The 72,089-nt window shown below is 42.9% G+C and overlaps 1 protein-coding gene across 1 annotated transcript; it reads right to left on the bottom strand.

Moving 5' to 3' along the window:
* Positions 1 to 8,591: 8,591 nt before the first annotated feature.
* LOC118362518 (placenta growth factor-like) lies at positions 8,592 to 31,476 on the bottom strand. The gene is made up of 8 exons (XM_035742911.2): positions 31,356 to 31,476; positions 30,855 to 31,152; positions 13,037 to 13,073; positions 11,381 to 11,577; positions 11,159 to 11,238; positions 10,990 to 11,019; positions 10,736 to 10,798; positions 8,592 to 10,607 (listed from the first exon to the last, which is right to left on the bottom strand). Exons 2-8 carry the CDS (start codon positions 30,921 to 30,923, stop codon positions 10,586 to 10,588), a joined length of 498 nt encoding a protein of 165 aa, XP_035598804.1. The 5' UTR covers positions 30,924 to 31,152; positions 31,356 to 31,476; the 3' UTR covers positions 8,592 to 10,585.
* Positions 31,477 to 72,089: the final 40,613 nt, after the last annotated feature.

The raw sequence follows: 72,089 nt of genomic DNA on the forward strand, positions 1-72,089 counted from the left end.
CTAAACTCCTACAGTCCTCTCCCTGCCCATCTTTAGAGTCCCTGCCCAGTAAGTCCCCAGCACACCTCCCCCTTGAAAATCCATAACATTTTCCTTCTCCAGAAGTTCCAGCTAGCCAGGCTAATGTTAGTTAGCTAATTCATTTGCTAGCTATCATACAGTAGGCGTATATTAATAATTATATATTTAATATAAGTAGACATGCTCTCATAATTGACTAGTTCATATGAAGCAACCACAAGCTACCGATGGCTGAAAACACAATCATCGCGGGACAAATTTCCGCCCAAGGGTGGTCCATTTAAAAATAGTCCTTCACCCCTCGCCCTGCAAGTGTATACAAGTCAGACGTCATGATACGTCATCAGAAGTGTCCACTTAATTAGAGGGCTGAGGGGATACATGTGTCTTTTAAGTGTTTGGACCTTAGCGAACAAGTTCTCACACGTAGAAATAAGTTCTCAACCAGTGTGAAATGGCTAGCGAGTTGGCTGTGCTCTCTAATAGTGTTTCAATCGGTGACATCACTTGCTCTGAGACGTTGCAGTAGGTGTTTCTCTTTCTCTTCAAGGGCCGTGGCCTTTGGAGCGGTGGGTAATGATGCTTCGAGGGTGACTTGTCTTTGTGTGCAGAGGTTCCCTGGTTCACAACCAGGTTGGGGTGAGGAGTGGGACAGAAGCAATACTGTTACAAAGTCGGATCCCATGTCATACACCTCTCTACCTTTTGCATGCCTCTCCTGGGGAAACTGTTAAAGGCCTCAGGACTACTTATGTCTCCTTAATGCTCATTGTCTGTGCAACATGAGACAGCGGAAAGATTATAATCATTTACAATGTATCTTTTACATTTAGTGGTGCTATTACTACATGATGCCATGTGCTATTTCATAGTTTTGATGTCTTCACTATTATTCTACAATGTAGAAAATAGTAAATTAATAAAGAGGAACGTACCATCTAGTAGGTGTGTCCAAACCTTTGACTGGTACTGTATATATATATAAAAGTGCCCCTTCAAATGATTGGATTCGGCTAGTTCAGCCACTTCCATTGCTGTCAGGTGTATAAAAGTGAGCACACAGCCATGCAATCGCAATAGATAAACATTGGCAGTAGAACGGTCTTACTGAAGAGCTCAGTGACATTCAACGTGGCACCATCATAGGACGCCACCTTTCCAGCAAGTCAGTTTGTCAAATTTCTGCCCCGGTCAGTGCTGTTATTGTGAAGTGGAAACGTTTAGGAGCAACAACGGCTCAGCCACAAAGTGGTAGCCCACACAAGCTCACAGAATGGGACCGCCGAGTGCTTAAGCTCGTAAAAATGATCTATCCTCGGTTGCAACACACTACCGAGTTCCAAACTGCTTCTAGAAGCAACGTCAGCACAAGAACTGTTCGTCGGGAGCTTCATGAAATGGGTTTCCATGGCCGAGCAGCTGCACACAAGTCTATGATCACCAAGCGCAATGCCAAACGTCGGCTGGAGGGGTGTAATGCTCGCCGCTATTGGACTGGAGCAGCGGAAACGCATTCTCTGGCGTGATGAATCATGCTTCACCATCTGGTGCTGAAATGTGTTGGCAATTTGTAGTTACACATACAAGGAGAAACACATTTTTTTCTACAGCAGAGGAAACAGGCTAAAAATGTAGTTTGCTGATCCTGAAGTGCCAAACTTTGCTTGCACATTTTTTGAGTAACACAACATTTTACAGCCTGTCACTAACTGTCATGAAAATATCTGGTATTAGGTTCCATCTGAACTAGACCAAAGGATTTCTCTTAGTGAAAAACAAACTGCTTTTGTAGAACTATTGTCAATTTTCTATTCCTGTTATACCAATAATATTGTTTGATATGGCAGTGGTCTTTCCTGGTGAGCTGGGTGAGCTCACAAAAACACTATGCCAACAGAGTGTAAATTAATTTCAAAACCATTTAGAGTATTAAGAAACCATGTCCGGTCTGTTGCCGGTCGTTGGAGGTTCCGGTCTGTGAACTGTTGCCGGACGCTCTGGACTGGGTACTGTCACCGGACGCTCTGGACTGGGTACTGTCGCCGGACGCTCTGGACTGGGTACTGTCGCCGGACGCTCTGGACTGGCTACTGTCGCCGGACGCTCTGGACTGGCTACTGTCGCCGGACGCTCTGGCCGGAAGCTCTGGACTGGGTACTGTCGCCGGACGCTGTGGACTGCCGGAGCGCACTGTAGGCCTGGTGCATGGTGCCGGCACTGGTGGTACCGGACATGCACCTCAGGGCGAGTGCGAGGAGCAGGAACAGGGCGTACTGGACCCTGGAGGCACACTGGAGGCCTGGAACTGGTGGTACCGGGCTGGTGACACGCACCTCAGGGCGAGTGCGGGGAGGAGGCACAGGATACACTGGACTGTGGAGACGCATTGGAGATCCAGAACATAGAGCTGGCTCAATACGTCCTGGCTGGATGCCCATTCTAGCCCGGCCAATGCGAGGAGCTGGAATAGAGCGCACCGGGCTAGAATAGCGCACTGGAGACACCATGCGCATCTCTGCATAACACAGTGCCTGACCAGTTACACGCTCCCACGGTAAGCACGAGGAGTTTGCTCAGGTCTCCTAGCTGACACAGCCAATCTCCTCGTGTGCCCCTCCCCCAAAAAAATCTTGGGGCTGCCTCTCGGGCTTCCGTGCTATCGTCGCTGTTCCTATATTCTCCTGTATTTATCCTTGTAGTATCGCCGTTCCGCTTTCGCTGCCTCTAACTCCTCCTTAGGATGACAATACTCCCCCGGCCGTGTCCAGGGTCCTGCTCCATCTAATACCTCCTCCCAGGTCCATTTCCCCATTAAGCGCTGTTCCTCCTTTTCACGCTGCTTGGTCCTGGTTTGGTGGGTTATTCTGTCACGAGGAGACCAATACAGTCATGAGGATATGAATACATTCCTTCGTTAATAAAAGAGAACAATGAACAAACTATACAAAAACAACAAATCAAACGTGAAGCTATAAACAACTAGTGCTGACATGCAACTACACATAGGCAATAACCCACAAAATACCCAAGGAATATGGCTACCTAAATATGGTCCCCAATCAGAGACAACGATAAACAGCTGTTTCTGATTGGGAAACAATCTTGGCAACCATTGACATATAAACACCTAGATATACAAAAACCCCTAGACATAAAAAAAACCCCTAGACAATCCAAAAACTACACAAACCAACCTCGTCACACCCTGACCTAACCAAAATAATAAAGAAAACAAAGATAACTAAGGTCAGGGCGTGACAATATCTTTCTCTGTCTTATGCACAATATGTGAAGGACTAGTTTTATTAACTAATCAACATAATGCTACTTTTCATCAGCCATCTAGCTCCGGTCAGATTTGAGTGAAAAACATTATGAAAAAATGTGTTGGCCAGCAACCATTGGTGGGTTTTTTACCTCAAATGTTCAATTAAAAATCATTATGTCATATATAGTACAAACTATTATGCAAGCAGTTATTTCAATAACAAAACATAAGAATAGGTGCCGGTACTTCAGTAGCTATCATTTATTGCATTTAACAGGAACTACATTTTATCTATTTAATTAGTAGAAGGTGCATTGTAACTACAGTTGAAGTCAGTAATTTACATACACTTATGTTGGAGTCATTAAAACTAGTTTTTCATCCACTCCACAAATTTCTTGTTAATAAACTATCGTTTTGGCAAGTCGGTTAGGACGTCTACTTTGTGCATGACACAGGTCATTTTTACAACGATTGTTTACAGACAAATTATTTCACTTACAATTCACTGTATCACAGTTCCAGTGGGTCAGAAGTTAACATACACTAAGTTGATTGTGCCTTTAAACAGCTTGGAAAATTCCAGAAAATTATGTCATGGGTTTAGAAGCTTCTGATAGGCTAATTGACATCTTTGAGTCAATTGGAGGTGTACCTGTGGATGTATTTCAAGGCCTACCTTCAAACTCAGTGCCTCTTTGCTTGACAGCATGGGAAAATCAAAAGAAATCAGCCAAGACCTCAGAAAAACAATTGTAGACCTCCACAAGTCTGGTTCATCCTTGGGAGCAGTTTCCAAACGTCTGAAGGTACCACGTTCATCTGTACAAACAATAGTACGCAAGTATAAACACCATGGGACCACGCAGCCGTTATACCGCTCAGGAAGGAGACACTTTCTGTCTCCTAGAGATGAACATACTTTGGTGCGAAAAGTGCAAATAAATCCCAGAACAACAGCAAAGGACCTTGTGAAGATGCTGGAGGAAACAGGTACAAAAGTATCTATATCCACAGTAAAACGAGACCTATGTGGACATAACCTGAAAGGCCACTCAGCAAGGAAGAAGCCACTGCTCCAAAACCACCATTAAAAAAAGCCAGACTACGGTTTGCAACTGCACATGGGGACGAAGATCATACTTTTTGGAGAAATGTCCTCTGATCTGATGAACCAAAAATAGAACTGTTAGAAAATATAAAATATGTGGGCAGAACTGAAGAAGCGTGTGCGAGCAAGGAGGCCTACAAACCTGACTCAGTTACACCAGCTCTGTCAGGAGGAATGGGCCAAAATGCACCCAACTTTTTGTGGGAAGCTTGTGGAAGGCTACCCAAAATGTTTGATCCAAGTTTGAAGGCAATGCTACCAAATACTAATTGAGTGTATGTAAACTTCTGACCCACTGGAATTGTGATGAAAGAAATAAAAGCATAAATAAATCGTTCTCTCTACTATTATTCGTCCGAATTTCACATTCTTAAAATAAAGTGGTGATCCTAACCGACCTAAGACAGGGAATGTTTACTAGGATTAAATGTCAGGAATTGTGAAAAATTGAGTTTAAATGTATTTGGCTAAGGTGTATGTAAACTTCCAACTTCAACTGTATGTGATTAACTTCCCTCGATTCAGTTCTTGATTTTGTCATAATTCAAAGCTAGGTTAAAAATAAATAGCATCATCAACAACGAAGCCTTATCACTAGATGTACATCACTAGATGTACATTATAATAAGATTAATACAAAAGCTTTATGTACAGCCCTCTGAAGTATCACAGTAAGTAATATACAGTCTAACCCTGATCTAGTAGACCGACAAATACTGGAGGGCATATTGCTAGGCTAGCTAAAATATTGTGGGGCGGCAGCGTAGCCTAGTGGTTAGAGCGTTGGACTAGTAACCGGAAGGTTGGAAGTTCAAACCCCCGAAGGTACAAATCTGTTGTTCTGCCCCTGAACAGGCAGTTAACCCACTGTTCCCAGGCCGTCATTGAAAATAAGAATGTGTTCTTAACTGACTTGCCTGGTTAAATAAAGGTAAAATAAAAAAATGTAATTGTCTGATTAAATAAGAACACCAATGAAATCTAAGAGTTCTTCCCAATCGCTTCTCATTGGTTAATGTATTTAAAACAATACAAAATATACGCAACTCTAATGTCTGGTGTACTTAGACAATCTTTATAATTTGGTCCCAAAAATGATTATCATTGCCATAAAGTGACAATTTCTTTAGTTACTAGTTAGTTACAAGTTAGTTACAAGCTGCCCACTCAAGAAAAAGCTGCCTGCAACCTGGTTCAGTCAACCTACCAGGTTAGTTACAACCAGCACAGGAATTAAATCATCAACAAGTATTGATCACATCTTTACTGATGCTGCAGACATTTTCTTTAAAGCAGTATCCAAATCCATTGATGTAGTGATCACAATATAGTAGCCACATCTAGGAAAACCAAAGTGTATAAGAGGTCATACAATAATTTTGCGGTGATTCCTATGTTGTTGATGTAAGTTATATTTGTTGCTCTGTAGTGTGTAATGAGGAGCAACCAGATGCTGCACTTGACCCATTTATGAAATTGCTTATTCCAGTTACTAATTACACCCATTAAGAAAATGACTGTGAAAACGGATAAAATCCCTTGGATTGATGAGGAATTGAAAGATTGTATAGTTGAGAGGGATGAGGCAAAAGGAATGGAAAACAAGTCTGGCTGCACAACCGATTGGCAAACTTACTGCAAATTGAGAAATCATGTAACTAAACTGAAGAAACTACTAAGAAACAAAGATAAACGATATGAAGAATGATAGTAAAAAGTTCAATGAAATTTTGGGCAAGAAGGAAAACTCAGCTCCATCATTCATTGAATCAGATGGCTCATTCATCACAAAACCCACTCATATTGCCAAGTACTTAGATGCTTTTTTCTGTGGATATTAGCGGACGATATTGCACTCCTATTTGCCATATCTTCAATTTAAGCCTACTAGAAAGGGAAGCAAAAGTAATTCCGCTACCCAAAAATAGTAACGCCCCCTTTTACTGGCTCAAATAGCTGACCAATCAGCCTGTTACCAACCCTTAGTAAACTTTTGGAAAAATGTGTGTTTGACCAGATACAATGCTATTATAACAGACTTCCACCATGCTTATATGGAAGGACATTCAACAAGCGTGACACTTACACAAATTACTGATGATTGGCTGAGAGAAATTGATTATAAAACATATTGTGTGAGCTGTTTTGTTGGACTTTACTCCCTCTGCTATATTGTGGATAAAGAGTTACTTGTCTAACAGAACACAGAGGGTGTTCTGTAATGGAAGCCTTTCCAACATAATCCGGGTAGAATCAGGAATTCCCCAGGGCAGCTGTCTAGTCCCCTTACTTCTTTTCAATCTTTACTTATGAAATGCCACTGGCTTTGAGTGTCTGTGTATGCAGATGACTCAACACTATACCCGACAGCTACTACAGCGACTGAAATCACTGCAACACTTAACAAAGAGCTGCAGTTAGTTTCAGAATGGGTGGCATGGAATAAGTTAATCCTAAATATTTCAAAAAATAAAAGCGTTGTATCTGGGAAATATCATTCACAAAACCCTTATCCTCGACTAAATCTTGCAATAAATAATGTGGAAATTGAGCAAGTTGAGGTCATTGTCAAAACATGCTGACATAACAGTAGCTAAAATGGGGAGCATAGCTCTGCCTTTTTAACAACACTATCAACAAGGCAGGTCCTACAGACCCTAGTTTTGTCACGCCTGGACTACTGTTCAGTCGTGTGGTCAGGTGCCACAAAGGGGGACTTAGCTTACCGTTTACATTTAACATGAATAATATGCATGTAAATCTCTCGTGGCTCAAAGTGGAGGAGAGATGGACTTCATCACTACTTGTTTTTGTAAGAAGTGTTAACATGCTGAATGCACCGAGGTGTCTGTTTAAACTACTAGCAGACAGCTCGTACACCCATGCATACCCCACAAGACATGCCACCAAAGGTCTCTTCACAGTCCTCAAGTCAAAAACAGACTATGGGAGGCACACAGTACTACGTAGAGTCATGGCTACATGGAACTCTATTCCACATCAGATAACTGATGCAAGTAGTAGAATCAGATTTTAAAAACAGATAAGAATACACCTTACAGAACAGTGGGGACTGTGAAGAGACACACACAGGCACAGACACACATACACATGATAAGACAAGCACTCTACACACACGTACACATGGATGTTGTATTGTAGATATGTGGTAGTAGAGTAGTGGCCTGAGGGAACACACTTAATGTGTTGTGAAAAGTTTTATGAAATGTAGTGTCATGTAATATTGCAAATTGTGTATATATCTGCCTTGATGTTGCTGGATCCCAGGAAGAGTAGCTGCTGCCTTGGCAATGGGGATCCTTAATAAATAGAAATACACTTTGCAAAGGGTGGCTACTTTGAAGAATCAAATATAAAATATAGTTTGATTTGTTTAACACTTTTTTTGGTTACTACATGATTCCACATGTGTTATTTTATAGTTTTAATGTCTTCACTATTATTCTACATTGTAGAAAAGAGTAAAAAATAAATAAAAACCCTTGAATGAGTAGGTGTGTCCAATACTTCAAAACAGATTGAGCTGTGATCAATATCTTTCTATATCTCCATCTCTCTCTCTCTCTCAAACACTCACACACACGCTCCACCCTCCCAACAAAGGGTTTATCACAATGACCCCAAAAAATTGTATTTTAGCCCCATAAGACAGTTATATATTTCTTTATTAACTGTTGCACACGCTTCACAGTTATAATATATCTATATCTATTTACAATATATAATATTCACTCAGAGGTTTGGGCATATTCTTTTTCATGATTGATTACAACATCACAGATTTTATTTTGAGATAAAATGGATAGGCGTGCAGTACACTTCTCAGGAGCAAATTTGTTCTTGGTCATATTTCATGACATTTGAGATCTTAGTCCTCAAGTGGTTTACAAAAATACACAACAAGCACAAACAATGAAATAATTGTCCTCTCCCAAATGTTCAACGTCATTCATAGTCCTGTACATGTACACATCAACCCACACACGTGCCACTTCTTTATTCAATGAACAATACACAAAAAGGCCAGAATGAAAGTAATGTTAAAGACAGACCTACCACAGTGGAGGGCGATGTGATAGTGTACTGGATTAGTGTGACTGTAAAATGACTTGCAATATTTGATAGATAGGTGAGAGGATGAGAGGGGAATAGAAAACATTGAAACCCCAAGAGCAGCAACTCATTTTATTCTTTGGTTCAGCTGTGAGACAATCAGAAACATCCATTGTATTTTGACATACTGCATTTCTTAATGACAAACTAGTCTGAAAAGGCACAATGACGCCATAAGTCAAGGAATAACGACAGCAGAAGTTACAGGCCTATAAATGAAATAGAGAAACAAGGAGCCCACCTACTCTGAGGGTCTTGATCAGCAGGTTAAAATATTAAGTTGATATGGTCCAGTAGGCCCTTTTCACAGCAACCAGTCAGTTGCTTAAATTGGTTTAACGTAGCTCATTCTAATGCAGCTCCTTACATTGATACTGGAGTATAGGTCTACTTGCTTTGGAGTTATTCATTAGTATGCTACAATGTCAATGACTTGGTGCCAGGTTTTTTAACACTAAGATGAATGATACGATGTGTATGTTACAGTATATTGCATAGCCTTACATGTATGTTGATTTCTTAGTCCTTTTATGATGTCACTATTTAATTCCCTAAAAGTACAAACTCACAGGGGCATACCAACACATTGTCCTATGGAAAAAAAGACAATAGACATATAACTGTACCTATTATATCAATAATATCATTATATACTTAATCCACAGGCGGTCGGTGGCACCTTAATTGGGGAGGACGGGCTGAAAAGTCATCAATGGAATGGTATTGGACACATCAAACACGTTTTCCATGTGTTTGATACCATTCCATTCCAGCCATATGAGCCGTCCTCCCCTCAGCAGCCTCCTGTGACTTAATACTAAACAAACCATTGTCTTTTATGTAAATACATTACTCTGAAAATTCCCTCTGTAACCACTGGAGGGAGATATACTACTAGTATAGTCCTGTTACTGCTGCAGTGTCTACTGAGCGCTCAGTACATCCTGGTCTCCACCTAAGGCTTGCAGGGTTGGGGAGTAACTGATTACACGCAGTCCAATTACACTTTTTTTAAAAACCTGTAATCAGCTACCAGCAAAAATATTGTAATCCAATTACAGATACTTTTGAAAAACTAGATGACTTTTTGGATTACTTTAAATTCAGAAAGGATGTTTGTGAATATGTAAATTACACCTTTCTGTTTTCTCAATGACATTCAATTCAAAATTGAAAAAAGGTGCAAGTTTAAGTTTGTTCCACCTGAGCGAGTCGGTCTACAAGTCAGAGACCACTATGATGACACGCCAAATGCATTTGATGGATTCTTTTGGTCTTCTTCTAATGCCTCTTAATGGGAAGCAGATTACGTTACTGAGTTTGATTAATCTAAAAGTTACGTTACTGATTACAAATTTGGACCAGTAACTAGTAACTGTAACAGATTACAATGAGAAAGTAACTTACCCAACCCTGAAGGCTAGCACTAACTGTACTAATCCATAGTCCATGTATGATTGTACAAAGTTTTATACCACAAGACAATAAGTTAAATATGACTCATTCAGTTGTGAAAACTAGTTGCTAGTCTACTTAGGAACCTACGTGCCATGAGAGGACCACAAGTATTTGGTTAGTTGGTTAGTCCTAAAGATTTATTAAAACAACTATGTAATTTCATGAATAGAACATTTATTCATAAGTAGACCTATTATTTTTTAAATGGGATCACCAGCAAAAACAACCACAGCAATAAAACACAACACTAAACTATAATAATCATGTAATAATGCCAAACATATCCATCATGATTGTTAGTCTAAAACCTTAAAAAGTTTGGTCCTCCATTGCACTGCTTCACAGAAACATCTGTCAGGTCAGTTGTCACCAAGGTGTTTTTTTCACCCAGCAACATGTGCTTCCTGTAGAACTTAAGTCAGAAAAACTCCCCTAGGCTGGAGAGCCTGTCAGTCACCATAACAACCCAGCTGATTGAGTCTCTGGGTGCAGAGAGACACAGTATTGTGTTTAGAAGACTCTTGATACTGTTAGCGCTGGGCAGAGAATAAATAGAGATGCCGGTTGCAACAGGTGTAGGGCTGCTACTGCAGTTACCTGCGAGGGGGCTGACACCTTGGACACAAACGAGATAGATGACACGTTAAAATGTTGGGCATTATTACTGTACATGGACGTAGAAGGGGTAATGTGTGGTCGATGGACGGATTTATTTCTTACATTTTCCAGACATCAGTACTCACCTGTCACAATCTTTGACTCTCTGTCTCTCCTTTCTTTTTCTTCCTCTTCCTTTTTGTCTCCTCCTGCAGAAAGACATCAGCAATATGAGCTCAACTAAATCACATCAAATCCAATTTTATTGGTCACATGCACATGGTTAGCAGGTGTTATTGCGAGTGTAGTGAAATGCTTGTATCAACTGTTATAGAGACAGCAATATTTCTGTCCCACTCTCAAACTTTACAATGGACGTTATGACAATTGCTATGCTCACCTTTCACTTTTCACCACAGCCTTCCTGATTCTGAGAATGAAATATGAACAACACAGATTAATTATATAAAACTCAGTCATATCATTTCACATAAGATCCTATTACAATGCAACTGATTTACATGACCAAAATTATTATTACCAAAGCAGGAAGTCTTTTTGTCTCTTACCTACATTCACATGTCTGGTGCTCCACAAAAGACATCTCAACGTATTCTTGACCCTGTTCCCCTGGCTTGATTTTCAACAACTGAGAATTAAGACAAATTGTTGAACATGTTGCGGGCGGAAAAGTAAAAAAAAATATATATGTTTTGTCCTGGCATGCAAATATAATACACTGATGATCTCACAACATGGCAGCCATCCTCAGAAGGGACGGGCCCTATTACCTGCATGGAGACATTAGAGGTCTGAGTAGGATGGCACTCCAGATTCTCATCACCACAGCAACCAGCGCAGCGCACCAGGGGCACACAGGAGGGACTATAGATGTGCTCCACCTCCCCGGGGTACTCCTGGACCACCTCCACCAGCTTCTCTATGGTCCGGCAGAAACTACGACCCCACACCTCCTGGAACATTAACACTGGGGGAGAGGAGAGAGAGAGGACAGAGGAGAGTTGGTGAGACAGTTGTCCATCACAGGTCATATGAATAGAGGTGATAAGCTCATAAAGCCATTGTACAGAGTCCTGGATGCCCCAACCACATCCACGCCTGCCTCCTGGCAGCTCCACAGCCGGATGGATCTGGACCAGAGAAGAGATGGCTGGTGCTGAACCTGCACGTAGAGGGGATTACCAGTTTCAACACTCTTCAGGCGGGACAGACGCACACTTGCACAATTACAATGTGCCTCATTAGCCCGGTCTCATATAACACTGTGCAATTCAACGAGCAGAGTTTTCACACCAACTGGCTGAGTTATGTGTGTGTGTTTTCAGCTTCCTTTATATTTCCCTGTCTGCTTTACAGTTTTTTTTGCCGTAATGTACTCTACTCACTGTCTATGTTATTGCAACCACTAGGGCAAAAACAGAGCCATCTTCAGATCGTTTAAAATAGATTCAGGACACTCATCAAATTTTGCTGCTGAATTTTTTTTTTTTTTAAATGTCATATGCCTGGTGTGTATCCTGTTATCATTTGTAAGAAAAATTGTTTGTGTAATACAAGCTTTCCTGTGGGAGCATATGTGTGAAAGTGTCCCCATAGCATCGTCAGGAAAGAAAAACAGGGTCCAACTCTGCCAGAACAAACAGAGAGGAAAGAGAAAACAAACGGTGGAAAAATGTCTATGAACAGAACCTGCCTGGAGAAGAGCTGAGCTGCCCCCCAGGCACCTCTGGGATTTGGCTAACCCTGGGGTCACCGCATGGAGCCCGGCACCACAACAGCTGTTTATAAAAGCAGACAGGCCAGGGAGGGGTGAAGGAGATGTGGTGAGAGACAGGGTTATGGTAGCGTCATACAGCTCTAAAGGCCCATCATTGGTCTAACCATAACTTCCCCACACTTCTCTGTCAGTATCTTGTCTTGATTTTTCCCTGCTGTTTTTCTCTATCCTCCTAACAGACTATAAGTGCAATGATTTACAGTTTAGTGGGGGAGAGAGGGCGTGAGGAAGCGTGTGAAAGGGGTGTCCCCAGTACCTCAATCATCAGCCCCTGCATTACCCCTTCTGACAGCTGGGGGAACACAGTGACCTTGGGTAATCCCTAGCTGCTTGTCCTCACTTACCCCCTCAACCCTGAACTCTCAAACCTCAGAGCTGATTATGTGACCTGACTTCCTCCAACGTAATCAAGGTGCATTTCTTAACGCCGTTCAACAATACCTAGAAGTACACTGCTAATAGGTGAATCGATTCGGATTCAGGGGTTTGAGAGAAGACAAGCTACAGAGAGTGCTGTGGTACTTTGTGTCTTTCAGCATTGACATCTCTCACTGTACTAAATGGCTATGCAGCAAGGGAAGACGTTGCTTTGAAATATATGATCACCATTATCTAATTTGTGTAGTACAAATGCAGAGAAAATTCTTACCTCCAGTTGTGCTGTTTGAGCTGGATGAGGGCGTAATCTGTAAAACAAAACAGACAACGATTTAAGGGTTTAAAAAAAGCACCTGGACACTATAATTTATTTCACAAATAAAACTTTCCAGCCATCACAGACAATATATAGGGACTTGGAAGATCTACTGTACTGCCAGAAGCTACACAAACATTATGCTTGTCTTTGATAGTTACAGTTCTGGAAAGCGTTTCATACAGTAACACCCCAATGTACTGGCCTGACTGTACTGCAGTACAGCTATGTCCTCTAGTGGTTAAGATTGGAAATACAAGGAGACGGGGACTGCTTGCAGATGGAGCAGCTTTTTCATGATTCCTTCAATGGGAAACTGTTAGGCAAGAACCAGATCCAGTCTCTTATACAGCACATCCAACTGTTCCAGTTAAAAACGTGTTTCCTGTGGTGTAAGATTCAGCTCTCTATTTATTTTCCCATTGGCGGCTTCCCCCTCTGTCTTCATATTTCCCATCATCCAATGATAAACAGTATGCATTTCTCATAGGGTTGCAATAACACAAAACCTCTGGGTGAGTCCATCTTATGAGCTCAGGAAGAGAAATGTCCATTTAGTCAAATATCCTCCAGCAGGACCACTGGACAGACAGGCGACCAACAACCTGCTTCCTCAATTTGTCATCTACACCAGTGTTACGTTTCACAGGCTGGTTTGTCTGTGATGAGTACCTGATGACAATTATTTTTGATACACTGTCTGAGTATTGACCCAACTACTGTGTGTGTTACAATGCTGGTCCAACAGTTACCATAGCCTACAATGGAAAAAAATGGCACACAAGCAAAAAGACACACAGTCGGATGGAATAATGCCATGAGGTCTGTTTTTGACACAAACTGATCATCACAGAAATGCCTTCCTTCCAGTTGTGGACCAGAATAAGTCAGATCGTGAGGATGGTAGCTGTCAGGGGTTTGCTACCATCAGTCAAATATGTCCAAACAATGTGAAGGAAGAGGAATGCCTGTCCAGCTTTCATAATGATAATCCATCTGTTATCGTGACAGCAGATGCCTGACACACACACTTCCTCCTAAGTGCCTCTTAGTTTCCTGTGGCAGCCAGGCCTGAGCTGTAGGTGAAGAGGTGGAGGGTTCAGGATCTCTGCTCAACATCAGGAGACATTAGAGATACAGTATAAGAGATATTACAAAGTCACAAGCAGGGAGCACAGAAACCCTTCTCCCAGTATCTCCTGATATTCTGCACACAACCTCCAGGGAACACCTGGTTGTTACTGATCCTTGGGATAACCACTTTCCCCCAACATAGGCTCGTGGGTAGCCCCCCTGTGGTCCCGTGGGTAGGCCCGTGGATATCCCTCCTGTGGGCCCGCGGGTAGGCCCGTGGATAGCCCCCTTATGGGCCCGTGGGTAGGCCCTTGGGTAGCCTCCTGTTGAACCTGTGGGTAGGCTTGTGGGTTGTCCCCCTGTGGGTCCATGGGTAGGCCCCCTGTAGGCCTGTGGGTCTGCAAGTGGGTGGCTTTTGTGTGTTGTCTGTCAAACTGCTGCACTACTCTCCTCTATGAAGGGTTACATCTAACATCAGTTAACCACAGAGTTCACCAGCATTAATGTTAAGTAATTTCCCACACAGTTGGGCATTGATTAATGTCTTTATACCCTGTCCACCAAATGCCAAGGTCATTCTATAAATCCTTTCCCAGAGTTAATTGGCATATGATTTGGGCCTTTCTTTTGCTTGGGTTTTCATGTGGTTTGGGAGGGGTTCCACTCCACCACTTCACAAGGGCTTTTTGGCCCAGGGCTGGCTTGCCTTTTGGTGTGTGGTGGGGCTGGGAGGATTTGCTGTGGATTTTCCGAGCCTGGGGTAAGTCTTGAGTCTGGACACAATAAGGCAGCCTCTTGGCAGGCGCAGATTTGGAGATTTGGAGGCCGCAGGCACAGGGGTCTCAAGAGGGGTCTCCAAATAAAAATGTATTACCTTTTAATGTGCCATGAACACAACCAGTCATCATATTCTCATCTAATTGTCAAGCAAATCACTTCAAAAAGTAGGTTACCTTCGCACGTTCATCTATGATAATTCCAGCATCCGAACAGCGACCTGTGTACCCGCCAACTTTCCTTCAATTTGTAAGTATCTCACCGGAGAAAGCATCTGAGCCAGCGAAACATCGTCCCTTTTGTCTTACCATACTGTATGAGGGCCATGTATCTGATGTCTTACCATACTGTATGAGGGCCATGTATCTGATGTCTTACCATACTGTATGAGGGCCATGTATCTGATGTCTTACCATACTGTATGAGGGCCATGTATCTGATGTCTTACCATACTGTATGAGGGCCATGTATCTGATGTCTTACCATACTGTATGTGGGCCATGTATCTGATGTCTTACCATACTGTATGTGGGCCATGTATCTGATGTCTTACCATACTGTATGAGGGCCATGTATCTGATGTCTTACCATACTGTATGTGGGCCATGTATCTGATGTCTTACCATACTGTATGAGGGCCATGTATCTGATGTCTTACCATACTGTATGAGGGCCATGTATCTGATGTCTTACCATACTGTATGAGGGCCATGTATCTGATGTCTTACCATACTGTATGAGGGCCATGTATCTGATGTCTTACCATACTGTATGAGGGCCATGTATCTGATGTCTTACCATACTGTATGTGGGCCATGTATCTGATGTCTTACCATACTGTATGAGGGCCATGTATCTGATGTCTTACCATACTGTATGAGGGCCATGTATCTGATGTCTTACCATACTGTATGAGGGCCATGTATCTGATGTCTTACCATACTGTATGAGGGCCATGTATCTGATGTCTTACCATACTGTATGAGGGCCATGTATCTGATGTCTTACCATACTGTATGAGGGCCATGTATCTGATGTCTTACCATACTGTATGAGGGCCATGTATCTGATGTCTTACCATACTGTATGAGGGCCATGTATCTGATGTCTTACCATACTGTATGAGGGCCATGTATCTGATGTCTTACCATACTGTATGAGGGCCATGTATCTGATGTCTTACCATACTGTATGAGGGCCATGTATCTGATGTCTTACCATACTGTATGAGGGCCATGTATCTGATGCTATCTGGCCAAAAAGAGTATGACATGCCATCTTTTTGACCAGACAGCATCAGCTACACGGGCTACACATACGTGTCCTCTGTCTCTACGAAGATGGCAGTATTATCAGCAGCACCTGTCTTTTTACTAAAGAAATGCGTATTGTATCCCCCTAGAGTTTAAGGGCCTGGGTTTCTAGTAAGCTAACATATGGAATTGTTTTAAGATGGTCATACCAAGGATCATTTAGCTATTTGATTTAAAATGGTATGACCCCTGTAGGTATGAAGAAAATATATTTTTTGGGGATGGATAAAACATTCAATTTGGCCTTACTGCTATTAGCCCATAGAATTGCATTGAATAACAGATTCATACATGGAGTCAAAAGTGTAATCAAAAGGACATTTGTTTTGAAGTGTTCTATATCTGAGATATCATATAAGAAAGCTTAGAGAAAAAATTAAATAAAAGTGGAAATACCTGTATAACTTTTACATGGAAACGCCCTATTCACTTCCCAGGGTACCGGATTACCTTCAGACAGTCCCGTGACACGAGCGTCATAGAGCACCATCGTGTTTGTGAGAGTCTCATCTTTCCATAGAGGGGTCATCATATTATTGTGTAGCACAAACCGTTTGGACACTATGTACGCCCAGCTCACGAGGCCCCATTCTTTTACTTTTAGATGTGTGTATTGTTGTGAATTGTGATATACTACTGCACTGTTGGAGCTTGGAACACAAGCATTTCACTACACCCGCAATAACATCTGTTAAATATGTCTATGTGACCAATAAAATGTGATTATGTGAGGCCTGATGCAATTGCATATTCTGCTTTATGGTAAGTCCACCAGTGCTTCTCTGCACCATCTGTGGCTGTGAGCAGGAGCGCAAGCTGGCCACAAATGTTTGGCAGATTAGCAGGGCTGCATGAGGATCCTCACGTAGCAACTCCTTACTTTGTGTGTGTGTGTGTGTGTCTGAGGATGTGAGAAGAGTTTGGGAGATGATTCAGGTTTTAAAAAATACTGGCCCTTGTCAGATTGCAAAGTTACTGAGTATAAACTGGGAAACTGTTCTTAGTCTTGTCTCACTCTGGGATTACCACAGCTTCTAAATATCTACTGTGTGTCTCATTCCCACAGCTTGTCTGAGGCATATAAATTGACGCCCCTGGCATAGTGTTACACGGAGTGAAACAGGGGAACCCAAGAGCAGACGGGGATGAAGTAACCAAGGTATTTATTGGAGGGCTGAGTATTTGTAGAGGTCTTGATTATGGAACAAGTTGCAACTGGTGGGGATCTGCTCTGACTCCAGCACACCTGTCTCCACCCACACAGACAGAGAGGCGGCAGGTCAAGAGACAGCAGTAGAGAGCGTTGCAGGAGTATATATGACAGTACTCGACCAGGCTTATCTGGGTGTGAGGAATAGAAATCCCGTAAGAGGCAGGGGTCCAGAATGTGATGGCGGGGCACCTAGCAGCGGTCCTCAGGCCTGTATCCCTCCCAGTCCACCAAGTACTGCTAGCCACAACCTCGACGGCGCACGTTCAGAAGCCGCCGGACAGAATAGGCAGGATGGTCATAGATGAGCTGCTGCAGGAAGAGACAGGGAATTGGAGCAGATAGGTATAATCAGCAATGCATTGGATGTAGGATGGATCCTGAGAGAGGCTGGGAGTTTCAGGAGCACCACCAACGGGTTGATGACATAGTCAATTTCAAAGGGACCAATGAAGCGGGGGGGGGTTCGATGCCACCTTCAATGGCTACCCTGGGGTGGCAGGGTAGCCTAGTGGTTAGAGCATTGGACTAGTAACCGAAATCATCAAGTTCAAATCCCCGAGCTGACACGGTACAAATCTGTCGTTCTGCTCCTGAACAGGCAGTTAACCCACTGTTCCTAGGCTGTCATTGAAAATAAGAATTTGTTCTTAACTGACTTGCATAGTTAAATAAAGGTAAAAAAAAAAAAATGGCAGGTCCTTTGATGAGAGCCATACCTTTTGACCCGGGGTGTAGACTGGAGCTGAGGCCCGGCTATGGTTGGCTTGGGACTGGGTCCTGTCGGAGGCACCAAGGGCAGCCCGAGCCTTCCTCCAGGCACGGTGACAACGGCGAGGATGGTCCTGGACAGAGGGAACCGCAACCTCTTGGGCGGGGAACAAGGGGGGTTGTAAACCCAGAACACACACGAAGGGTGACATACCTGATGAGGCATTGGTGAGGGTGTTGTGGGCATATTCAACCCAGGGTAGCTGAGCGCTCCAGGAGGAAGGGGTAACAGAGGTCACGCAGCGTAGATGCCCACTTGGACCCTCCCCTATAGGTTCAGGTTTTGCGGCCGGAGTCCGCACCTTTGGGGGGGTACTGTCATGCCCTGACCTTAGAGAGACGTTTTATTTCTCTATTTTGTTAGGTCAGGGTGTATTGTGGGATGGGCATTCTATGTTCTATTTTCTTTGTTTTGGCCAGGCATGGTTCTCAATCAGGGACAGCTGTCTATTGTGTTGTCTCTGATTGGGAACCATACTTAGGCAGCCCTTTTTCCCACCTGTCGTTGTGGGTAGTTAACTTTGTTTGTGGCACTTAGCCCTGTAAGCTTCACGGTTGTTCAGTTTGTTTCTTGTTTTATTGGTGACATTTTGAAATTAAAAGGAAAATGTACGCTCACCACGCTGCACCTTGGTCTTCTTCCTGCAATGACCGTGACATTCTGGCTGTGTTGTCGGTGGTGAACTGGCGAGAGAGGGCATCAGGCTTGGTATTCTTCGAACCGAGGCGATAAGTGAGTGTGAAATTGAATCTACTGAAAAACAAGGCCCACCTGGCTTGCCGGGAGTTCAGACATTTGGCGGTCTGGATGTAGGACAGGTTTTAATGGTCAGTCCACACAATGAAGGGGGTTACAGAGCCCTCCAGCCAGTGATGCCATTCCTCCAGAGCCAGCTTAACTGCCAGGAGTTCCCGGTTTCCGACATAAAAATGTCTCTCTGCAGGTGAACGCTTACGGGAAAATAATGCACAGGTTTTCTGATCAGAGGGGGAACATTGAGACAGAACAGCACCTACCCTGGTGTCAGAGGCGTCCACCTCCACGATGAACTGGAGTTCTGGGTCGGGCTGAGTAAAGACCAGAGCAGAGGTGAAGCGATGCTTGAGTTCCAGGAAAGCTGTCTCTGCCTCAGGAGTACAGTGGAACGGAGTGGAGGTGGAGGTGAGAGTGGTGAGAGGTGCTGCGAGACGGCTGTAGTTGCGGATGAAACGTCTGTAAAAATGTGCAAACCCCAGGAAATGCTGTAGCTGCTTCAGGTTGGTGGGCGCAGGCCACTGACTGCCATGAGCTTGGCGGGGTCCATATGTAACTGTCTCTGTGCAATAATATAACTCAGGAAAAACACTGTGGCAGCATGGAACTCACATTTTTCAGCTTTACAAAAGCTTATTCTCCAACAGCCGTTGAAGAACATGTTGCTGGTAAGCCTCAGGGTCCTTGGGAAAAGAAAATCGGGATGTCATCTAAATAGACAAAAACAAAGCATCCAATCACATCCCTCAGCACGTCATTGACTTAAGTTCTGGAAAACAGCAGGGGCGTTAGTAAGACCCAGTGGTGTGGTGCAGTCTTCCAACCATCCCCCTCTCTTATGCGGACAAGGTGGTAGGCATTCCGGAGGTCGAGTTTGGTAAACACCGTGGCACTATGTAGGCGGGCAAAAGCAGAGCTGATGAGTGGCACGGGGTACTTGTTCTTAACAGTGATATTATTCAGCCCACGGAAGTCTATGCACAGCCTCAGTGACCCATCCTTCTTCACAAAGAAAAACCCAGCACCCATCGGGGAGGAAGATGGCTTGATAAGTCCTGCAGCCAGAGAATCCTGGATGTACCTCTCCATAGCCTTCTGCGCAGGACAAGAGAGGTTAAGCAACTGGCTACTGGGGAGAGGAGCTCCAGGCTGGAGGTCAGTGGCACAGTTGTACAGCTGATGAGGAGGCAGCGACAGGGTGTGGTGCTTGCTGAATACAGGAGCTAGATCGTGATACTCGGGAGGAACTGATTACAGGTCCGGAGGTTCTGGAATGAACTGGGACACAGACAAGGCAGGGGGAAGGGCAGAATGTAAACAATTATTGTGACAAAATGTACTCCAAGTGGTTACCTTTCCGGCGGTCCAGTCAATATGTGGGTTGTGTAGCTTTAACCATGGATGGCCAAGAACCAGGGGCGATTAAGGACAGTCGATTATGTGGAAACTGATCTTTTCCTGGTGATTTCCAGGGAGATGCAGGATGACAGGGATGGTTCTCTCACAGACACAGGCGAGGAGCTTTCCATTGAGAGCGTTGACATCAAGGGGCGAAGCGAGTGGAACAGTGTCCAGGCCCAACGGGTAACAACACCTCGGTCCAGGAAGCTCTCGTTGGCACCCGAATCAATGAGGGCAAACAGAGGTAAAGCCTGGCTCTGCCACACAAGGTTGCCTTCAAGCAGGGGTCTGGGGAGGAAGATGGGCAGGCGATTTGGCTCAACAGTATGTCCCCCACTACTTCCGAGCCCCCTATTTTGCTAGATGCAGGGAACAAGTGGAGACAAAGTGACGAACCTGGCCACAGTATAGGCAGCTCCTAGCGCCAATTCGTCATTGCCTCTCCTCTGGAGAGAGACAGGCCTGGCCGAGCTGCATGGGTTCAGGATCTGGACGAGCCTGGGGCAGTCGGAGAAGGAGGGAAAGGCACTGAAGCAGATGTTATGGGACATGCAACCCTACCTACCCTCTCCCTCCGACGCTCATGGAGACGGTTGTCGATATGGATAGCGAGAGAAATGAGTTCAAATCCATCAGGCTCATCCCTGGACAAAAACTCACCCTTGAGGGTGAGTGAGAGCAAGTCCGCCGGAGCCATGGCCCAGTGAGACACGTAGATGGAAACAGAAAAGTCTGAATCTTTTGCGTAAAACACTGGGGTAAATCTCAGATGGAAACTTGCCAATGGAGTCGGTCAATGGGCCGGATGCTGGAGGGGGTCTGTCTGTCTGTCTGTCTGTCTGTCTGTCTGTCTGTCTGTCTGTCTGTCTGTCTGTCTGTCTGTCTGTCAATGGGCTGGTGTTGAGCCAGAGGGCTCCCAGAGAAAGGCCATTCTCACTGTCTGATTACATGCTGAAGGTGTAGCAGGGTTCAAGCTCCTACAACCCATCTCAGCCCTTCTATGCCTTGTCCTGTATTTGCTGGAGAGGTTTGCATGATAATCTCTTCACATCCGTTTATCAAGTGCTGAGTGCTACTGTACTCTATACTAAACTGCTCCCTCTGACAGGACACTGGTGCACTTCACTGTAAGGGGTATCTGTAACTGCTAATGTAATGTGTCTGGAAACTTAGGTTTCTCTTAGGTATTGTTAAGAACAGGTCTTATACCCAACTTTAGAGTACACACAAATACTTTGAAATGATTCACTCTCTCTCCTGCATCTGATTCACCCTCCCTCCTGCATCTGATTCACCCTCCCTCCTGCATCTGATTCACCCTCCCTCCTGCATCTGATTCACCCTCCCTCCTGCATCTGATTCACCCTCCCTCCTGCATCTGATTCACCCTCCCTCCTGCATCTGATTCAACCTCCCTCCTGCGTTATGAAACAACTCTGGCTGCTGTGTGTTCCCTCCTTCCCTGGGTCAGACATGAGGGCCTGCCTGAGCTGCACGCTCCGTGCCCTGTGCTGGTGCTGCATGCTCTATACACTACGTAACTCTTCTCTGTCCCGACTCCCACACAGCTGAGATGTGTCATCGTTAACCTCCTCTCTCTTCAAGCCGTCTGTGGGAGGCAGGGAGGAAGTTTAAGGAGCAAAAATAAAATGAAATGGAGACTAAACAAAAATGGTAATTTAGGACTTTTTGGATGTGAGTCTCAGATGAGATGCGGAGATGCCCTGTTAGTTTATTGCAATGACTGTACTGATAATTACAACCACATGAATCACAACAATTTGGTACATGATGACTGAACTACAGACAAAAACTACTTATTTTGATTCCTTGCACTGAGAGGTCCAGGAATTAATGGGAGACTTGGGCAATAACTATGACATTTGAAAAATGAAAAGATGAAAAGTCCCATGAAATGGGATAATATTGTTCAGGAACAGCCCTGTGTATAACCTCTTATGAGCCCTGCAAGATGTTTTGCCAAATCAAATCACATTCCTGTTCATAACACACATCAAAGACTTAATAGCATAGCAGCAGGTCCAAATAGACAAGACCTCTTCCTCCCCTGAGAGGGGTTGTAATGGTGGAGGTTACACTGAACTTGATTACATTGTCTGTCTGTCTCATCTCCTGTTGGCCTGTCAACCTGTTACAGTACAGTGTGAGCTGGCCAGACATCACAGGACAGAGGAGCCAGATTTAGAAACTAGAAAGAGATAGCATAGTAACAGGCCCGCTTGGGACAATAAGGCCATCTTCCCCCATGTCAGACTTGATAGGGGAGTGAAAGCAAAAATGGCAGTTGATATTCAACAGACACACACCAGCCCCAAAATATCACAGTGATAGTGTGTCTCATTACAGTGTAGAAAAGACACAGGACAGAAGGGATCATATTCCTTCTATGTCTTTCACCTAAGCCTTTTCAAGGAAAGGGACAGGGAAGGGGGAAAGGCCAGGCACAATTGAATTTGCTCTGAATCTGTGGCAATACCATTGTGGGTTGACAGGCCTTGGATGTGTTTCAGGTCAGTGAGTGTAGGGGTTAGGGGGGCTAGGGAAAATCCAGCCAACATCCCACCCCCACCTCAGGACCCAGTCCAATGGAGCACAGGAGCTACCCTCCTGGGGTGCCCTGGCCCAAAACATAGGGGCCACTGGACCACTGGAACGGTGTCATGTTGTAGGTCTCCTGCTGAATGGTGAGCCTGCCTCTAAACTTGAGACCACACTAGCAAAGCAAGAGACAGACAAACAAAAAAAATGGACTAATAATTCCCTTATTAACCGGGTATTTTTTCCTTGTGAGCATTTCCTCTTAAACATTGGATTCCACAAATCCATGACTATAAAATGAAATACGAGGCTCATCAATGAGTCGGTGTAAGGCCGTATCCATCGCCACTGGCTGAAAGGGAGAGCAGCACTCTGTTTTGTATACATTAGGTGAACAGCCCCAATGACAGCAGCCCCCCTGTGGGTCTGACACTGTCCAGCTGGAGCTCTAGGATGGTCAGATCATAACTCCATGATCAGAGAGCATTCCCCAAACCCCACTAAATCAACACCGACTGAACACACATGGAAATATCTCAGCAGTATATGCAGCATATTCATGATGCATTTTAGGATACAGGTGAAATATAAACATTGTAAGATCATTAAAAAAAACTGGAGAGACAAAAAAATAAACTCATTAAAGAGTAGTGCTTCTTGGGCTTGTAGTGTGTTCAAGATTTAAAAAGTCTTCTAAAGTTTGTAATTTCCTCTTTCCAAACTTGAACGTAAAATGTATCAACCCGTACAAAAATGATGCATATCCACATAATTAACATTTCCTGTTGCTGCTGGATTCTTTTCTGCTGTAGCAAACTGGCTCAAATTAAGATCCTACATCTGTAGGGAGAATCCTAAAACCCTACTGTATGTTTTGCTAATGGGTTTGTGATGTATTCATTTGATGAAGGGTGGGATTACTGTCTGGAAGAACACTGCTCTGAAAACCAAAAGCTTTAAAATGGAATTTACCAGTAGTACAGTACTTTACTCTGTGCAACCTACAAGACAATTAGCTCTATAGGTACAAGGTAGGATCTTAATTTGATCACCCTGTTGCAGGAGGGAGGTTTTTCAAAGTATTTGAAGTTTAAAGAGGCTTCCGAAGTTTGTAATTTCCACTTTGAAGTTTCAGGCTTGAGTTTCCCTTGAAAAATGTATCAACCTCTAGAAAATTGTCCATTAATTATATAATAATAATATAATTCACATTTCCTGTTGCTGCAGGATTGTTTTTCTTGCTGTAGCATACTGGCTAACATTAAGATCCTACATCTGTAAATGCCTATTTAAATGTGTTAAATGCTGTAAAGGCCTATTTAAACGTATTAAATGATGTTTTAGAGCTCATTTCCCCCATACATTCCATATTTACGCTAGAACACACACACACACACACACACACACACACACACACACACACACACACACACACACACACACACACACACACACACACACACACACACACACACACACATCTTCAGATAAGGCTGACCAGCGGTAATTGTGGTCCTTATTACAGTAAATGGTGTACACCCTGTGTAAACCATAGTAAATTACAACCAGATGGGAGATTAAAGTCTGGTGAGGGGACTGCTGCCCTGAGCACCACTGCCCCCCTCCGTAGGAGGAAGGAGAAATCCATATTTCCTGATTGTGATTGCACTTCTCCCCTGGGACGGGTATTTATAACTAAAGAGGAGTAAAGGGGGGCTCTTTGTCACTATAACAACGTAGCAACTACAACAGCCATGACAGCCAGCAGCTCCCTGCCATTGCATGTCCAAACAGTCTGGCATGCTCATTCACTTAGTCTGGATCACATGAGCTTACATGAGGAGGGAGTTAGAGTAAGGTGGAATTGATCTGCGTGTGTGTGTGTGTGTGTGTGTGTGTGTGTGTGTGTGTGTGTGTGTGTGTGTGTGTGTGTGTGTGTGTGTGTGTGTGTGTGTGTGTGTGTGTGTGTGTGTGTGTGTGTGTGTGTGTGTGTGTGTGTGTGTGTGTGTGTGTGCATGCCTAAGTGCATGATTTTGAGTTTGTGATCCTAGAGAGAGTTGTCTGCTGTGTAATCTGAAGTCTCAGGTGTTTACTTTGTGGCCTGGCTGTGTTGGCTACCACCATGCCAGTGTATAAATGGCCGCATCTCTTCAGTATCGGCCGGGGTAATTGGCTGTATGTGACACAGATGGTCAGACTCAAGTATTGTTTTGCTCCGAGTGTTGATGTAAAGGAAACACCTGTACAGAATAATCTCCTCACTCACTCACTCACTCACTCACTCACTCACTCACTCACTCACTCACTCTAACAGCACCGGGCACTGGAGGCCGTGCTTTCCTCTGTGCTCCAGCTCAGGGACGCTCGGGAAATGAATCAACTGTGAAATGTTATGATAAAGACCTTCCCCCAAATCAGAGGATTGCACTCTCTCACAGAGTCAAATGAGGTAAACAAGGAGGAAAATGATCATCTAACACAAACCCTCTTCTTGGAATGGAGACAGTGGAACCGTCTTGCACCCGTTCCTTCATCATAGAGGCTTTTAATGCACAGATAATCCACTATAGAGGAGAACATTATGAAAAAGCCCCCACTGTCGTGAAATTCTTACTTTCTCATCCACATCCAACCATCCTCATAGAGAATCTGTTATAAGGAAAGCAACATCATTGAGACCATTCCCATGGTTTTGTTAGCAGGTGTTGAAAACTGTCTTACTGTCAGGGCAGCGGGCCGATTGGAGTGCAGTCATTGGCCCTTAGTGTGAATGCAGCTAGTGCAGACAGGATGTCAGTGCTGGTACACAGTGCTGCTGTTGTTATTTTACACTCACCACAGTCAGTACCCTCCATCTCTGTGCCCAGGGCAGTAAGTGCTAATAATGCATACAACAGGAAAGACAGAGCAGGAAATATATGGAATGTGAGCAACACAACTGGTAGATGGCAAACATGGGGAATGTGTACCTTATGAAAGAGGGGGTTGATGACTGGATGATCATCAGACAGTGAGACAGCCAGGCCACCACTGTTCAAAAGGGAAACCCACCCGGACTGTATTGAGATAACCCATCTACAACTCTGACTGGCTCTAATAAATGGATCGCTGACAAAAAGTACACACTTAAACATATGCACACACAGAGAAGCACAGACAGACACACATTCATTCACACCAGCACCTGTGACAGGTTTGCTTCCATCCCTCTCCTTGCCCCAACCTGGGCTTGAACCAGGCACGCTCTGAACACATCAACAATGGTCCTCCACGAAGCATCATTAATGATCACTCCACAAAAGCGAAGGAAAAAATGACCACAAGGTCTCAGATCGAGTGACGTCACCGATTGAACGCTACTAGCAAGTACTGCTAACTAGCTAGCCATTTCATACCGTTTACACAGTCAAGTACAGCACAATTTCCTTTTTACGTGCACCTTTGTTCATATGAAAGGAGCAGGATGAGTAATCGGCCCAGGTTTGTAAACACTTCTCTTCATGGCCCAGTCAGCCTGAACTCTCATATTGGACAGGAGTCACAGTGAGAGTCATAAAAAAAACTTTGTCAACAGTGGCAGCCACGACACTGACGAGAAACCATCATCATCAATTAAGAGTGTATATTTCAGAGAGGAGAAACACTCCAACCTGAAAGAGCCAGAGCAGGAGAGGGACATTTATACATGGTCTCCCCAACCACATGGCCAATGTTTGCTTTTCCATTTTAGTTGGCCTGCCTGAAGAATGGTTTACTGTGGGCCCAGCAGGGTAGATACCTACATCCCAGACCTCCTCTTCACATAAGCAGAATGACTCTGTCCACTCAGTGTATCCTAGCTAACCCTACTGAGGATGACCTCAAACAGCACACTGTGTCCAAAGCATAAGCACTTTGTTAAAGTTTTGGTACCTTGTTTAAGCTTGCTCAAATAGGCCATTACCCAGAGTCCATCCAGACATGGTACTCAAGTAACACGTCACATTCAGTAAGATTGAATGTTTCTGGTTAGATGAAGACGTGTAAAAAGACACATTATGATCTGATTGTTATCCTCAGAGCTTAACGCAGGGAGTTCCCTAGGAATGCTGCATGTGATGAATTCATCATGAAGTGTGTGGGATGGGGAAGAAGGAGAAAATCCTGATAATCCTCCTTTGGCTACTGTGTGAGACGTCTGGAAATAATTTATTTCTACATGTCAAAGCAGCATATCACAACTCCTAAAAGGGTAAGTAAAATGCCTTACCTTGGAATAACTGCAGGAAGATGGTTTTACACTCATCTGACAATTTTGCGGTAATCTGGAAACTTAAACTAGACCAACTCTACAGCACTGTGGATAAACACTCAGGATTTACCCGGCAGTCCCTATAACAGCATTGACTGTAGTCAGCATTAGCAGGGCAGAAGTTCAACAGAAGCATTCCAGCCAGGCCCTCTCCCAGAAAAGCACTGTTTTAATGTAGTACAGTATAGCAAGGTGACATTGAGAAGTGAGATACAGTATACACTGAACAAAAATATAAACGCAACATAATGAATCATACTGAAACATGAGGTGATGGTGGCAGATGAATGGCACGACAATGGGCCTCAGGATCTCGTCACGCTATCTCTTCGCATTCAAATTGCCATAGATAAAATCAAATTGTGTTCGTTGTCCAGAGCTTATGCCTGCCCAAAACATAACCCCACCTCCACCACGGGGCACTCTGTTCACTAAGTTGACATCAGCAAACTGCTCGCCCACATGACACCATACACGTGGTCTGCGGTTGTGAGGCCAGTTGGACGTACTGCCAAATTCTCTAAAACGCTGTTTGAGGCGGCTTATGGTAGAGAAATTAACATTCAATCCTCTGGCAACAGCTCTGGTGGATATTTCTGCGGTCAGCATGCCAATTCCACACTCCCTCAAAACTTTAGATCTGTGGCATTGTGCCTTGTGACAAAACTGCACCTTTTAGAGTGGCCTTTAATTGTCCCCAGCATAAGGTACACCAGTGTAATGATCATGCTGTTTAATCAGCTTCTTGATATGCCACTTCTGACAGGTGGATGGATTATCTTGGCAAAGTATAAATGCTCATTAACAGGGATGTAAACAAATTTGTTCGCAAAATTTGAGAGAAATAATATTTTTCTGCGTATGGAACATTTCTGGGAACTTTTATTTCAGCTCATGAAACATGGGACCAACACCTTACATGTTGCGTTTATATATGTTTTCAGTGTTTATTCTAAAGGCTTCCTTTACTGTATGTTGTATCTCATGGTTGTGTAGTTTACATTCCCCATCTGTTTCCAAACTGGGGACACCAGCTTAACCTGATACGTGTTAAGAGAGCTGGATTTTCTCACCCCTCATGTTTTGACTAAGCAGGCCATGAGCTGACCATGTGGATTAGTATTTATGATGTGGCGGTCCCTGTCTTTGCCCCTGTCCCTGCCTCTCCGTACGCCCCTGCCTCTCCTCTGTCCCTGCCTCTCCGGTGCACCTGCCTCTGCCTGTCTTCTGCCCCTGCCTCTGCCTCTTCTGCCCCTGCCTCTTCTGCCCCTGCCTCTCTTCTGCCCCTGCCTTTCCTCTGCCCCTGCCTCTCCGTAAGCCCCTGCCTCTCCTCTGCCCCTGCCTCTCTGGTGCACCTGCCTCTGCCTCTCTTCTGCCCCTGCCTCTGCCTCTCTTCTGCCCCTGCCTCTGCCTCTCTTCTGCTTGTGCCCCAGCCTCTCTTCTGCCTCTGCCTTTCCTCTGCCCCTGTCTCTCCTCTGCCCCTGCCTCTGCCTCTCCTCTGCCCCTGCCTCTCCTCTGCCCCTGCCTCTCTGGTGCACCTGCCTCTGCCTCTCTTCTGCCCCTGCCTCTGCCTCTCTTCTGCCCCTGCCTCTGCCTCTCTTCTGCTTGTGCCCCAGCCTCTCTTCTGCCTCTGCCTTTCCTCTGCCCCTGTCTCTCCTCTGCCCCTGCCTCTGCCTCTCCTCTGCCCCTGTCTCTCCTCTGCCCCTGCCTCTCTTCTGCCCCTGCCTCTGCCTCTCTTCTGCCCCTGCCTCTGCCTCTCTTCTGCCCCTGCCTCTGCTTCTCCTCTGCTTGTGCCCCAGCCTCTCTTCTGCCTCTGCCTTTCCTCTGCCCCTGTCTCTCCTCTGCCCCTGCCTCTCTTCTGCCCCTGCCTCTGCCTCTCCTCTGCACCTGCCTCTGCCTCTCTTCTGCCCCTGCCTCTGCCTCTCTTCTGCCCCTGCCTCTGCCTCTCTTCTGCCCCTGCCTCTGTCTCTCCTCTGCACCTGCCTCTGCCTCTCTTCTGCCCCTGCCTCTGCCTCTCTTCTGCCCCTGCCTCTGCCTCTCTTCTGCCCCTGCCTCTGCTTGTGCCCCTGCCTCTCTTCTGCCTCTGCCTTTCCTCTGCCCCTGTCTCTCCTCTGCCCCTGCCTCTGCCTCTCCTCTGCCCCTGCCTCTCCTCTGCCCCTGCCTCTCCTCTGACCCTGCCTCTCTTCTTGCCTCCCAGACTCCCACTCTCCTACTGACTCCTGTTACTGTAGTAGCCAGCCAGCCAGTCTCTCCCTCTGAGTTCTGACCCAGGGCTCTGTTCTGCATAGAAAACCCAGAGGGACGTGCAGCTCTGGTCGCCCCATGCTTCAAGCGCAGCTGAGTGCAATGAAACTCAAGTCTCCTCATTCACACAACGCCTGCTGGCACAGGGCAGCCACTGCAGTGCCATTCAGACCAATAGGCAGAGTCAGTCTATGAACAGTGAGACAATGGTTGTGAATGGGCCCTGGGAGGCGACCTGCTCTGCATTAAACATGAGAGGCCAGTGTAGACAGAGCCAGCAATTGCTCACCTTAAGAGGAAGAGAGAGACTGAATGAGTTCTCTGATGCAGGAACACATCTGCCAATGTCCGGTGGCACGTCCACCTATAAGGATTATTGCAGCATGGCACAAGACTTTGAATGGGGCCTCACTATCAGTTCCGGGAAAATGTATTGCCATACATTTTGGGAATAAGGCTAAAGTCGGACATCGCCAAGGCAGAAAATACAGACCAGCTTTGTGATAATAAGTATACTGTATAGTCCGGTTATCAAACAGAGAAGAAAGTTAGAGACAATTACAGCTTGTAGCAGGTGAGGTGAAAAGTGCAGAGAGGTGAATTTCTTGTTACTGCACTTTCATGCCATTTTGACCAGATTGCCAAGTCTCTAAACATCTAACAGAAATACCCGGCTCTGATACTCATACCTCCCCTGCCTTCCTGGAGGTGGACATTTGAAGACAATGGTTTTCTTTTCTAACTCTGAAATTGGCAGATGAAATTAATTAGGCTGAGGGACAGAGAGAGTGGTCAGAGGCAGGCAGAGTTTCATCTGAACCGTTCATAAAGAAATCAGTGAACATACTGAAGATATCCATTACTGCATATCATTCATAAAGTGTTTCAATTAGCCTGGAACCCCTGTGAAAACCTCTCATGTCTGAGGCAGAGAGGGATGCAGTTTGTCACGTTCCACCTCATGACTCAACTGTTTCAGCATGGCACGCGTTCAAAAAGGGATCATAGTATCAAGACACAATGAGCCATCACACATAGTGGTCTGAAAGGCTTCTGCTGAGCCTGTTAGAAAGAAGTGTTCGTCAAGTTCATAGATAGGCTAATCTGATATGTCAATACCAGCGTAATAAAAACATATATATAGATATTATGAATATTATCCTGTTAATAATGTGAAAAACTATATTCATAATTGTCATTATAATCAGACAAATAATAATTTATTAGGCCTATCCTCAAATATATGGGCCAATCATGTGCCGCATTGATATATCGCAATAAACTGGATAGCCTGGGCTATGAATCGTATCTTGAATAAAAATGTTAATGATTATAACATTTGTATTGAGTTCTGTATAGCATATTGAAGCATAACATACCTGAGCAGGTGAAAGCTGAAGTTGGAACGTCACCGCAATCTGGATGACGAACGAAGCAAATGGTTTCATTTCGTGTTTCTTGTCAGAAGGCCAGATGATGAAGTTTTACAATGCAAGCGAAATCCACCAAAGTGCAGATAAACCGCGTAGATATTCTGGTAATAACCCTCCAGTCCAGAGAAGAAATTGCAGAGGAGACACTTCTCGTTCGTTCCTTCTTCAATAATCGTGAGGCAATGAGCGCGTCGTCATGCGGGATAAGTGTAACCTGACGAGTTGACCAGGCTACAGAAAAATGCTGTCAGAAAGTAGATTGATATGCATTTGTGTAATCTAATATGCAAAAACAAAAAACAAATGGACACAAAAAAAAGTACAGTAATATTGTTGCCTTTTTAAAGTAGCTTACAAAAACAAAATATATGTTAAGCAGAACTGTCTACCAAATCAGCAAGTCCAACAATCTATAAATATCTTTCCAAAAGTTGCAATTATATATACATTCAAAAAGTGCACGATGAGCCAGCTGTCACACTTTGTAACCTGGTCAATTTGAACGGTCTTCTTGCTCTGTTCATTTCCTGGTAAAGTGACATACTTGCTATTAATTGCCTCTCACTGCCTCTCAACATGTTGCCCATTGAAATCCCCTCCCCTCCAGTTTCCCTCCATCTCCCTCTCGCCTTGATACACTCCTCCTTCTCTCCTCCTTGGAAATACTTAATAGAACTCGTGGAGGTACAGTATATGCTGTTTTCTTATGGGGTAGAGTTTTCCATTCATAGCCCCAACTTCTTGATAATTGTATGAAACCTTTGACATTTGTTGGACAGTTCAGGCTCCTCTCAACCATATGTCACTGTTCAGGGAGACTAAAATGGTCCCTAATTGTTAGGATGTAGACATTACAAATTTGCCAACATACAGAATGAGTGTCACATTTTCATTAGAAAGGACACTATGTTCTTTGTCACTGTCAAACTATATATCCCCTTCGATCTCCCCACCCCAACCCACTCCATAGGCTGATTTCATGGAGACTGATTAGTCCCACAATGCAACAAAAAAAGAAATAGTGTACCACCAAGGCAGCTTTTGTGAGAGTATGTTATTGTTGATGTTGCACAGTTGATCCATTTTCAGTCTCTTGGGTATGAGAATCCTGGTACTTCTGTGAGATACAGAAGGTTCTTGTCTCCAACCATGACATCCTCTGGCTGAGAAAGTGTCACTGAAAGTACTCAGGATGTACAGAGTCATTGGAGCAAAGCAGACTTGTATATTCCCTTTTAACAGGAACATGTAATACCCTTCCCATGGGTTCAGGATCCAGGATGCATGGAGATTTTCTCTTTAAGAGAGATGAGCTTTTATATTTAGTTGGGTCTGGGAAAGGGAGATTCCTTGACTGTTGACACAAAGAGTTAATCTTCTGTATGGGACTCCTGTGTTTGCAGTAGCACAGGAATGCAAGGATTCTTCACTTGTCTTCCACACATTCCTCCAGCAGCGCTGAATGATTCCACCGCTGTCCGCTATTGTACAGACCACACTTAGGATGATGGTGTTTGTAAACATTTTAGACACTCTGAGGAGACCCAGCAATCCCACCCTACCACCACCTACATGCCCACCCCAGCTCAACGGACCATGGGTCAGTGCAAATGGACATGGATGATAAACAACTCCTCCTCAAAGAATGCCATAGAATTACAACACAGATGTATATAATCATGTCCACCCTAGGGACCACCACGAGCCACTCCTGTTTGGGCTGTCAGATTCTTTCTTCATAGCAATATTCATCTTTATATCTAGTCATCCAAATATCCTCACTTTTTTACCAAAACAGCACACTGGACAGGATATGTCCCCAGTGTCCTATATCACACGTACACTTCAGCCAAAACACGATTATGGAACGGTTTAACTCAAAGATTCTTTGTGCTTCTCTATTATTCATGCATTCAAAATCTGAAGCATGTTGGTGACAAATTTGATAAAGTGTATTCCAGACAACGTGTGGAGGGATGGGAACAAATATATAACTCCTCAACGTCCTAAAGTCATCCAATGCAATCACACTGACACATATCAGCATCATCAGCCATGACTGTGGACTTTGTGTGTTTTCACAGTTTTGCATAAACGGAAAGAAAAACAAGTGAAAACTTGTGAAAATGGATGGCTAAAACCAACAGTGGTCATCCCCTACGACAACAACAGTGGCCATGGGCTGTGTTTGTTCAGAGGACCGACGCAGACACTCAGTACAGAGCTATGCCTCTGCTGCCTCACCATCTGTCCAGTGATTTAGGTCTGTTTTTAAAGGTGCACTGTCTGATAAGAGCTAATTAGCTCCCTCAATCAGTTTGCAGTATAAATATATGCTAACAGGACAAGCAAACCTGTTGAGAGTGACTGGGCTCTAAAGGCAGATGAATCTTTACACTGTCGGTCGTCCCCTGAAACAACCCTGGGTCCTGCAGTGATTTTGCTCAAACCATAGTGCTGGAGGTTCAATGTTATCCTTGTGCTCTCTAGTCCCATGTCAAACATTCTGACGCTTGTCCATGTGTTTAGACAAGAGGAAGTCGAATTCCTGCTCTGATCACATGTTTCATTTAAGTAAGATAGAACTGTTTTTTTTGTTCCAAAAACGATTCAAAGAATGAATAGAATTCAAGGATTATCTGTTAGGACAAGACATTTATTAAGCCACGTTTACATTTCAAGTAATAAACATTCAAATGTTAAATTTCGGTGAAACATCTTACTGAATCTATAACCATCCAAACTGTTTTATAATTATTTTGCTCATTACCTAATATGTGCCAGTACTGGTAAGTGCCCTTGGCTTAATGTTACATTATTCCTTCATTAAGAACACTGTCCCAATTACCTTTTCCATCACATGAAATTTAAGCGGAGTAGTGAGTGGAAAATGACCTGGTTCCTCCATTCTGTGTGGATGAGTGATAGATAATCTAGGAGACCATTAAGAGCAGAAAGCCAATGTAATAAGTCCATGTTTATTTTGTGAAGAAATTTGGAATAGTGATACAAAACAATCCTAACCAAAACGCCAAAACAATGGCCGTTGTGAAGAGTGCTCCAGTAGAAAGTAGTGCGGAAGGTCGTCAGGTCAACTTGTAGTAAATGAGTCCCCAGCACACTCCACAGTGGCTATTGATGTTCTGAGGACCAAATGGGTGGCTCGCAGGAACTGGGGTGCCAAAGTAAGCACATTTCCCTCTCGCTGGTGACCCCTCATTTTCCCAGATTGCAGAGAAAAAGGTAAACAGATGAACAACATTAATGATGTCCATTCATCATTGTGGGCAGATCTGGTTTCCTCCACGGTGGGCCCTTTAGGGGGGAGGTAGCCAGAGAAACCCCTACTGCCATTTCAGGGGATTGATTAAGAGTACAGAGAGCTCCTCCGCTCCTGAGATATGGGATCAATTATTGGTAAGTCATTACAGTAACTTCTATGGTATGGTAGATTGTGGCCTTTTGTTGATGATATGGCCCATCAACAACAAAAGGCTGAGGAATCCCATATTATAGTATGGTGCACTGAAGTTCTGGGTAAATGTATTCTTCAGTACAAATGATGAATTATAAAGAGAAGCACAATCAGGGGAATGCTTACACAAGACTGTGATGATTCAGAGTTGCATCATATTTGTATGGCTTGAGTTACCTGAACGGGCAAACACTTGAACACCTGGACAGCACCTCAAAAGGATGTGACATCATGCCATCACCAGACGCCATCTTCCTGTCATTAATTGGCCCAGACACTCTTGACATATTTTGTCCCCCACACACTGTTGGTAAACCATGATAAATAGTGGCAGGAGGGAAATGCTCCAGTCCTGAGTAAAAAGCTGCTTATTGTTGCTTAATGTGATTACCATTATATCACAATTAGCTCTTTCAGTTGAACCACGTCAAATCCTCTTTACACTTCCGCGCCACACATTGTCCCACTTTTGTCTCAGCAGAGACCGACATTGTCACGTCTTCAAGGTTGTCAGGTGTCATCCTGTTTTCATTAGTGGTCTGTTCTGTCTGAGCATTGTTGCCTTCATAAGGAAGTCCGGCACAACACTTGTACAGTCAGTAGGAAGCTATTTTAGTCATAAGGTGTTATACAGTGTTATTGTTACGTCCGAATAGAAAAATACAAACCGGGATAAACTTTAACATGAGGATTGTTAGCTCTGACTTGGACAACACTGATCCAATCATCCACAGTCCACACAAGCCAAGAGGGGAAATGTTCAGTATTCTGGAAATGTCCATAGAAGTATTGTCTCTGTTCATTGTTCATCTGAGAAGTTGTTCTAGTGACCTGCAGCAGAGTGCAATGTCTTTGCTGAACTACCACTGCTGGTGGGGTACGCTGGCAACAATCATATAGTCCAATATGAGCATTTCCTCAGATAGCCCTCTCCTCTCCAGCAGGCCCTTCTCTCCTCACGGGGCTGTTCTCTCAAGCTAAGCTTGACGAGGAGCTGCAGCGTTGCAGAGACACTTTCCGAGGGAATCCCAAGTGTTTTTCTAAGATATAGTTTCATGACCTGCACCAGCCAGCCATGGGGAAGGAAGCAGCATGCGGTTGGTCAGCCAGAGTAGGAAAAACAGCATTAAAAGTGAGTTATCGTGGATTGTGTTGATGTGAGTGGTAAAAGCCGTTTGTAAATGAGGAGCCAGTGGTGAATAGTTGTGGAAGCAATCCTAGTCTCCCACAGTCAAAAAGCAGGTTATAACTCATCACGGCCATGATGATATGCTCAACTCCATTAAGAGGTAACACATGTCCAGGACAGACTGGGCAGGGGCCGCTGCTGAGTAAATGAGATGTTCTTAAAATCATTCTTCTGTTTCAATAATCCAGAGGTGGGACAAAAGTACAGGTCAGTAGGCAGGCTCAGGGTCAGGTGCAGGCAGAGTGGTCAGGCAGGCAGGCTCAGAGTCAGGACAGGCAAGGGTCAAAACCAGGAGAGTGAGAAAAAGAGAGACTGGGAAAAGCAGGAGCTGAGAACAAAAACGCTGGTTGATTCGACAAACAAGACGAACTGGCATTGGACAAACAGAGAACACAGATATAAACACACAGGGGATAATGGGGAAGATGGGTGACATCTGGAGGGGGGTGGAGACAATCACAAGGACAGGTGAAAAAGATCAGGGTGTGCAGTAATAAAACACCAGGTGCAAAATATATAGACGTTGTACAGTTGAAGTCGGAAGTTTACGTACACCTTAGTTAAGTACATTTAAACTCAGTTTTTCACAATTCCTGACATTTAATCCTAGTAAAATTCCCCGCCTTGGGTCAGTTAGGATCACCACTTCATTTTAAGAATGTGAAATGTTAGAATAATAGTAGAGAGAATGATTTATTTCAGCTTTTAGGCACTGAGTTTGAAGCTAGGCCTTGAAATACATCCACAGGTACACCTCCAATTGACTCAAATGGTGTCAATTATCCTATCAGAAGCTTCTAAAGCTATGACATAATTTCCTGGAATTTCCAAGCTGTGGAATAGTGATACAGTGAATTATAAATGAAATAATCTGTCTGTAAACAATTGTTGGAAAAATGACTTGTGTCATGCACAAAGTAGATGTCCTAACGACTTGCCAAAACTATAGTTTGTTAGCAAGATATTTATGGAGTGGTTGAAAAACAAGTTTTAATTACTCCACCCTAAGTGTATGTAAACTTCCAACTTCAACTGTATATACAGTTGTTTGTACAACACCAGGTGTACTGAGGAATATAGAATATGAGCTCTATCACTTAAATGGAGGTAATTTTTTTTGGCAGTAGCTTTTGAATGTGTTGAGATGAGGGAGTTATCTTTTTGGTAGGGGTGATTATATTTGCGTTGATTGTCTATGAGATTAGATTTATTTCTAAATGTGAGAGACACTTAAAAAAACATGGAATCAAGGAGCAGTTAGATTTAGTAGACCGCAGCCCCACTAGACCACTGATGTTTATTTTTCCTGGGCAGCAATTGGGTTTACCTCAAATGAGTTTATCCTCCCCCTGGGGTTAAATTTAAACCTGCTCAGGAAGGAGACTCGTTCTGTCTCATAGTGATGAACGTACTTTGGTGCGAAAAGTGCAAATCAATCCCAGAACAACAGCAAAGATCCTTGTGAAGATGCTGGACGAAACAGGAACAAAAGTATCTATATCCACAGTAAAACGAGTCCTATATCGACATAACCTGAAAGACCGCTCAGCAAGGAAGAAGCCACTGCTCCAAAACCGCCATAAAAAAGCCAGACTACAGGTTTGCAACTGCACATGGGGTCAAAGATCGTACTTTTTGGAGAAATGTCCTTTGGTCTGATGAAACAAAAATAGAACTGTGTGGCCATAATGACCATCTTTATGTTTGGAGGAAAAAGTGGGAGACTTGCAAGCCGAAGACCACTATCCCAACTGTGAAGCACAGGGGTGACAGCATCATGTTGTGGGAGTGCTTTGCTGCAGAAGGGACTGGTGCACTTCACAAAATAGATGGCACCATGAGGTAGGAAATTATGTGGACATATTGAAGCAACATCTCAAGACATCAGTCAGGAAGTTAAAGCTTGGTCGCAAATGGGTCTTCCAAATGGACAATGACCCCAAGCATACTTCCAAAGTTGTGGCGAAATGGTCTATAGAACAACAAAGTCAAGGTATTGGAGTGGCCATCACAAAGCCCTGATCTCAATCCTATAGAAAATCTGTGGGCAGAACTGAAGAAGCGTGTGCGAGCAAGGAGGCCTACAAACCTGACTACACCAGCTCTGTCAGGAGGAACGGGCCAAAATTCATCCAACTTATTGTGGGAAGCTTGTGGAAGACTACCCAAAACGTTTGACCCAAGTTAAATGATTTAAAGGCAATGCTACCAAATACTAATTGAGTGTATGTAATGTTCTGACCCACTGAAATGTGATGAAAGAAATAAAAGCTGAAATAAATAGTTTTCTCTACCATTATTCTGACATTTCACATTTAAAAAAAAATAAAGTGGTGATTCTAACTGACATAAGACATGGCATTTTTTACTAGGATTAAATGTCAGGAATTGTGAAAAACTGAGTTTAAATGTCTTTGGCTAAGGTGTATGTAAACTTCCGACTTCAACTGTTGTCACGATTGTTAGAATGATTTGACCAAGGCGCAGCATGCGTAGAGTTCCACATGTTTTAATAAAAGAAATTCACTAAAACAAATACCGAAAAACAAACGAACCGTGAAGTAATTGCAGTGTAAACAGGCACTACACAAAAACAAGATCCCACAAACCACAAAGGAGAAATGGCTGCCTAGATATGATCCCCAATCAGAGACAATGATAAACAGCTGCCTCTGATTGGGAACCATACTAGGCCAACGTAGAAATATAATCACCTAGATGACCCACCCTAGTCACACCCCGACCTTACTAACATAGAGAATAAAAAGCTCTCTATGGTCAGGGCGTGACAACTGTACACACTTGTTTTTAGAATATACCTTTACTTTTCCCTGCAAGCCCTACCACCCCTCCCCCAATTTGAGTAAACTGACAAACAATAACATGTAGGCTTCTACCTTCAGTTTATACACAATATACACATTTTACAGACACAATCTATTTTACAATAGTTATATTTTGTTTGTTTTTAGTCCTTCCTCTATTTCTGATGTCCACCCAGTTTGATTTCAATTTGTAACTGTGCTATTTCACAACATTTCTGAACCTATATACATCTTGCATTGGTTATCTTGTTGTTATTAGTCCCACCCTTCATCTCCATTCAATCCCTCCAATCTATCTCTTAACACCATCCATTTTGGATTCTATTTACCATAGATTTTTCAACTGTGCTTCACAAAAGTACTGAATCTTTCTATTCTCATAGCTTCTGCAGATTGTTAAATTAAAGATAAACATTTTTGCTAAATAATTACGATATTATTGATTGATTGACTATGACTTTTCAAATCACCCAGTGTTGCTATCTGCAGCGTTAGTTCTAGGTAAATGTTGCAATTCCTCAGCCATTCCCGGACTTGTGACCAAAAACGAGCTACACATGGTCAGTACCAAAATAAATGATCTAATAACTCCGCCTCCTCGCAGCAAAATCTGAAGAGCTGGGTAGATTGTATCCCCCATATATATATATATAACATTCTATTGGTTGCAAGAATTTTGTCTAATAATTTAAATTGAAAAATGTAGAAGTTTTGAACCCGGCGTTGTTTTGCGTGTCAATTCATAAACCATGTGTCCTGGAATAAGTACATCGAAAATCTCTTCCCAACTATTTGACTATCTGTCAATCTGTTGGTTCTTAATTGAAATTGGTATATGTTTTTATTTATCACACTTTTCTTTAACCATTCATGTTCTTTAATGCAGGGCCGACAGACAAGTTCTTTACTTTTTCCCCCTTCTACTTGCCTCTTCCAATTTTGTGGTAATGCTGCAGTTTGTTGGTTGTAATTTTGGGTAGAGCAGACATTTCCATATGTCTGTGTTAGCTGCATGTGTGGCATAACTCCTCCAGTCCTATTTATGAAATTGTTTACAAAAATTATACCTTTGAATTAAAAAATAAATAAATTAGTACATTTGAGTTTGTTTGTTGTATTATTTGTTCTGTCTGTTCAGGTGGATTAACCTGAAATTGCAACCAACTTTGTAAGGCTTGATTAAAAATAACAATATTTTGGAGATGATTTTGTTTTCAAATAACCGAAAGTGAGCAGTTGTAATCTGAATAAAGACCAAGATTTGGTTGCACCACAATTGCTGTGGTTTCACGCAATAGAAAACATGTTAAGCGTCATTGTCTTATAAAGTCATTGAAGTCATTCAAAGTGTTTCATTACAAAGTGTACTAGACTACTAAAATAAATAAATGGTTTATTCAAACATCATATTCAAGCACAAATGTTTCTAGATATTTTCATGTGCAACCTAAACCAGTGATCTTCATGAATTTTGAGTTTGACAACTAGGAAATTGTTGTAATTATTTTACTATCAAAATAGGGTTCCAGAATTTTCATATTTGTGCCCTGACTGTGTGTTTCGAGTCGTTGTCATGCTGGAAGACCCAGCCACGACTCATCTTCAATGCTCTTACTGAGGGAAGGAAGATGTTGGCCAAGATCTCGCGATACATGGCCCCATCCATCCGCCCCTCAATACGGTTCAGTCGTCCTGTCCCCTTTGCAGAAAATAATCCCCAAAGATTGATGTTTCCACCTCCATGCTTCATGGTTGGGATGGTGTTCTTGGGGTTGTACTCATCCTTCTTCTTCCTCCAAACACAATGAGTGGAGTTTAGACCAAAAAGCTCTATTTTTGTCTCATCAGACCATATGACCTTCTCCCATTCCTCCTCTGGATCATCCAGATGGTCATTGGCAAACTTTTAACGGGCCTGGACATGCGCTGGCTTGAGCAGGGGGACCTTGCGTGCTCTGCAGGATTTTAATCCATGACGGCATAGTGTGTTATTAATTGTTTTCTTTGAGACTCTGGTCCCAGCTCTCTTCAGGTCATTGACCAGGTCCTGCCGTGTAGTTCTGGGCTGATCCCTCACCTTCCTCATTATCATTGATGCCGCATGAGGTGAGATTTTGCATGGAGCCCCAGACTGAGGGTGATTGACCGTCATCTTGAACTTCTTCCATTTTCTAATAATTGCACCAACAGTTGTTGCCTTCTCACCAAGCTGCTTGCCTATTGTCCTGTAGCCCATCCCAGCCTTGTGCAGGGCTACAATTTTATTCCTGAAGTCCTTACACAGCTCTCTGGTCTTGGCCATTGTGGAGAGGTTGGAGTCTGTTTGATTGAGTGTGTGGACAGGTGTCTTTTATACAGGTAACGAGTTCAAACAGGTGCAGTTAATACAGGTAATGAGTGGAGAGCAGGAGGGCTTCTTAAAGAAAAACTAACAGGTGTGTGAGAGGCGGAATTCTTACTGGTTATTAGGTGATCAAATACTTATGTCATGCAATAAAATGCTAATTAATTACTTTAAAATCATACAATGTGATTTTCTGGATTTTTGTTTTAGATTCCGTCTCTCACAGTTGAAGTGTACCTATGATAAAAATTACAGACCTCTACATGCTTTGTAAGTAGGAAAACCTACAAAATCGGCAGTGTATCAAATACTTGTTCTCCCCACTGTATTTATTTTGATCCAAAGCAATGAATGAGTAAGTCACTCAGCTTTATGTAGGTGCAGCTATATGACTTGATAATATATGATATTTTGGAAGTTATTTAATTTTCACAAAAACGAAAGTGAGCGAATGTAATCTCAATAAAGGCCAAAATAATATTTGTCAAGGCCAAAACATTTATTTCTGTTTTTAGAGGGAGACAAACGCAGGGCCAATTGTGCACTGCCCTATGAGACTCCCAACCACGGTCCGATGTGATACATAATAATAATAATAATACTTTTTTCTGTATTATTTGTTTGGTCTTTTCTGCTGGATTAAACTGAAATTGCAACCAATCAGACGGTTGTGATACAGCTAATCTAACTAAGATATACATTTGATGATAGAATTCTCCCCGTACCCTCCTTCTAGGCAAGTCTATTGTCCAGCTACCTGCCAATAGACATAATGGCGTGGTACAACGTGACCGTGTGTGTTTGAAAGAGTATTTTCCATGAAGCAACCATTTGTTTACCTTCATTAGACAACTTAGTTCTAATATTTCTGTAATTTAGTGATATTTATTCCCATAGTAATTTGTTATGGAGCCGTAACTAAATAAACATCGGAATTTTGAAAGAGTATTTTTCTCATTATTTTATTAACGAAAGTATAAAGATGCCATTATTAGTTACATTGTTTTAGTTTGAACATGCAGACTGGCACTAAGAACAGCTGGAATGTTTCCCTAGTCTGCACCATTATTAGTGCAAAGGCCCCTTAAAGTGTTGCTCTTTATATATGCCATTTAGCTGACGCTTTTATCCAAAGCGACTTACAGTCATGTGTGCATACATTCTACGTATGGGTGGTCCCGGGAATCGAACCCACTACCCTGGCGTTACAAGCGCCATGCTCTACCAACTGAGCCACAGAAGGACCACTACTTTACTACCCAGTGTGGTGGGGTGGGGGTCCCCCCCCCCTCTTCCTCCTCCTCCCTTCCCCATGGGCCAGGTCCGTTTTCTGCTGCCCATCCTGTGCCCCCTGCCCTCGTGCCTTGAACCTTATGCGCTTTCAGTGAATCCAGCTGGAGACCTGCAAGGCAATCCCATTGTGGACCACTCAGGAGCCATGACCAACATGACCAATATATATATTGTCCTGCTATTAACAGGGTTAATAATATATATGTGAGAATATCCAAGGGGCTTTTATATCATTCTAAATTAATAATAATAATCGCTTTCTTTAAAACATTTGAATATTTTGGAGATTATTTTGTTTTCAAATAATGTAAAATGTGCGAGAAAAAAGGCCATTATTGAACATGGGGTGACATTGTTACTAATTTGTAAATAAAGCCAGTTTGTTATTTATAATGATTTATTTCTGTGTTTACAGGGAGAGAAAACAAGAACCTACAGTCATCTCATGGGTCTCTTAGTCAAGGACAGCACAGGTATTGAACCAGCATCTGTAGTAATACAGATTACACTGCTATGCAGTGTCTTAGACCGTTGCCCCACTCAGGCGCTGTACAATGTGACTGGTCGGGAGTGGGCTACAGTACTACAGAAAGAGCAAAATAATCCTAACAAAATAAAATAATACAAACCTTAGTGTAACAACAGTAAGTAAGTAATACTGAAGTCGTGCACAATTATCTGTTTCTTTTTAGGTTTATGTTGCCCATTCATTGTCATTTAGAGACACATTATAGGATCAAAAAGCATAATCAGTGCTGTATCTCCCCCTTGCGCTGGTCTGGAGCAATGAAGTGGTGACTCAGGGTACCGTACAAATGACCTCTAAATCCTGCAGCATATTTGCTAAACGTTTAGTGGAGGAACCACTGTATTCATTAAACCATAAAAAGAAGCCATCGACTCTTGATGGGCGATCAACAGAACAATGTAATCTCTGAAAGAAGTTTTCATGGTGTGCTAAATGACAGCAACGATGACAACTTTTTATCTAAATTCCCTTTTGAGATCAGATGAAGTAATTCCGAATGTAATCAGCTGTTTTTAAGAATGTAACTGTAATCTGATCAGACGCGTTTTTAAAAAGTAATCCAGGTTGATGGATTACTTAATCCCGTTACATTTAATCCGTTACTATCCAACCCTGCTTGTAATATTTGTAACAATAAAAAACTTTACTTTAAATGTATATTTTCAAAGATATACAAAGATATAAATCATGATATGTGGACTGATACCTCTAACTTCAGTGCTCACACCACACGTGCACTGAAACTAGGACATGTTGACTAATCATTCTTCCCTCTGTCCGTGGTTACAACATGTTGAACTGACCCTGTTCTAACTTCCTATTTTCACATAACAGATTAGCAGTGAACCTGACATTAAAGCTCATCATCAAGATAAGTGGTAAAGGTCAGATGACGTGGGACGTGATCAGAGAGGGTCGGTTAACTACACACAGGGCCTGAGTTCGAGGCTGGGGCCGACAGATAAACAAAATAAACTCAATGGAGTACCGTGATTAATGAACAGTCCAGCAGGCATCAGCTATGTAGCCAAGAGATCATAGGGTCCAGTGAACAGCAATAGATGGAACAGGGAAGCCGCGGGGTAGTCGTTACTACGCTAGCACGCAGGAGACACAGCGTTTAACGTTAGCAGGCCGGGGTTAGTAGAAGCGTCTGCTCCAATGTCTGGCAAGGCCAGTTGAGGGCACAGTGGATGGAGTTCCGTCGGCAGACCAGTCGTGGTTGAACAACGGGGCGCCGTGTTGACAAAGGGTCAAGGCCAGATGGCAAAAGAGGTATTGTAGTTGTAGTAATTTTGTTTGCTAGCCGGGAGATGTGCCTGACTCGCGGCTAACTGGTGCTAGCTTCGGGGTAAGGGCGTTAGCCATTATAGTCACTCAGTATCAGCTAGCTCACAGTGATGATCCAGTGCAAAGGTCCAGTGTTTGCGGCAAGGATCCGGTGGAGTAGTGGATTCTAGCCGTGTTGGGGTAAGAGTCCGGGAGGCATCAGCTGTGTAGCCGAGTGATCACTGAGTAGGCCGGGAGGTGGGCCTGGCTCAGAGCTAGCTTCGGGGCTGGGTCACTCGGTGGCAGCTAACTAACTGTGATGAATTAGCTGGTTAGCTTCTGATGGCAAGCTTCTGATGGTGGTTCTGGCTATAAGGTCTAAATAAAAATAGCGGATCCATATCACATTGGGTGAGGCGGGTTACCGGAAGGTATATTTAATTTTAAAATGGAAAAGAGATTGAAAATAAATTTAAATATATTGTGGCGTACAGCAGGTCAGCCACCAGGGGGAGACTCGTTGAGGCCTGGTGACAGACGGAGTATACATCACGAGGCGATGGCTCCATCTGCTCTCCGGCCAGGACTGGCCCAACAGGCGCAGCTATTCCACAACTGGAGGTTCGTAGCCGACGCATCCCCCCGAGCCCAGATGAGTGACCTACTGCGCTTCACCAGGGGAAGGCTCCTAACCGACGTACCCACCCTCTCCATCCTAGACAAAGTGGTCCTGGATCACTTCCTAAGGGCACTACCCTACGACATGAAGAGGGTAGCGAGTCTATGCGTGCCCCAGACCTTGGAGGGCCTCCTGGAAGCAGTGGAGACGCATCAGAACACTCAGGCCCTGCTGAGTGGGAGCCGTATGTACGGGGGGAGCTAAAGCTTAAGAGGGTGTGAACAATGCTGAATGGGTGTAGACAAAGAAGAGCTCTCCAGTAGGTACCAAAACATTCAAGGGCCATTTTCTCAAAAGTGTGGTTACAAATGTATCAACGTTTATCAACTTTCAAAGCAGAATTACTTTCCCATTGTTTCAACTATAGTGTATGAAATACACTTTTCTAGCTCTGAGTCTACTTTTATCCAATGTAAAAAACACAATTTCAAATGTTGCTACATAAGACTAAATTGAGTCACATTTATACATAGAGAAGGACATTCACTTAAATAGCTATAGCTTGTATAACACAGGACAGCGGTTAGGGGAAGGAGAGCAGGCAGCTGGGGAAAGTTAGAATAACTTAGAATAATAGACAATACAACTGGCCAATGGAAATTTGGCAGTAGTGCCTCTATTATCCAGACTCAATTCACTGTGCCTGAAAATACGGGTGGCTTTCTTCTCCGCGGCTACTGTGCACTTGCTAGATAGTGGTTTTCATTACTCCTGACAATGTCTGTTTGTTGTTGTATCCCTGGTCATAAGCATCTGGTCGTGGAGCATGGAGCATAGCTGCCAGGGAGATGGTAGAGACAAGCAGTCCCAGATGGCTGTTTGCCCGGAGAGAACAGCTAAATGTAGACCACCAGAGTGGATAAAACAACAGGACAATGACACAGGGGCATTGGGCCGATGAGATGCACATGCCAGTATATGAACCAAGCAAAGTAAATGCTAATGGTAAGGATGGCAAGTTTGTGACTGCCTATCTTTAGTGATACAGTTGGCTTTTCTTCTACAAGTTTTGATTATCTGACTAAGTCTGCATGACTTCACAGTGGTCAGGATGTTTGATTTTCCATTCCCCTAAAAAACTATAAACAAACAAATAGGCTAGCTACAGGATGGCGACGCTGAAGTAGGTTGGGGTAGGCTGGGGTTGTGAGAAAGGAGGGTCCTGCCCTAAGGTTGTCACTGGCTCTCTGCTGGTCCAGCCTGGTCTACTCTCCTCTCTGTCTGACTCAGCTAAACAGGAAACACGCCTATAACACACATACAGTGCTGTGAAAAAGCATTTGCCCCCAATCTGATTTTCTCTATTTTTGCATATTTTTGATACTGAATCAGATCTTCATCCAAATCCTAATATTAGATAAAGGGAACCTGAGTTGACAAATAACAAAAAAAGGATGCTTACTTTCAAGGTGTGTTTGCCAAGGACTATCAAAAACAAATCTGTACTGATACATCATTGGATTAAAGTGATTTGCAAACTGTGGGGAACACCAGAGTCGAAACAGAAGCTCATAAATGTCCCTAGGTTGTCACGACCTGACCATAAAGAGCCCTTGGTTCTCTATGATGTAGTAGGTCAGGGCGTAACTAGGGGGTGTACTAGCTCAATATTTCTATGTTGGTGTTTTGTATGGTTACCAATTAGAGGCAGCTGGTAATCTGCCTCTAATTGGGGATCATATTTAGGTAGCCATTTTTCCCATCTGTGTTTGTGGGATATTGTTTTGTGTTTGTGCATGTGCACCACTACTTTCACGTTTCGTTTTTTGTTTTAAGTTTCACCGTAATAAAGATGTGGAACTTCAATCACGCTGAGCCTTGGTCCGCTCATTACGAAGATCGTGACATAGATTTAGGATATCACTCCCAATCCCTTATGAGCTATTGATTAACAGAATAAACCCCTTCAATTCCCTTATTACATTTGCAGAGATTTCAGTAATCCACAGTGCAGAGCACTTTTTCTTTTCTTTGGCAGTGAGAGGTCCCTGTGAGGTTCCTGCATCATCAGCCTGCTGTTATGTATAACTGAGCCATATTCTCTGTAAATGCAGAACATCTCAGATCAATATTACAAATCATGAACTCCTTCAGACAGCCTCAGCAAGCCTAAGAGAAACAGGGAGAGAGAGAGAGAGAGAGAGAGAGAGAGAGAGAGAGAAGCACAAGTTGTGGTGAGTGTTGACATCTCATCACTGTCTGTGCAGCCTGCTGTCACTATGCCAAGCAAGAACCTGGGGTTGATTAAAGCTAAGCAGGGGCTGTGTTTGACACTCCCTGCAGAGAGAGAGAGTGAGAGGCTGGCTTGGGGCACGAGTATGTGTTTTGGGGGCAGTCAGAGTCTTGGGAAGTGGTGAGGGGGTGATATGCTGGGGACAGGGTGAGTGGATGGCATTGAAAAGACACAAGCCACAGCCCGCACACCTCCCACCTCCTCGAAATCTTCCACAAGGAGTGTGTGAGAGAGTGAAAATAAGTAGTGCTAATCAGGAGAAAATTAACAGAGCAGTACCCCTGGGCATTGTGGGAACAGGAGAGGGCTTAGGCCAAGTCAGGCAGAGTCAATGTGCCACACATGTTGAATGGTACATATGGCCACCTACCATATCACACTGTCAGCCCATTTATTTATCAATTCACTGACCTGGATTGTATCCAGGGACGCATAGACAAAGATAATACAATAAAGAACTTCACAATTCAAGTTGCATAGACAAAGATAATACAATAAAGAACTTCACAATTCAAGTTGCATAGACAAAGATAATACAATAAAGAACTTCACAATTCAAGTTGCATAGACAAGGCAGAAGTCCAATAAAATAATGAATGGTGTGATGAAGTTATAGAAAATCGAAATCAACCAAAACTGGTTTAGAAAGTTGGGGTGTGAAAAGCATAATAAGGCTTTAGAAAGGTGTAGTATAGGGATGTCTGATAGATATCTCCGTAATTGATTGGTTATGTGTGTCATCATCATAACCGGATATGACTAATCTAGCAATGAGGACTAGCAGATAGTTGCTTGGTGGACTGCATGTTAATTGTCTGATTTAAGATTTCTTAAACATATCTAAAGTGGATAATTCACTGTCTGGTCTCCATCAGGACAGCTAGAGATGTTACATTCAGGCAACAGACAAAGCAATAAAGGGTGTGCCGCCACTGTGCTTGCTGTCCCCAAAGTTCAACTCACAATTAGAGCTCACAATCAGCCAATACCTTTGTACATTATACATAAGTGTCATTTTCTCTCCCACACAGTGTCTATCCTAGGGAGTGTGTCACTACAGTCCAGGCTAGGGTTCCGTTCATGCTGGTGGAGGGGGTCACGATGGAACTGAGCCAACAGGGCCTGAGGGAGCACGCTTATGATGTCCGAGCCTCAGAGGAGCCAGGCTGCTCTATCTGAGGGACTCCAGCCTAATCTCCAGGATCAGGGGAATTTTTCCCATTGAGATGAAAAGCAGATGTGTGTGTGTGTGTCTCTCTCTTTCCCTCTCTCTTTCCTCGTAGCCGAACCTACTCTATCCTACTCCAACCCCCCCTCCGTCCCCCCAGGCCCCAGGAGGGACATGGGAGGAACATGAGCACCATGGGAAGGCTGGTTGTCCCCAGGCCCCGCCACATGACGGAGGAGCATTTCTGTGGGAGGCATGGACCTTTTAGGTAGCTGTGAGCGCGTGGAGCCGGGCCAAGAGCTCCCTGCTTTCTCAAGGAAAATGCAAACAAAGCTGTTATACTAAACGTTATGTTTCGCAGATTCCCACTTAAGATGAATAAACTCTGGCTGGCTCTAGGTAGACAGGGTCTCCTAAATGCATCCCAGACTTATTCTCTTTCCAGTGTTGATCTAGCATGTGAACTTTGACCTCTGGTGGGATGAAGATCTATGGAGATCAGAGGGCTAGTGGCTTGGCCGCTGCCGTACCAGTCTCATCACCCCCAACTCCCCATCCCCAGGGCCTGTACCACCACCACCCACTTCTGGAGTCTGTGCCTCCTCCTGCACCTTCAGCCCCCCTGGGTCACGTCCCCTGCTCCCCTAGAGTCCAGCCATGGCTCCGGCCCCTGTGTGACTCAGCAGTGACATGCATAGCCTGGCTCACAGCGTAAACAGACAGAGACAGGGCTGCTGTGGAGTCGTCCTCTGTGCAGTGGTCACAGGGTTTGTAAACAGAGCTGGAGGAGGAACAGAATATCCCTGTGGATTACAGACTCACAGACAGACAGACAGACAGACAGAGAGATAGAAGTGATGGAGGGACCGTTGAGGGATGAGATACATGCCTATGATCATAGCTGCTTAATCTCCAAAATGCCATGTGTAGTTAGGATAAGGAGTTTCCCTTATGAAAATACTGCTCACAGATTACATGGGATTGTTTGCGGTTGTGTTCTGTATATGCAAAATTAAGTAGTAATCTCTTTTCCAATGATTCAGTTGTACCCTATCATTACCAAAACAACATTTTACATATAAGGAACCGTTAGTTCACATAGAACCATTACAAAAAAACTGCTGAAATGGTTTTCACAGGATGAGCTTAAGTTTCATGTGAAACCATATTTTACCATCTATTCAATTTAGAGCTCACATGTTAACACCATCTTCTCACGTGAGGAGAACAACTTTACACCTAATGTGAATGTAGCATTTTTCACATGTGAAAATCGGACATGCAGTTTCACTAACTTTCACATGTGGAATTGCAAGTTCACATGTGAAAAACATTCACGTGTAAGAACACTGGTTTTCACATATGATTGTTTTTCACAATCAAATTAGTAGTTTTACATGTGAATAACTTTCACATGTGTATATCTAACTCTTGTAGATTTGCATTTTTTATTTTATTTTTACATATGTAAGAAACATTCACATGTGAAAATCTAACTTTCACATGTGGAATTGCAAGTTCACGTGGGGGGTGAAATAGTGTTATTCTCCTCACATGTAAAAAGGTGGTGTTAACATTTTGCACTAGCAATGTTTACACATGTGGAATTGCAAATTATGTAATGCCCTTCTGTAACAAGGTAACTTAGCCTACCTGAGTATAATAATTCAAGTGCGTTCATTAAAAATAATGATTTCCTATTTTTGAAATGTCCTCCATGTACAGTAGTCCTCCATGGTGTTTCATTGATATACATGTATACTTAGCCATACCACTAGGGGAAGAGATTCAAAGTGTTACTGCTGCAGGCCTCTTTTCTTCGTACGTTTGTCTTTGACTGTTGGAAGAAGCCCAGTGAAAAGAACAGAGAAGCGAGCACTCCGTGCCTCCTTATTCTTTTTTCTGGTTTACATGGTGTTGAGTTGTCTGGTCATTTTTATGTATAATTTAATTGCTTTGAACAAGTGAGATTTTTTTTCCATTTACATAAGTGTAGCTAAGCTAAGTAACTAGCTAGCTCACTTTTGTATGCAAGTCGATAGGAACAAGATGGCGTTTCCATTATAAACTCAGGAAGAAAAAAAAGAAACTGTCTTTCAAAGATAATTTGTAAAAATCCAAATAACTTCACAGATCTTCATTGTAAAGGGTTTAAACACCATGCTTGTTCAATGAACCATAAACAATTAATGAACATGCACCTGTGGAGCGGTCGTTAAGACACTAACAGCTTACAGACGGTAGGCAATTAAGGTCACAGTTATGAAAACTTAGGACACTAAAGTGGCCTTTCGGCTGACTCTGAAAAATACCAAAAGAAAGATGCCGAGGGTCCCTGCTCATCTGCGTGAACGTGCCTTAGGCATGCTGCAAGGAGGCATGAGGACTGGCAGCGCTACAGGGAGACAGGACGGACAGCTGATTGTCCTCTCAGTGGCAGACCATGTGTAACAACACCTGCACAGGATCTGTACATCCGAACATCACACCTGCGGGACAGGTACAGGATGGCAACAACAACTGCCCGAGTTACACCAGGAATGCACAATCCCTCGATCAGTGCTCAGACTGTCCACAATAGGCTGAGAGAGGCTGGACTGAGGGCTTGAAGGCCTTTTGTAAGGCAGGTCCTCACCAGACATCACCCACAACAACGTCGCCTATGGGCACAAACCCACCGTCGCTGGGCCAGACAGGACTGGCAAAAAGTGCTCTTCGCTAACGAGTTGCGGTTTTGTCTCACCAGGGCTGATGGTTGGATTGGCGTTTATCGTCGAAGGAATGAGCATTACACCGAGGCCTGTACTCTGGAGTGGGATCGATTTGGAGGTGGAGGGTCCGTCATGGTCTGGGGCGGAGTGTCACAGCATCATCGGACTGAGCTTGTTGTCATTGCAGGCAATCTCAACGCTGTGCGTTACAGGGAAGACATCCTCCTCCCTCATGTGGTACCTTTCCTGCAGGCTCATCCTGACATGACCCTCCAGCATGACAATGCCACCAGCCATACTGCTCGTTCTGTGCGTGATTTCCTGCAAGACAGGAATGTCAGTGTTCTGCTATGGCCAGCGAAGAGCTCGGATCTCAATCCTATTGAGCACGTCTGGGACCTGTTGGATCAGAGGGTGAGGGCTAGGGCCATTCGTGTTAAGTTTGCTGAAAATAAACGCAGTTGACAGTGAGAGGACATTTCTTTTTTTGCTGAGTTTAGATGTTTTGGCTCTTAAATGGTTTTACTTTTATAAACGAGGGCTCGTATTAAGTGCATTTACATGTCTACATACGACCTATGCTAATGATATGTACTGTATTTTAGAAGGTTATAAAACATTTAAAAAATGGTATGTAATGGTCGCATGCTAATTGCTAACCGCTAGCAAGCATAGTGCGATAGCTAACCTGCCATTTCATCCTAGCTAGCTATGTTATTAGCTTTTTCTGTTGCTAACTGTCTGTTGGTTTTTGTTACATTTCATACTCAGGCCAAAAAATTAATTTTAATGTATTTGAAAATGTGTGAATGTGTTTGCTATTGGAATGAATGTAAACACATACTTTTATAGAAAGAGATGGTTTATAATTAGGGCTGTGTGAGTTAATCAGTTAACTTGAATTAACTTTTTGTCATTTTAGTGCACAACAATTGCACACGTGTCTGACACTTTCATGTGTTTTTCTCATTTTTTTTCTCACGTGATTTTTTCACGTGACATTTTTCATGCAGTTTTTTTGTAAGGCAAGGCACAGTGAAAGAGGTCAGAGGGTATTGGCCAGCTCAGTTAGTTTATATGGCCAGAGTTCTCACTGGCGCATCAGGAAACAGATCAAACATCTGGCCTACATCTGTGCAACTACCCAACTTTAGGAAGTTCGAGAATGTACTGTAATCCCTGGCCACATTCACTGTCGGAACAAGTGGAATTCACAGTTGACTCCATGAAATACATGGAAAGAACAGCACTTTTTAAAACTTCAGGGAAGTCATATTTATTTCAATTCCAGACAATCAGGACAGGATTGAAAGTATTTAAAATATATTTAAAATATCTAATTACATATTGACTATCATTCTATAGCATATTATTTGACAAATGAAAATGTAATAAATGAATCTGTTATCCAACACCTCATAACTTAATCCACTGTTGGTGTGAAATATTGATGGTGAGAATTAAAACAAATACACTCAACACTCCAAGTAATGTTGGCCAACTTTCTCCGCTCCACTGGCCCCTCTATCCAGTTGGCATTTCCATGTAAAAGGACCCATGAGCAGCAACGTGAAGTTCATAGGAACACATCAAATTGGGTGTCAAATAAAAGCTAAGAGTCTATATGTTTGGGAGATGAAGGCATAGATACACTTTTCAACCATTTTCCATCTTTAAAATTAAGCATAAATAAAAACTTTAATTTCTGGATAAACAGATGGAAAAGGGGTCTTAGAAAACATCTACCAGAAAAAGTCTTAAAAGGTATCAGAAATACATCAACACACAATAACATTGATGTAAAGACACCTGTCAACTAATTTCAACACGTATATTTACACTGAACAAAATATAAACACAACATGCACCAATGTCAAAGATTATACTGAGTTACAGTTCATAAAAATAAATTAGTCAATTCAAATAAATTCATTAGGCCCAAATCTATGGATTTCACATGACTGGTAAAAGGAACTCCTCATGTTTCAAGCAGACCACCATAGTCCCTGTGCCTAAGAATGCCAAGGTAACCTGCCTAAATGATTACCGCCCGATAGCACTTACATCTGTAGATGTCACACCCTGATCTGGTTCACCTGTTTCCACCCCCTTCAGATGTCACTTATTATCCCCGGTATATATATATCCCTGTGTTTCCTCTCTGTGCCAGTTCGTCTTGTTTGCCAAGTCAACCAGTATTTTTCCTTGCTCCTATTTTTCCCAGTCTCTGTTTGTTTTTAGGCCTCCTGGTTTCGACCCTTGCCTGTGCTGACTCCGTACCCACCTGCCTGACCACTCTGCCTGTTCTGACCAACAGCCTTCCTATCCCCTTGTACTGTTTTGGACTCAGATCTGGTTTCTGACCCCTGCCTGGCCTGACCTCGAGACGGCCTATCGTCTGGTACTGTTTGGACTCTGACCTGGTTTATGAACTCACGCCTGTCCCTGACCTGTCTTTGCCTACTCCCTTTGTTATAATAAATATCGGAGCTCTACCATCTGCCTCCTGTGTCTGCATTTGGGTCTCGCCTTCTGCCCTTATAGTAGCCATGAAATGCTTTGAAAGGCTGGCCATTGCTCACATCAACACCATCATTCCCAGAAACCCTGGACACACTCCAATCCGCATACCACCCCAACAGATTAACAGATGACACAATTTCTAATGCACTTCACACTGCCCTTTCCCACCTGGACAAGAGTAACACCTATGTGAGAATGCTGTTCATTGACTACAGCTCAGCGTTCAACACCATAGTTCCCTCCAAGCTCATCATTAAGCTAAGGACCCTGGGACTGAACACCTCCCTCCGCAACTGGATCCTGGATTTCCTGACGGGCCGCCCCCAGGTGGTCAGGGTAGGCAACAACACATCTGCCGCCAGAGGTACACCAAATAAAATGTGTCATTTTAAAACAGTACATTTATATTTTCCAACGGGTTATACATTTGGATGAGTTTTTCTCTCTCGCCCGAGTAGCCTCGTTTCACTGCCAGAAATCAAATGAAACCATCTAGTGTTCAGTGAAATCACAACACAATGTCAAATACGTGTAGCCTCGTCAAATAATTAACCGTTACTCTCTCGCAGGAAAACTTCACTCTTGCGTAGTCGTTTAGAAACGAAACATGCAAATTTAAAAAATAAGCCACAGGAGTTTGTTGAGCGAGAATAAAGAGGACTTTTGAGTAGTAAGACATGCATAAAAGCACCAGATACCATTAACAAGAAGGGGTTAGAAGTGTCTTATATGGTGAGCTACCGAGTGGCTAGGACAGGCAAGCCCCAAACTATTGTAGAGGACTTAATTCTTGCTGCTGCGGATATAGCTGGGACAATGCTGGGAGAAAGGCCCAAAAAACTATACCTTAATTCTGATCACCTGTTCCCAAGCCTGTATGTCATCATCACACACTATTTAGTTCAGTTCTTTGCACCCTTTCATTGTGAGGTATTGTTTGTTTTGTGACACACTTCTATTCGGAGCTCTGTTTTTCCCGTAATTTAATCCTCCCGTGTATGATAGTTTTAGCCTACCTCACTAATGACGCCATTTGCTTATTCCCTGCAAGTAGTTTAGCCTATCGGATTAGCTGTTATCAACCTATTGCCTGATCTCCCGGACGACGTTACTAGCCTTTTCCCTGCCTGTACTGTTTCCCTTTTGGACCCCCTGTGTATGACCTTCTGCCTGCCCCTGGACACAGCTATCTGCCTCCTCCTGTGGTCCTTTACAATAAACACCTACTGCACCCTACACTTGATACCAGCTCTCTGTCTCCCATTGTGTTCATTGCAGACTCTTTCCAATACAACCCTTCCTTGTAGATTTATGTGCATCCTTTCAAGCACACCCTTCTCATTAACCTGTGGTTAAATTGTATTCACAATTTTCTATTAACAAATAATGTACATTTTATATGTAAGATGGCTAAATACAGAGCAAAATGATTTATTATTACTATTTTATTATTTGTGCCCTGGTCCAATAAGAGCTCTTTGTCACAACCCGGCTTGTGGGAAGTTACAAACTTATTCTTATGTTTAATAAATGCATCGTATAGTGTATGTGGCAGGCTTACAATGATGGCAAAAAAACAACATTTGAGAGTGCTCTGAACCGAGTGCCATAGGGGGTACGCAGCCGGAGGTTGAATGTTTAAAGGGGTATGGGACTATAACAAGTTTGGGAACCACAAGTCTAGGGTATCCGGGAAGATGCTGTTGATGTGAGCCATGACCAGCCTTTCAAAGCACTTCATGGCTACCGACGTGAGCACTACAGCGCGGTAATCATTTAGGCAGGTTAACTTCGCTTCCATGGGCACAGGGACTATGATGGTCTGCTTGAACAATGAAGGTATTACAGACTCGGTCAGGGAGAGGTTGAAAATGTCAGTGAAGACACTTGCAAGTTGGTCCGCGCATGCTTTGAGTACACCCCCGCGGCCCCCCGGCTTTGTGAATGTTGACCTGTTTAAAGGTCTTGCTCACATTGGCTACTGACAGCGTTATCACATAGTCATCCGGATCAGCTGGTGCTCTAGTGCATGCTTCAGTGTTGCTTGCCTCATAGTGAGCATAAAGGCATTTAGCTCGTCTGGTAGGCTTGCGTCACTGGGCAGCTCACGTCTGGGTTTCCCTTTGTAGTCCGTAATAGTTTTCATGCCCTAGGCTACGCTGGGCGGCAGCGTAGCCTAGTGATTAGAGCGTTGGACTAGTAACCGGAAGGTTGCGAGTTCAAACCCCCGAGCTGACAAAGTACAAATCTGTCGTTCTGCCCCTGAACAGGCAGTTAACCCACTGTTCCCAGGCCGTCATTGAAAATAAGAATATGTTCTTAACTGACTTGCCTGGTTAAATAAAGGTAAAATACATTTTTAAAAACATATGAAGAGCGTCAGAGCCGGTGTAGTAGGATCTTAATCCTGTATTGACGCTTTGCTTCTTTGATGGTTCGTCTGAGGGCATAGTGGGATTTCTTATAAGCGTATGGATTAGTGTCCCGCTCCTTGAAAACGGCAGCTCTAGCCTTTAGCTTGATGTGGATTTTGCCTGTTATCTATGACTTCTGGTTGGGATATGTACGTACGGTCACTGTGGGGACGTCGTCGTCGTCGATGCACTTATTGATGAAGCCGATGACTGAGGTGGTATACTCCTCAATCTCATTGGACGAATCCCAGAACATATTCCAGTCTGTGCTAGCAAAACTGCCTTGTAGTGTAACATCCGCGTCATCTGACCACTTCCTTATTGAGCGAGTCACTGGTATTTCCTGCTTTAGTTTTGGCTTGTAAGCAGGAATCAGGAGGATATAATTATGGTCAGATTTGCTAAATGGATGTCTTGGGAGAGCTTTGTATGCATTTCTGTGTGTGGAGTAAAGTTGGTCTTGAGTTTTTTTCCCCTCTGGTTGCACATGTGACATGCTAGTAAAAATTTGGTAAAACTGATTTAAGTTTGCCTGCATTAAAGTCCCTAGTCCCGCTTCTGGATGAGCATTTTCTTGTTTGCTATATGGCCTTATAGAGTTGTTTAATTGCGGTCTTAGTGCCAGCATCGGTCTGTGGTGGTAAATAGACGTCTATGAATAATATAAATGAGAACTTTCTTGGTAGATAGTGTGGTCTACAGCTTATTATAAGGTACTCTATCTCAGGCGAGCAATACCTCGAGACGTCTTTAATATTAGACGTTGCGCACCAGCTGTTATTGACAAAAACACACCCCCACCCCTCATCTTACCAGACGTAAGCATCTCTGTTCTACCGGTGCATGGAAAATCCCTAACAGTGACATAAACAATTAGATGCCACCGTTTGGAGTGGGGGTGCCTTCAAGAGCTTTGAGTTTGTTTTTATCTGATGGAAAAGAGTGTTAGTGATGGTAAAGTTGTACTCAGCACATTTGATCAGGAGAAAAACTCCATTGGAGTTTATGTTGCCGATGCCTTCCTTTCCTATTGTGCCTCTCTAAAGGTTGTGGTCCCCAACCCTGGCATTGAAGTCCCCAAGAAGAATGATCTTATCCTCCTTTGGAATGCTTGCCAGTGATGAGTCTATGCTGGCATAGAAGGTCTCCTTTAATTCCTCCTGTGAGTCCAGAATTGTGGCATCGGCACTCACAACTGTTGCCATCTGGTGTCAGCAAGCACCAGACAGATGGTCATGATCTCAATGGGAAGTTCAGAGAGGTGGCTGATGAGCTGGCTCTTGATTGTGAATCCAACGCCATGGATCCTGGGCTCATCAGCTGCTTTCCCACAGAACAAGGTGTACCCACCCTTCTCCTCTTTCAGTTGCCCTTCATCTGGCAGATGGGTTTCAGAGAGGGCAGCTATGTCAATCTGGCACCACCTTAGTTCTCTGACGATGATCGCAGTTCTCCTCTCGGGTTGATCACTGGTTGCACTATCCATTAGGGTGCGAACATTCAAGGTTCCAAATGTGATTTTTCTTTGTTTTTGACTGCATGTGGGTGACCCCTCTGGTGACTCAGTCAGGAGTTTTCGAGGCAAGCTATTTTTAGGGAACCTTTGGGTGTAGCTGGGTGTAGCTGCTGAAAGCTCTATCTGCCTCAGTCCAACAGCGCAGAGACAGCCAGATCACACAATCCTGTCCCCTACGCCCATTGCTGAACACATCATATCCATTCATATCCATAATTATGCATTTCTGTGTAGTACAGATCATGGACCCATGATATAATTCTGTTACCGTAACGGGGTGTAAATCCACTTCACTTACTGTAGTTTAATAACCAAAATAGGTGCCATGTCATAGTTGACACCCCAGTATTTCTGCAGACATCTTTGAATCTTAATTTGGAGCAGATATTCAAAAGTTTTTGGAAATGTGGACACACAAAAACCTGAAGGACATTTTACCATAATTCCATTTCCAAAGTTTGCATCTGCGCAGTTCTGTGACATTTTTTAAAGGTAGTCCTTGTGCATAGAGTTGTATGGTTCTTTAAACTTTGAAATCAATGTTGTTTGTTTGGCATAGATTTAAAAGTGATGTCAAAGCCTAATTACTTTACAGTGGATTTGCCCGGTGCTACACCTTCCCGTCAGAGCAGTAGCTCCAAACGGGACGGGTGGAACGGGGATAAACCCCACGTCATGGTTGAGAGTTACTGAGGATTCCCATCCAAAGCCTTGCAGTGTGTTAATAAGACTGTGTTGACACTGAGTCGCTCTGTGTTTAGGCAGAGTTGAATGGTTGGGATTAAGGAGAGGCTGGTGGTGTTTTGACAGTCTTGTTAGATGCTCCCCCCCCCCCGCCCCCTCTCCTCCTCCAATCTGATTTCATAGTGGTGTCGATGAGATGAGGGTTTGAAGGCACAAACCCAGTTATGCCAGCCTGCAGGAAGTGCTCAAGTGCTTTCATGTCAACATAACTGGCCCAGTCTAAATGGCACAATCCATTACAGAGCAGAGCTGTGATTAAATAGGGGCCTGACAGAAGCTTCACAACGTCCACTTCATCAAAGCTCCTGACCTGCATGTATGGATTATGGCCCTTTAGCAGCAAAGAGGCCTAGATTACACTGGATCATATGAAACATTTAGGAACAGGTTGCGAAAATCACATAGCGGTGCTTAGGAACAGGTCTGGGGAGCTAATAGAGAATAAGATAACTTTGTGTACAAACATCACATTTAAGCAAGGTAATTAGCAATTAAACCAACCAGCGAAAGAACAAGCTGCAAAACAAGGATAATAATTGAATTCACTGTAATATCAGAAAAATAACAATGCATCCAGTGTTCCAAAATGATGAAGGTTAATTGACCCTGCTGCTTGCTGCTAGAAAGTGCAAGTAATCTGAAACCTACACCTAATGACTATTACCACATCTCATAATCTCAATTAGCTTTGCTTACGTCAAACCACTTCAGATACTTATAGGCAGTGTACACTGTACATCTTTACCAAAGCTTCCCATGGTAACAATCTCCATCTCCCCACCACTGATTGCTGGGTACAGTAGTTAAGTATAATTCCGTGTAGTGTAGTAGCCTCCACACCAGGAGCATGCAGCAGCTGGAGAATGTCAGGGCCAGGCTGCAGTGTCCATGAGGACCATGTTAATGGGGCCTTAATCACCTTTACAGATGGGTCATAGAGGGACTTCCTCTGGGCTAACTCCACTCTCCAGCCTGTGGGCTCAGCACAAATGGTGGCAGAGCACAGCTCTGGGAGAATCTACTACTGTACAGTATATACTGTATCTATTGTTTGTGTAGTAGTACTGTAAAAAAACAACAACATTTAAACAGGGTAGCAGGACAGATTTTATTATTAGTGCCATTCTTGCTGGGGAAACATGGTGTTTTCTGTTGTTATGTCCATACAGAGACATCAGGTGGGATCATAGGAGAGGCACTTCTCTCATGTCCTTGGTTCCTTACATGTGATGCTATATCTCCAGGGAACAAAAGAGGGACACTACAAAGAACTCATCCATCATCGGGACATGTTTTAGAACAAGACAAATGCCACTCTAATCTAATGTTCAGCTGGCCAACAATCTGGGTCTTCCCGGGCCCAGGGTCACTCCTCTACACCTGCCTGTAAAGGAGCCCTAGTCTACTGGTACCTGTACAGTCAGGACAGCTCTAGATGGAAGGATTAGTCATAGGGGATGAATGGGGTATTTATGGGAAACAGTGACAGCATGGTCATAACACACTGGCTGACACGTACATGTGGGATGGCCCTGGAGAGGACTTAATGGGCCATGATTTGGAATTCAACTCCAAGGACCCCAACTAAGGAGTTTCTACTTTATGTGGAGGGGCAGCAGGACGAGGGATTTAAGTGGTCCCACATCTTTCCCTTTCAGGGTACAGTACAGTAAGAAAAACAACCATCCCTCCTCCTCTTCCTCCTCCTCCAGTGTGTCTGAATGGCAGAGGGGGTGTACAGTACTGTATTCCCAAAGTGAGTCTGATGCTCTTGGCCCTCTCTGTCGTGACTATGTCCACTTCCAACCCAGAGATAACCCAATAGGTTTATGACACTGTACTGGCTGAGGGGGAAGGCTGTCCCAGAGGACCCCCTGTCCCGCTCCTCGCCTCCCTTCTGAACACCGCAATCTAATAGATAAGACATGACAAATGAATTCTGGCAAGTGCATTTGCACACTCACGTGACACATTCTCAGGGAATCACCAATTACGCTGGTGCGTCCCCAACCTCCCCATCCCACTGGTGCCTCTTATCAATGTGGGAGAAGGCACAAGAGGAAATGCCTCCTTAACTGGAGGAGCCTGCACACTACTGTTTGTGTTGTCGTGCTCCCTCTCAGTCCACAGTGACAGAGGATGATTGGGGGGGGTAGATGATGTCTCGGGAACTATTAGGCAGTGTGCCTGGTGGCAGATTACAGAGCTCTGTGAAGCAACAGGATCCTGCTAAGGGTACATAACATGGAAGCAACAGGATCCTGCTAAGGGTACATAACATGGAAGCAACAGGATCCTGCTAAATGGAAATAACATGGAAGCAACAGGATCCTGCTAAGGGTACATAGTAACATGGAAACAACAGGATCCTGCTAAGCACATGATCATGGGATTGACAGGCCCTTTTACTCAGGGCAGGAAATGCACATCTGCAGATGTTCAACAGCTGGGACATATCACAAACTCTGCCATGGGAACTACATTATAAAATACACTGTCTGTCTATATACAGTACTCTACTATATCCACTATTTCATATACTTTAGTCATATAGATTCATTATTTAATGAAGTGGACTAATACATTAAACAGATACAAATAAATATAGATCTAGTATACAATTGTGATTTTCTTTTAGTTTACCCACTTGGTAATTGTTTTATTAATTGAATTTGAATTCATCTGAATAGGAGTTTGATTGAATAGGGCTTCATAACTTTTTGGTGTAATAATATGCCAATTTGAGCAATGCTGAAAAAAGGTTTGTGCAATGTAAGTCCATTTGAATCTGTTTCAGTGAAAATGAGACGAAAGCTGGGGGAAGTGGAGAAGAGGAAGAGATGAGAGCACTACATAATTACACAGATGCAGAGAGATAGTAATTGGCATACTACACTCATTGTCCTGTTCAAAGTAGATGGTATCAGAAATAATATGAATACAAGCCAAAGAGAAGTCCCATGAGGAAAGAGAAAACAGTGGAAAAGCTCAAATAAAGATGGACATTCCCATGGACAAACTAGATGATGTTACGCAATTACGGGATTTTCCTGTCAGTTCACTAGCCGTCACTCACAGCAACAAGCTATCTCCATTAATGCAAATGCATTTAAAGAGACTCCTGGCATCTACAAACTCTGTTGGATCCTATAAGGAGAGCATGTCAGTAAAGGGAAACTTTATTTGGATAAAAATGACTTGTAAAATGTTCATTAAACTGTCTCGATCAAAACTTGTTGGCATATCCTACGGTATAGATCAAAGTGTTGATAAACTATACTTCATATACTGTGAAATGCATTAACAGTGCTAAGTTGTGCAACTCACACAACTTTCATTCTTAACATGAAACACAATACCTTTCATGGCTGATAACAGGAAACAACAACATTAAAGCAAAACCCCTCTGAGATGTTGTTCTATCATCTCTGTGCAACATGATTAGCACCTGCTATCATGTCTGCTGACCTGGACCAGGGGTTCTCATGGTCATTGGCGTCTGACTGGGTTCCTGGACGCTGTGCACGCTATGAGTCTCAGAGACAATCTGAATCGGTTTTTATTTGTTTTGCCTTCCAATGTTATAGTCTAATGCTTCTGCCTGTGGCCAGTTAGTAAGTACTTGTTTAGCTGGCTCTACAGTACAATACGATTGGACCGATTCTGTAGATTCACAGAGGTTTGTCTTAACTCTGACAAATCTAAAAAGAAAGGTGTGTAAGAATCTTGGTCACAGTCACTATTACCTATTGGATTGAGATTTGTTCAAATCATATTGTTTGTTGCATGACTGATACTTATCCAAAAGAGTAAGGGGACCAGTTGCTGCAGGTGGGCAGGCCTGAGGTGAAGATTAGAGGGGTCATTGACAACTAGTGTCCACCTCAGCTCCTACATGACCCCTAACACTTTCTATTCAGATAACTGATCAGGTTAGAAGAGGTCTAATGCTGAAAGCCACAGTCTAAAAGGCCCTGTGATGACAGACAGTCACATTGAGTACCCGAGAATAGGATTTAAATCCGTACGATGTAAACCATTTAAAAACACATTTAAGTTCACCATCCCTTAAGTGAACACCAAAACAGACTCTACTGATTGTAATCTTAATGTTAAGTTTTATGTTTTAGATAGAGAGACGAGAGGAGTTCCTAATATTATCCACTTCTTCATCACATTTCAAAAACATTTTCAAAAACGATCTTGAGATAGAAACCATCCATAAAGTCAAGCATAACTTTCAAGCACATAAACCACGACTGGCCTGTACAACAAACGTTGTGTTTACTTTGGCAGACTGCTGCAGTATGCAAACCTGTTTCTGGCAAAGCTGGAGAAAAAAATGTATGGAGTTCAATGGGAGTAAGACCCAAACTACAATCATTTGTTCCCACTGTTGAAGCCAGTTCAAGGTTAGCAGTGCATCAAGTTGCTACTGTTTCCACCATGCTGTTTGCAGTTTGCACCATCCTAAGATACTTCCAAGCCATTGTATTCAGTCATAAAATAGTTTTTTAGAATCCATCTAACAAGCTGTGAGCAAGCGTTTAGAGTAGAGAGTGCAGGATCAGCATTTCTCAGTGCCAGCATTGAAATGGCCATTTACACTTTTTGACATGTTGAATGTCATACTACAGTACGTGTAGAGGATATCGGACTTGGCCATCTCCAGACCACGACCCATTTCTGTATATTACTGAAATCTCCTAATGAGAGCTAAACAGAGGTAAATTAAACCTGTAGTTATGCTTAGCACAATCTATCCCCAAAATTTCACAATTCATAAACTAACAGGCCATTTCATTTTTCCCCCCAACTTGTACTGCATGTATGCTTCATACCATTAGAACTGATATTGATCATTCAGTACAGATTAGTCTCTCCAGTAAGGCCAAGTAATAGCCGTTGAAGTGACTTTATCTATGACAGATGTGAACTTTGAGAAAGCTGACAAAGGGGTTGTGTTCTGCAAACTACTAGCAATTTCCAGAAAACGATTGGGCAATATTAGAATTGTATCAGACTCACAGTTGAGTTCCCAGTCAGTCATCATTGGGTAATTCTTTCACATAATGAAGTTAGTTTTTCATAAGATGCCAATGAGATAACATTTGGCAAGGTCTAGCTTGGCCTGTTCTGACAGCACAGAGAGTAACAACAACCAGTGTTCTACATGTGCGTCTGCACTGACATTGATCATATACCAGCAAGTCATGGAATACTGTAGGATACTCAGCTGCTTTGTGGAGAAGCCAATAATTAACACAAGGTTAACAGTATGATTGTAATCATCAGGCATGGATTGAGTGAGTCATGATATTAATTTCTTGTTGCATCTTGAGACGAAATTGGGAAAGATCGAATTGCACGATTTAAATAACTTCCAAAGAAGTATGAGGAAAATCTATGGACATTTAGGTCAAACTGGCCATCTTTAGCTACAGTGAAACTGTGTCATAAGTTGCATGATGGTTTTTGCGACTGCACTTGAAGAAACTTTCAAAGTAATTTACATTTTCCGAATTGATTGACCTTCAAGTCTTAAAGTAATGATGGACTGTCATTTCTCTTTGCTTATTTGAGCTGTTCTTGCCATAATATGAACTTGGTCTTCTGTGGTCCTTCCTTCTGTGGCTCAGTTGGTAGAGCATGGCGCTTGTAACGCCAGGGTAGTGGGTTCGATTCCCGGGACCACCCATAGGTAGAATGTATGCACACATGACTGTAAGTCGCTTTGGATAAAAGCGTCAGCTAAATGGCATATATTATTATTATAACCAAATAGGGCTCGCTCCTGTATACCACCCCTACCTTGTCACAACACAACTGATTGGCTCAAACGCATTAAGAAGGAAATCATTTCCAAAAATTAACTTTTAACAAGGCACACCTGTTAATTATCTCTCTCTATATATACAGTGCTGTGAAAAAGTATTTGCCTCCTTCCTGATTTTTTTTTTTTGCACATTTGTCACACATAAATGTTTCAGATCATCAAACAAATGTTCATATTACACAAAGATAAACCAAGTAAACACAAAATGCAGTTTTTAAGTGATAATTGTGTTTACTAAGGGAAAAAGGCTATCCGAACCTTCATGGCCCTATGTGAAAAAGTAATTGTCCCCCCTTGTTAAATCTTGAATTTACTGTGGTTAATCACATTTTTTGGAAAGCTGAGTTCAATTTCACTAGCAACACTCAGGCCTGATTACTGCCAGACCTGTTGATTCAAGAAATCACTTAAATAGAACCTGTCTGACAAAGTGAAGTAGGCCAAAAGATCTCAAAAAGCAAGACTTCATGCCGTGATCCAAAGAAATTCAGGAACAGATGAGAAACAAAGTAATTGACATCTATCAGTCTGGAAAGGGTTACAAGCCATTGCTAAAGCTTTGGGACTCCAGCGAAACACGGTGAGAGCCATTATCCACAAATGGAGAAAATTTGGAACAGTGGTGAACCTTCCCAGGAGTGGCCGGCCTACCAAAATTATCCCAAGAGCGCAGCGACGACTCATCCAAGAAGTCACAAAAGAACCCACAACAACATCTAAAGAACTGCAGGCCTCACTTGTCTCAGTTAAGGTCGGTGTTCATGACTCAACCATAAGAAAGAGACTGGGCAAAAATGGCATCCATGGCAGAGTTCCAAAGCGAAATCCACTGCTGACCAAAAAGAACATAAAGGCTTGTCTCACTTTTGGAAAAAAAAACAACTTGATGATCCCCAAGACTTTTGGGAAAATATTTTGTGGACTGACGAGACAAAAGTTGAACTTTTTGGAAGGTGTGCGTCCCGTTACAACTGGTGTGGAAGTAACACAGCATTTCAGAAAAAGAACATCATACCAACAGTCAAATATGGTGGTGGTCTGGGGCTGCTTTGCAGCTTCAGGACCTGGACGATTTGCTGTGATTGATGGAACCATGAAATTCGCTCTCTACCCAAAAATCCTGAAGGAGAATGTCCGGCCATCAGATCGTGACCTCAAGCTGAAGTGCATTTGGGTTCTGCAGCAGGACAATGATCCAAAACACACCAGCAAGTCCATCAGTTCGTGACCTCAAGCTGAAGTGCATTTGGGTTCTGCAGCAGGACAATGATCCAAACAAACCAGCAAGTCCATCAGTTCGTGACCTCAAGCTGAAGTGCATTTGGGTTCTGCAGCAGGACAATGATCCAAACAAACCAGCAAGTCCATCAGTTCGTGACCTCAAGCTGAAGTGCATTTGGGTTCTGCAGCAGGACAATGATCCAAACAAACCAGCAAGTCCATCAGTTCGTGACCTCAAACTGAAGTGCATGTGGGTTCTGCAGCAGGACAATGATCCAAAACACAACAGCAAGCTTAAAAAATAACAGCTTAAAACAACAGCTTAAAAAATACCTAAATTAAGGTTTTTGAGTGGCCTTGTCAAAGTCCAGACTTGAATCCGATTGAGATGTTGTAGCGTGACCTTTAAAAAGGCGGTTCATGCTCGGAAACCCTCCAATGTGGCTGAATTAAAACAATTCTGCAAAGAAGAGTGGGCCAGAATTCCTCCACAAGCGATGTGAAAGACTCATTGCCAGTTAAAACGCTTGATTGCAGATGTTGCTGCTGAGGGTGGCACAACCAGTTATTAGGTTTAGGGGGCAATTACTTTTTCACATAGGGCCATGAAGGTTCGGATAGCTTATTTCCCGTAATAAATAAAATCACTTAAAAACTGCATTTTGTGTTTACTGGGGCTATCTTTGTGTAATATTTCAATTTGTTTGATGATGTGAAACATTTAAGTGTGACAAATGTGCAAAAACAAAATGAAATCAGGAAGGGAGCAAATACTTTTTCACATCACTGTATTTAATATAATTTCAATGTTTGAGGGGCTGGAACTGGTTCAGGGAACAGAACTAAAAAATGTAATATAGCAAACATTTTAGAGGAACAGAAACTGAACTGCGAACTAAAGTGATCTGTACCGTTCCTGAACAGAACCAATATTTTAAAAATCATGGGAACCGTTTAATAACGTTATTTTACGTCCCAGGCATTTTTTTCTAGTCCCCACAAAGAAACGTAACAAGGCGTCTATGCAAAGCCCTCCCTCTGTCACCCACCTTTGACAGTGTGTGCTCCTGTAGCCTACTGATGTTTCAAGAGTGATTTAAAAAAATCAAAGCATATACAAGATGGCGCCGGTAGACATGGCAGCTCTGTTTCTAGCTCCAAAGATTCAGAAATTAGGAAGAGAGATTTTTTATTAGAGAAAAATGTATTAACATTTTCAATGCTAGTTAAGGATACTATAGTTACTACAAAAAGGTAAGTGTTTTTATTTAAATTCTGGTGCCACTCTGCACACACAAGCTTGTTCGCTTGCTAGCTTGCTCTGGACCAACGTTAAGCCAACTCTAAGAAGTTGAAAGACATTCAAAGTTCCATCATAGAGGCTGCTCCTCCAAAGGTATATTTATGTGGGCCTAATTCAGTTAATACATTTCATAACAAGATGTCCAGAACTTCAAGCAAAGCCTCCTCCTCCACTCTCTCACTCTCTCCCCACCCTTCAAAATGTCTGTTACATTAGACAGGCAAGTGTCGGACACAAAATGTATGTAAACAACTATAGTTTGCTCTCTCCATAGCAAGCTGCTCTAGCCGCACGGATTTTTCAAGTAATTTAATGTCGAGCTAAATGTAAAAAAAAAAATGATTTTAGAAGTTTAAAAAGGAACATAAACTAACATTACTTTTGGGGGGTTTAACTTAGGAAGTTAAAGCTTGCTTGCAAATGGGTCTTCCAAATGGACAATGACCCCAAGCATACTTCCAAAGTTGTGGCAAAATGGCTTAAGAACAACAAAGTCAAGGTATTGGAGTGACCATCACAAAGCCATGACCTCAATCCTATGGAAAATCTGTGGGCAGAACTGAAGAAGCATGTAAGAGCAAGGCCTACAAACCTGACTCAGTTACACCAGCTCTGTCAGGAGGAATGGACCAAAATCCACCCAACTTATTGTGGGAAGCTTGTGGAACGCTGCACACAACGTTTGACCCAAGTTAAACAATTTAAAGGCAATGCTACCAAATACTAATTGAGTGTATGTAAACTTCTGACCCACTGGGAATGTGATTAAAAAAATAGAAGCTGAAATAAAACAATCTCTCTACTATTATTCTGACATTTCACATTCTTAAAATAAAGTTGTGATCCTAACTGACGTTAGACATGGAATTTTTACTAGGATTAAATGTCTGGAATTGTGAAAAACTGTGTTGTATTTGGCTAAGGTGTATGTAAACTTCCGACTTCAACTGTATAAACAGTGTATTCGGAAACCATTACTTTTTGCACATTTTGTTACATTACAGCCTTATTCTAAAATGTATTAAATCGTTTACCGCCGCTCATCAATCTACACACTATACCCCATAATAACAAAGCAAAAATATGTTTTATTTCTTTTTTGCTAATTTCTGAACAGAAAACTGAATATGACATTTACATAACTATTCAGACCCTTTACTCAGTACTTTGTTGAAGCATCTTTGGCAGCGATTACAGCCTCAAGTCTTCTTGGGTTTGACGCTACAAGCTTAACACACCTGTATTTGGGGAGTTTTCTCTCTGAATTTGGGGAGTTTATTCTCTGCAGGTTTTTTAAAAACACCCCCCGAATTTGGTTTTATGTAGCAAAATTTGAATCTCTGTTTTTTACATTGAATAAAAGTAGAGACTCAGTGCTACAAAATGGTATTTCATACACAACATTTTTGAGGAACAACGGGAAAGTAATTCTGCTTTGAAAGTTGATATATTTGTAAACTCACTTTTGAGAAAAGGGCCTTTGAATGTTCTGATACCTACTAGAGAGCTCTCCTTTGTCTACATCCATTCAGCATTGTTCACACCCTCTTAAGACAGCCCCACCCATCTCTTTAAGGATTCACATGATGTCATGTGCTAAAGACTAAAAGTGGTAGTAGCCTACAATAAGGAAAAGTTCCAGGTAAACAGAAAGTGTCCAGATATAAATATTACATGACGCTTACCCTGATACACTTGTCTAAATTGATGGGTCGTGTGAAAGAAATGCTAGAACCCCCAGCCACATCCAGTGGTGGATAAAGCACTAAATTGTCATACTTGAATAAAAGTATAAATCATTTCAAATTCCTTATATTGAACCAGACGGCACAATTGTATTTAAAAAATATATATATCATATTGATGGATAGCCAGAGACCTCTTTATATTAAGCAAACCAGACAGCACAATTGAGTTATTTTTCATTGATGGATAGCCAGTGGCACACATAATTTACAAACGAAGCATGTGTGTTTAGTGAGTCTGCCCGATCAAAGGCAGTATGGATGACCAGGGATGTTCTCTTGATAAGTGTTTGAATTGGACAAATTTCCTGTCAACATGTAACAAGTACTTTTGGGCGTCAAGGAAAATGTATGGAGTAAAAAGTACATTATTTTCTTTATAAAATGTAGTAAAGTAAAAGTTGCCAAAAATATAAATAGTGTACAGATACCACAAAAAACTACTTAATTAGTACTAATTAACTAGTATTTTTACTTAAGTACTTTACACCACTGCCCAAATGCCTTCACACCAGTACATTAGCATACTTTATATACTGTTACACAGACACTCATCACATAGTATACCATACATAAGTTAAGGCTATGCCTGAGTTGAAACCTGAGTGAGGTGCACATGTACAGTATATAAACAGATGCATGCGCCATATATTTAAGTGGTGGACACGTGATACGAACACATGATATTGTTGTGTTATGTCACAAAATCATGTTACGACCACACATCAATATTCATTTTATATATCAATATTTTGCTAAGTCTTGCTGAGTGGATGGTCTCTACAGAACATGTAAATGGTACACCCAAAGCCAAATGGTTACTTGCATAGTAGTAATATCAGAAATAGATAGTGTCAATATAAATCAAATATAGAGTATGTACAAGAACAACATCAATAACAATAGTGATAGACGAGGTTGTTATATGCATACAATCACGGGTAAAGTGGCTGAGCAGCAGGATAAAGAAAAATATCAGCAACATATGGCGTGTGTGTTAGGAGAGAGTCATGTGAATAGAGGCACTGCTGATGACTGGTCCGTCCAAACCATGCGTGAACAAGGGAATGTATATTCGGAGAACCTGTTTCTGTCCTACCCTTGACTTTAGTGTAGAGCATTAGATGTCTATAGCCTCTTCGTCGCACAACTCCCTGATCTTGTCAAAAATATTGTCTAGCTGTGTCCAGTCCAGGTGGTGCTTTTACAGGCAGACCATCTATGGGAGGAAGGATGTCAGCGTTGCGCAGCAGCTGAAACCTGGTCCCGACAGTCCGAACGCTCCTTGGCAACAACACCAGGCTCCAGAGCATCGAAGCTGTAAAACAGGGAATGACAAAAAAAATCTGAAGACATTACAACCCTGCACAACATCAAGTCACCTCCCAAGTTTAGATAAGAGTAACCTCATGCAAATACCTTGTATTTACCTGATGGGCTGGCACTGCTTGATCTGTGCCAGCGGCCTGAAGTAGGGAGTCAGGTGTTGTTGCCAGCCATGGCTTTCCACCAGCACCATACCATCCTCCAATCCAACCAGCTGTGGGATGTTGACCCCTGTCACAGTGCTGTCCTTCACAACCCCAGCAATCTCTAACAAAGTGTACACTCTGGTCTTTCTGAAGCGCTGATTGATGAGGCCGAAGCAAAGTCAGGGGCAAACTTGGTGTGGCCTGTGATCAGGAAGTGAAGGTCCAGATTGTGGTGGCGCTTGTGCATGGTCCACCAGGCAAAATACCAGAGCACAAACTTGTTCTTGTTTTGGCTACTGCAGTTATTACAATTCAGGTCCACAGTGTTTTACCAACTCCATGGTTGGTGAAGAAACGGTGCATGTAGTTGATGGCTACGCTGCTGCCTTCTTTTGCTTGGGCCAGCTCTCTTTTGATGACTGTATGACTGGTGGATTAGTCAGGCGTGTTCTACTGATTTAATGCTGAAAGACAAATTCCATAGACAAATATTTTAGCATTATTATGCAATAGATGCGAAAGGGCATTCTGATAACATCACTACACACAGTTCATAAAGGTAATACTAGCTACTGTAGCTAGCCAGCCATCTAACGTCAGCTGGCTAGCTAACAGCAAGCTTTAACTAGCAATACAAACCGATTGTCAGCTAACATTAGGCTGTAACTAGCAATGCGAAATGGCATTCTGAGAAAACATCACTAACGTTACACACACTTAAGTTAATGTTAGCTAGCTAGCTAAAAAATTAACTATAATTCCAATCCATAGAATAACGTTACTAGCAATACAAACCGATTGTCATAGCAAACTAAAGTTAACCAAAAAATGTTAGGTTCATTGTTCAATGGCTGGATGGCTAACAGCAAGCTTTAGCTTGCAATGAAAATAATTTTCAGACAAAATTAGAAACCATGTTCTTTAATGAAGAATAGCGATACATGAAATAACTATAAATAATACAAAAACAACAAACAAAATGTGAAAACCTATTACAGCCTATCTGGTGAACACTACACAGAGACAGGAACAATCACCCACGAAAACACTCACAGAATATGGCTGCCTAAATATGGTTCCCAATCAGAGACAACGAGAATCACCTGACTCTGATTGAGAACCGCCTCAGGCAGCCACAGACTACGTCGACGCCCCACACAGCCCCAAGACAAAAAACACACCACAATAACCCATGTCACACCCTGGCCTGACCAAATATATAAAGAAAACACAAAATACTAAAACCAAGGCGTGACACTGTATACATTAATGAAAGCTTCACGGCACGCTGCAACCCCCTTTATAAGACATCCTGTGTTGTTTCTGTTTAGTTTACACAGTTTATTTGGTCCGTTGTGTTCCACTCATTTCAAAACGTGTTGAAATGAAATGAGAGTCAGCATTTTGCATGGCATGATCGTTGTCCAGAAAGTTGTCAATCACACCTTTTCCCCATGACCTTTGTCGATAACAGCTGATAAATTCATGCCAGCAATGTTATTGAGAGCAGTAACAACATATTTTCAGTTCTCCATGGCTAACATAATATCTTTCTAAAAAACTGCAGTAGACAGGATTATTAATGCATTATGACCAGCTCATTTTAAAGACAAAAGACACAACACCGCAGACCAATTCAAACTCATCTCTCGGCATGTCCCGCCTACTCATCATCGCAGTCAATCATGGCTAGCGGGAAGGTTGCCGACTTTTTCTGTGGCTAAACCAACTAGGATCGTAATTTAATAATTGTATTGGTATTTACAGATGATGAAAGTTCACATGTTCGAGAAGGCATTTCTGCCAAAAAACACATTTTGATAAAAATATTATATTTACATTCAAAAGGCTCTCTCTCCTGTGAAGTCGTGACTTGCGAGATACGCCTAGTTTCCTGAATCGGGTCACATTTGCAAAAAAAAGAAAACGGTTTTCTCTTTGTCATTATAGGGTATTGTGTGTGTAGATTGGTAAGACAAAATGTTTTATTTAATCCATTTTAGAATAAGGCTGTAATATAACAAAATGTGGAAAAATTCAAGAGGTCTGAAAACTTTCCAAATGCACTGTACACATTTTTGCATATTCATAAAAAAAAACAGAAATAACTTATAATATAATTATATAAGTATACTTTCCGAAATGCACTGTATAAATCATTGGGTGGAAGCGGACTGGAAGCTATAAAGTTGTGTAACCTCAGAAGGCTGGTGGGAGTTTTTTTGAGCCCCAGCCGCTGTGACCCGCCTTGACGTCATACATACCCAACACACAAACACCTGCTTAGACATAGGAACTAACTAGGCAATGTAGGAGTGCGAAGCCTTATACAGAGTATTTCCTGTCTAGACATGCTTCCTTTTCAATTGTTCATCTTGTTTCAATTGTTCAAGGTGGAAACCGTAACATGTTTCAATGCACAGTATGAAATTGTATCACTTGATGTAATCATCTGTATAATAAAGCTGTGATTTACTATCCTTGATTGCAACTGGTTTCAACATGATTATTATGTGGTTTCAAAGGAACACCATTATTGATGTCACACGTTTTCCAAGGGATCTACCCTTTCTGCCTACTGTGCCCATTTGTAGTGGCAGGTTCGAAACTGGAGTCGGAGGCCTGGGATGCCTGTCCAACCTGAATATAGTCTGAACACTGCCTGAATTCAACAGGACCAGAGTTGTTTGCA

Source organism: Oncorhynchus keta, chromosome 29 (assembly GCF_023373465.1).
Source record: "Oncorhynchus keta strain PuntledgeMale-10-30-2019 chromosome 29, Oket_V2, whole genome shotgun sequence".
NCBI classification, from domain to species: domain Eukaryota; kingdom Metazoa; phylum Chordata; class Actinopteri; order Salmoniformes; family Salmonidae; genus Oncorhynchus; species Oncorhynchus keta.

What these genes read in the sequence shown, in the direction of transcription:
- LOC118362518 (XM_035742911.2), bottom strand. Translation starts at nt 30,923, where the DNA reads ATGAAACCATTTGCTTCGTTCGTCATCCAGATTGCGGTGACGTTCCAA. An exon ending in CCTCTAATGTCTCCATGCAG is followed by an intron (nt 11,239 to 11,380) that starts GTAATAGGGCCC and finishes CTTAATTCTCAG; the next exon opens with TTGTTGAAAATCAAGCCAGG. An exon ending in CACCAGACATGTGAATGTAG is followed by an intron (nt 11,020 to 11,158) that starts GTAAGAGACAAA and finishes TTTCATTCTCAG; the next exon opens with AATCAGGAAGGCTGTGGTGA.